Source organism: Ornithodoros turicata, chromosome 1 (assembly GCF_037126465.1).
Source record: "Ornithodoros turicata isolate Travis chromosome 1, ASM3712646v1, whole genome shotgun sequence".
NCBI lineage: Eukaryota > Metazoa > Arthropoda > Arachnida > Ixodida > Argasidae > Ornithodoros > Ornithodoros turicata.
Window position 1 is genome coordinate 117,517,725 of NC_088201.1, and position 72,089 is coordinate 117,589,813.

The window sequence follows — 72,089 nt, forward strand, 5'->3', positions numbered from 1 at the left end:
CTCGTTTTATTATTGGAAATAGAAGGTCGATGCAAATGCAACGTCGGTTTCCCTTTGTGCCTCTATAGTTTTCAAAAGTATGCTCGTGACCATTTAGTGCGAAGACATGGCCCTGAAATAATGGTTGTGTGAGAGTAAGTCTCGGAGCGTTCTTTTTGCCTTTTCACTTGAACGTGAGGAAGAAACAACGCTGCAGAACTGCAAGCAGCACATTTAATGTAATGTCGTACCGGATGCAAGTTTTACAGCGATTTCATATTTCGGCACAATATTTATAAGCTGTAAAAATAGGTGCAAGGGTACCATGCAATGAAGTGGCTGGTACCGTAAATTTTAGACCTCTTCTTGGCGTGGGTGCTTGGCATAGAGAGTGACCTGCTAATAAACGTACTTCGGGATTTCCGAATGTGAAGATCACAGGAGAGAAAGGAAGGCAAACAAATACAACAGAAGGTGCCATTCATTTCTCACTCTTCTGATTTCAGTTACTTATTGCGCTTGGTTTTCTTCAGTTCCGACATTTGATAACAAGAATTTGCGCTCTATACCCACGTGAATAAAAAAGATGCAAAAATTTCTGTGAGAAAGTTTCATGGTATTTAAGAAAATGGCATTCTTAGGTTCCAGGGTATTCAAAGACCAGCGAAAACAGAGTGCTTGAAGTATTATGCCTAGATACATCTTTTGCAGCTTTTGCATGGCAAATCGTTGTCTAGGAAGGTGCGCGAATCAATGTGGATGTTTCTGAAATTAGAATCTTATTTCGTTACACTTTGAGATTACCTTGACAAAAAATGCTGGTTACAAAAAATTAGGGCACCTCTGCTGACTCAAGTTATTCATCCGAGAGAAAATAGTTTTTTCTTGCAAATAAACAAACAATTTCTTCACGTTCATATGCAGCTTAGTTGCAGAAATGCATTTCGAGAGTCTGTCCAGTACCTGTTCCCTGCGTTTATCAGAACGTAGGCTCACAAGGAAAACCACAGGCAGGTTCCGATTTCACGATTCTGCCGTTCTGAGGCTGGAACACACACAAACACATACAGACGGACAAACACAACCATCCACACGGTATCGGAATCAGGCTTTTTCGTCGATCGTCACTTTTCAACTCTACGACTTCACAACCAAGGCAGCTCTGCAGGAGAATGGCGATGTTCGCGACAATGTTCATAATATAGCAGGTGTTCACCATAGCTGGAACCAACACCGGGAACTCATTTGGTGACACGAGACGAATTCGGAGTTCGACGTACCCAAATTTGGCAGGCGAGCAGCAGAACAAATCATTAACTGCAGTGTCAACAGAATCCTGATAGCCGGCGGAGAATACAGTAAACCATTCGTCCAGACTCGGTGCTTCCGTTCCCAGCCCACCGCAAAAAGCCTCACCCTGAGGGGAACTATTTGGAGACGCGGGAGCCAAAAGCCTTCGTTGCTCTGAGGCTGTCGTGCCTGTCGACCAATCAGAGACGATTTATTTTGAAAGTTTGAATGCGAAGCGTTTGTATCGCAAAAGTTGATTTTTACGGCTTTTACGGTTTATTTTGCGAAGTGTAAACCAGAGTGATCCCTTCCGGACGGTTTATTTTGCGAAGTGTAAACCAGAGTGATCCCTTCCGGAGAACGAGGAGTCAAAAGCCCCGGTAAATTTGAAATGTGACGCCAGAAGTCACGTGCCCCTGCTCGTCTCAGGATTGGCTGGTGCACGAGCAACTTCAGAATCTTCTTGGAGGTTTTCGGTCGGCGAGCGATTCGCAGCAACTCAACTCGAGTTGCTGGAGGTTGTCGGCTGACAGCAACTCCAAAGTTGCTCGTAGTTGCTGGAAAAAGTTGCCCCGTGTGAACGCTGCCATACAGAAAAGCTTTTAGGTGCGGTGTAAGAAAAAGCTAGTGAAGGTATAATCCTAAGACATTATGGCTAATTAAGGGCTAGTACAGGGCTAGAAACCGCCTCAGCCTGGTATATAAAAGGCCTAATGTTGGGTTAGAGGTAGACGTTGGATATCTAGGAGTTGAGACGTCTAGGTGGCGTAACCTTAGCTATGCTAGAGGAAGGCTAGAGGAACTCCCTAGACATGAAGGCTGTTGGGAGACAGCTACTGTACCTGTCAGTCGTCCAAATTTGAACGTCGATTAGACCGCACCTTTGGGTACATGGGTTAGTGCACTGTCTGACAGGGTTGCTATACCTTTTTAGACCAAACGGCTAAAATAGGACAGTATCTATCCATGGAACCGTCGTCTAGAAATGTATTAGCTAACTCAACAGCCACTTCCTTAACGGACATTTAGTGCACAGTCTGACAGGGTTATCACAGTGGTACCTCGTTAATATGGATACTTCCGTCTCCGAGCAAAATCGTCCATAAAGCGAATCATCCATATTATTGAATACCAAGGGAATAAGAAAAAACAATGATGAAAGGGTTATTGGAAAAATTTCCGAATTAGTGCATGCTTGCAGGTATACTTGGCTGCACATCGATTTAAGCTCAGCAAAACGCAAAACACTTAGGGGCTGCTACTCATCAACATTGTTCTAAAAAAATTTGAGAGCCATTTGTTGTCCCGCTTGAGCCATAGCAGATGTGACCGCTGGCTTGGCGTTGCTCAAGTCGTCGACGCCAAAGCCTGACAATGACAACTTACTTTAACAACTGTACTCAATAATATGTGTCAACTATCTTACCCTATCAGAGTCCAGCCTACACTTCGGTCACAACCGTATAGACCTATCTTGCTGTGATGCTTGCTTGAAGAAAAGAAAAGTACACAAGCGAGCTGGTGTAACGTTGAACTCCTGTCTACTTCGTTTCCCTCAAGCTCAAGAAGTGCAAGAAGTACAATCTTGTATGCTGTGTTCATTTGTTTTAAAAATACTTCGGGTATCTATATCAACAGGTTTCAAAGCAAGAAAGGCAATCTATAGAAAAAGGCATCGTGTTGATATATTATTTTTTCACAATTTGTTAACATTTTTTTCATGTGCAAACCGTGTTATCCTAAATTGGTGTTTATCATGTTTCTGTTACCAACAAGCTGTCTGCCATAACCCATACTGTGGCCCTGAAGTGACAACTTACTCTTTGCCCCTCTTGTATATAGTAACTGTATAACATGTTGGTAGTGTGACCACACCAACTATATTATAGTTGGTGTGGTCACTCTACCAATGCAGGTTGCATCCCACAGCAATATGTTTCTTTTTATTATTACAGAAGTACTAGAAGCAATATAGATGTGTCACACAATAAGAAACCTTTTGTACTGGTGGTACGGCTTCCTTCGTCCTGTTCAAGATCGGTGCTCAATTCACATTCAAATTTGATAGTAAGCAGTAACGTCCAATAAATCGTTACTTTCACAAAGTAACTCGGCGAGTTCAGCAACTAGAAAATTCGTTAGTAGCTTACATTTTTTCTTACTTTTTACTTCATTTTTTCATTATTCCCTGTATTCGTTTTTTATGCAATAACCAGTTCTTATTGTCAAGTACCTTCTTACAGTAGCATAGCCAGAACAATGTTTTAGGAGAGGTTATATGGGAACTTTACAAGTGGAGGCGGACTTAAGGGTGGAGGCCGCTGTGATTATGTGGAGGCCGCTGTCTCTAATGTACTATCAAAGAGGGGAAGAGTTCGGGGCATCTGGCTACGCAACTGCCTTCCTTATCTCTGAAATATCCGAAAACAATTTCCATCCAGGGGTAGCACATTTTATGCAATATTTAGACAGTAATGACACAAATCACTAGGTGCTTTTGCATAGATTTTTTTAGTGATGTAGTAGCAATTCGACGTCAACTCAGACGTATACCTCATATTCAAGCAAAAATAAGTATAACGAAATGAAATGGCCCAAGAGTATTATTTGTCACGATACAAGAAGCCAGAAACTCTTTCAAGCCTCGCAGGAGTGGAAGCCAGCACGCAGATTTCAGTTTTGCTGAACCTTGCTGAGCAGGTCATCGTACATCTGTGTCAGCTGGGAGTTCTCTTCCGTCTGAGAGGAAGAAAGTGAGGTAGAATCAAGTCTGGCACTTCACCAAAGCAATCCTACAACGGTTGAGGTGGTGGATTTGCGGAATTGTACAAAACCACACGCAAGTGGCTCAAGGTTAACTTAGGCACTACTGGGATATCTTCGGTTCGGAAACGATTGGCAGCCCGAATCTCTGGCGAATTTGTGCATACATTTCCCGGGTTGTCCAACAACAACAACAACAACAACAACTTTATTGCGGGATGATGGCTGGGAAGTTTCATCGCCACCCGGACTGGATTTCATGACCGCTAGGGAGTTTTATGTGTCCCGGACTTTCCAGTTATTTGTGAAAGCCATATTATCAATGAATGTACCATTTCCATGTCATACATGTGAACATCCCTGGACCGTTACACCCATCGACCGAGGCTTGACAAAAATCCAAAACTAGAAGCCACTGTCCAAGGCTGCATTCACCTCGGCACTGTACGATTAACAGCTTGGGAGTGGTCACTCAGGCTGCACTGGTGCCACTGACCATACATCACTGAAAGCCAGCAGCAAAAGGTAAGCAAGGCTCTCATAGGGTCTACTATAGCATCTTGCACTATTATAGCACTACTTGCACTACTATAGCACCAGATGTCTTCGATTAACGAGGTACACACGCTCGGCACGCCGCCGAGTTGCCAAAATGCGCACCGAGGAAATCCCAAGGAGCATTACGACAGGCGGCAGCAGCGTACATTATGACATCAATACGTAACTATGTGCTACTTGGAGTAGGAGTTTCCTTTCAGCTCATCGGACAGCGATGGCGACGAACTCCCCGTGAAAATTCATGAGAATAAGTGGGAAGCAGCAACCTTGTAGAGATTATTATCACAAAAGGGCTCTCACAATTCATTACGTACTTTAGCTGCGCTTGTGCCATTGTTAGTCGATCATTTTTGACGTCCACAATAACGTCCGCCGCGTTCATATTTGCGTTGGCATCACATATTGCTACGCAACATTAGTGTGCGCTACACGCTAATCGAAATGGCATAGCAAAAAATGAGGACTCATCCAACTACACGCGAACCACCAGGTGTCTCTGTCTCTACGAATGCCGCCATGATGCTCGATAATGCCCTTGCTCTGAGTGCCACCGTTGTGGGGCCCTCCGCACTCTGCTGGTTCAGGGGCTACCCTAGTGCAGTTTTATCGAACGTGATATTGCTTTATGATAAACTTCATTTGCTTGATACGCTTTATCACGGTGATGTTCTCGAGGATTACTTGTTTCTGAGAGATATAGTTTTCCTTGCCTCAGAATCCTTTGCAATATTATATGTAAGGTGCAAAAAATGCTAGTTCAAATGAAACAAAAAAGCTTAGAGTTCAGTGAAGACAATGAAGAAGAAAAAAGAACGGCTTAGCACTATTAGAGCTTGCACTTGTTAGTAACTTAAATTATAAAGTCAGGTGACACAGTTCTGGAATCTGAATAAATAATATGGATACCTTCTGCTCCAGATGTTTCTCCAGGCTGTTTATCTTCATCTCGGCTTTTTTCAACTGACCCTTCAGCACGGTGTTTTCTGCGTTCATTTTTTTCCTGGAACCCTCGATTTCTTTGTTTGCCCTATATAGTCACAGAAATACAGCATTAGAGAGATTTTTTCTTATTTGATGAGACAAAATTTCTTACACAATCGCGACGCTATAGTAGTGTGGTCACTACCATGGACCCTCGAAGATAATTAAATGTAACAACCACAGCACGTAGTAATCTGCTGTTCGGCACAAGCGAAGTTAACACTACCATAGAAAACGTAACAGTACAAAATAATACAATCTGTCGCTCTACCGAGAGGTTCCTGCTCCTCCTCACATCAGAAAAATGCAGGTTATAAAACCGTAGGGTTCCTGATCACAACAAGGAATAATCTCCTCTCCGTAGTATTTTTAGTCCGTCCAACTCCAACTCCAAGGAATAATCTGTCAATATGGAGGGCATGAGTTGACATGACGGTATGTTTTGTAGTATTTATTCATTTATTTGGCCATACGGTAATGGCCAGTTAGGACCTTAACTAACGGAGAGGCCATAACGTCAAATAACTAAATGAAAATAAATGAGGTACCGACATGTAAACTTGGGATGAATCAGTGATTTCATGACCACAAATTCCGGGATGAAGCAGTTTTACATTGCTGAAGGTCTGAGTATGGGATATGCGGGCCAGCTCATGAATAAACTCGTGATGCGAAAAACCAAGGTCGTGTGTTTTTCCTGTCCCTCTATTTGTGGCAAAGTCTCAGGCTTTTCACGTTGAACACCAAGCTAAAGTCACAACTAGATAGGCCTGAAGGGCCTGAGGGTCTGAATTATTACATAGGTATAGTACAGTAAGCAATGCAATCGTCAGCAAATAATCTCACGCGGGATGATAAACCAGCGGGTAGATCATGTACAAAAATAAAGAGTAGAGATGGTTTATGGACGAACCTTGCAATCGAGCACAGCAAAGGGCCCGGCTGGCCCGAAAGCCCCGCCCGGCCAGGTGGCAGAAAACGGGTATTTAAGACGTTTTGACTGCGGGCTCGGGTCGAGTTCAAGGTTTCTCGGGCCTGAGCCTGGCCGAGCTTTTGTGAGCCATCCTTTCACATTATTTAACCATCAACATTCGATTTGCAACGGTACGTTATTCTTTACTTTGCACCAGCTTGAGTATCGCGCCCTCGCTGTGGTGTACACCGCTGATAAGCGCGCAAGACTAGACGCCAGTGTGTTGCTACAAACACGAACCGAATCAAAACCTGTGCTTGCGCGATTCAGGTACGCGCATGTGTTTTTTACGCTGTACTATGAGTCTCTACTACTGTACTGTGAGTCGCAGGGACCGGGCCTGTTGGACGGTCGCATTACAAATCTGCCTATGCAGCTACTGGCCGGGCTGAGTTTCGGTCGGGCAAGTGTTGGGGAAGCCTTGGTGAGGTCTGGTACGGGCCGGGCCGGGCTGAGTTTTCGTAAGCCGGGTCAGGCTTGGAACGGGTGAGACTCCGTAGCTCCGGGTACGGGCCAGGTCGGGCTGCTAAATTCACGCTCGTGCCCTGTTCTACATGGAGGAATTCCAAATGAAACAACACACGCCAAAGGCACGAGAGAGTTACCGATGCGATGGCAGCAGTGTCTAGATGTGCATGATGAATGCTTTGATAAACTGACGTGATTCGATGTTTCCCGAATTTTCCAATGTATTTTAAGAAACAAAAGTATTGGTCAACCTTGGACGATCCTTCTAGATGTGCTTCACCAATAAGGCATCGTAAGATGATGACACCGCAGCAAAGTCATTACGGATTGCCGCGTACGAAAATTGGAACCCCGACCTGAGGTAATTCTAAGCTTTAGGATGGTCGGTATTCTGATCATGGTTAACGTCGGTATAGCATCAATACATCTTTTGAGACACACGCCGACGAGAAGATCACAACGGCGGTGAATGTACCTTATGGGGCGAGTCACGTAGGAGATGAGAAACGCCGAACGAAAGATGCGGCGAAGTTCGAGGGCAAGTGTTATCGAGCGTTCTCCTTAGGTCGAAATGAGTGTCTTCTTAGCCGCCAGAAAGAAAGGGCGTAGGTGAAAGCAACGACGATCCATATATGACTCTGGGATTATGCTCACGTCAGCACCATGGCTCGGCATTTCGGTCCTCGAAACTCTATCAGAATCATCTGATAAGGAGGGAGTTAGCTGCGCCTACGAACTCACGTGAAGATCAACATCGCGTATCGGTGAGCTCGATCTGCCGCGTATTAGCGCACTCAGCATATATCAAACCTGCTCTGTTTACAAGTGTGATATTATCCGGTGAGTGCTCTAATATGCTGCATGATCGCCCTCACCGGTGCGGTTACGTTGCCTGAATGCTAGGCTCCCTCTGTGTAGGGTGGAGTCACCCTATGTAGAAGCGAATGCCGCCAAGCCGCCATATTGACTCCCACGCTTAGCATGCATGAATGCTGTGTACCGATTGCCGAAACATTTTCAAACCTCCTTTGCTACGAATTTACTCAACTCTAAAACGCAGTGTGTACGCCTAGCGTACCGCTATGCTTTTGTGAGCTTATCACGAGGTGTGTGTGGGAGTCAATATGACGGATATTCCTAGCAGACGACGCGGTTGTCTTCACCCTATGCAGAAGGAGCTAGTATTGAGGCACCCAACGCCATGTCGACCTTCACGTGAGTTCTTAGCCGGGCCAGAACTCACGCCTTATCAGGTGATTGTGATCATGAGTTTCGAGGCCCGAAATGACGAGCTATGGCCGGCACCAGTACTGACTAAACGCCATTCGTTAACAAGTGAAGAGTCAAGAACAGGCGACCTTCGCTGAGATGAGCAAACGGTGGTCGCTTTTAGTAGCATTTCGCTGAAAATTCCCGGGTTCCCTGTACTTTGTTGCGGCCTTTCCAAAACGTACAGGTCCGGACAAGAGTTTACGGAACACGCGAGCTGTGTATTTTCTCATCGGTGCGACACCCTAGCAGCAAGCGGGCTTCTTCACTCGTTCACAGGGGTGAAGGAATGCGCCGGGAACGACCCCAATTGAAATCACCTTTCGAGCATATTCAAGCTGTACCGAAACTACGGCGGTGTGTCGCTACCAGCGCGCTCGCTCACCTCAGTGAATGAGTAACTTCCACTCGCCGGCAGGGTGTCGCACCAAGGAAGAGATACACCGCGCTCCTGTTCCGTAAACTTTTGTCGCGACCTGGACACGATACAGCAAAGCTGGTGGAATGGTATACGGGGACTGCAGTGTCGATCGAGATAAATGTGCCCGCCGAGAGCGACGGCCTATAGCACCAAGTCAAGAACAACAGGACGCTGCAACAACTTGTTGCCTGAGACATTCGATCCAGTCTTGGAGTACATGGTAACAGGGAGAAACGTGTTCTTTGTGGCTTGAACTTGCTCAAATGGTGGAAACTACGATAAGCGCTGGACTTCTTCGTGTAGCATTGCACAAGTGGTACAGCAAGTAAAAACATACATGGCGTTGGGAAAAGTGAGGCGGTGTTTCTCACAGGCGGACTGGGTTCTATGGTTTTGTCAGTCAGTTTGGACAGCTCGCGATGATACCGGTGCGATGCCGAGAGAATCGTTTGCATAGTTGAAGATAGTCTCTACAGGAACAATTGCCGGAGGCATCATATATAAATCAAGAAATTGTGCTGGAGTGCGGTCGTCGAGGTCTTTGGTCTTGAGCAACTGAGACTGGGAGGGTCGTCTGATGGGCGGTTCTTTGAGTTTGTCATAGGGTTTTGTTGCCGCTGGTTGACAACGACGTCACGAACTTCGACTATTGTGTAGGATGGTAGGGATGCGGTGACGTGGTAGAACTTCTGCTTTTTTTTATTTATTTATTTTGTGACAAAACCTCAAATACTTTAACATTCAAGAAATCGAGCAAGATTACGACGAAATCAGGCAGGATTAGTGATAGATACGAGTGACTGCGGCAGGACGTTCCAGTCGGATATAGCTTGGGGATAAACGAGTACATGAAGTAGGAATTGTGACAACGGATGGGCTCTACTTTAGAGGAATGATCTAGCCTCGATGAGGTGTAGTTAGCAGGGCGTATGCAATGAGGACGAATGGAAGAAGCAGACGAGAGTTTGTCAAAAAGACGTAAGCGGGAGCATTTCCTACGTGATGAGAGTAAAGGTAGGCCAAGGGATGACTTAAGTGAAGTGATTTTGGTGGCGCGATTTTGAACATATTCGAGAAGACTGATATGATTAGCATGATGAGGGTCCCAGATGCTGGATGCGTATTCTAGTTTGGGCCCAACTAATGTCTGATACGCAAGACACCTGACAGCGGCTGGTGCTGATTTTAAAGTACGACGAAGAAATCCTAAGGCCCGATTTGCGTCATTAACTATAGCTTGGATATGGTCAGACCAAGAGAGACGAAAAGATAGGTTAAGGCCCAAGTATTTGTAAGAGTTGGACAAAGAGACGGGAGAAGTACCAATGTAGTATTGATGGGCTAAAGTAGACCTGGACCTGGAAAAGGGGAGGTGCCGACGCTCTGAAGTATTTAGCGGCAGCAGCGAAGCAAAAATAGAGTTGAGGTCCTGCTGAAGGGCCAACTGGTCAGAAGGAAGGCGTATAGGCCTATAGATGACATAGTCGTCTGCAAAGAGCCTGATAGAAGATGTTAAAGAATTAGAGAGATCGTTAATGAAGATAAGGAAAAGCAGAGGTCTGGAAGAGGAAACTCTGGATCGAACGGATGACATCAGGGTAAAGATTAAGCAGAGAGAGTTTGTGAAGAAGGCCCGCATGAGACACAGAACCGAATGCTTTTCTGAAGTCCAGAAAAATTGCATTAGTTTGCATAGGATGATCCATATGAGATGTGATATCGAAGAGAAATGATGCTGAGTTTCGCAGGACAGCCCTTTACAAAAGCCGTGCTGATAACGGAAGAAGAAATTGTTAGTTTCCAAATGATAAGATATAGTCGAATAAATTTTCAAGAATTCGACAGCATATGCCGGTTAAAGAGATTGGTCGATAGTTGAGAGGTGATGACCTGCCCCGCTCTTAAATACGGGAATAACCTTCACCAGAAGCCAGTCACTTGGAACCGCGCTCTCATCAAGGGACTGTGTGAAAATGGCACACAGGTATAATGAAGATGTTTGCTTGGTATTTTTAAGAACTTTAGCGTTAATAAGATCAATCCCACATGAAGGCGATAACTTCAGTTTCACAATAATTGTCATTATCCCTACCTCGGTGGCCACAATTCTATCCATCAGAACATTGATGGGCCGCGACATGGTAGCATCCGAAAAACCCAGAGCTACCTCTTTTGTAAAAACACAAGCGAAGGCCTCGTTGAAGGCAACTGCGCAGTCACCACCAGTAAGTTTAGAACCCTCAGCGTCCGTCAGAGATATAGGATCAACTTTTTCGTTTGTAATGTGCCGCTTGGTGAACTTCGCTTGCACAAGTACGAACCACATTTGCCGGTCGCTCGTCCACAGGGGTGTAGTTCGGGGTTGGTGGTGCTGACCTCGCGCTGGATAGGCAGATTGTGCTTCACTGTTATGGTTGGACATTGGTGGTGCCTCCTGTTGTATCGGCCTATAGGCTACAGATGGAATGCACCCAAACGTGCGGGGCACCAACTGCGACGCTAAACAAATATTTTTCCTACACCCCCTGTGATTCTTGCAACAGCACCTCCTCCTGAACTTTCTAAGATTTCCCAGTATAGCTTGGCTGGTAACACGTATACCGATAAACATTTGTCCACAAACATCAACCTCCCTTCCTTGCAATCTCAGCGCCCTCTCAAGAGGTCGATTCTGGGGAAACTACTGGAGTTAAATTGGGTGACATCGCATGAGGAGGCCGATAACTATGCAATAGTCCACTTCAGACAACCCCAGAGAATTTAGCGCCGCTTTCAATTATGGAAACTTGCTGGCAAAAAAGGAGGAGAACGTCTCCAATATGTTTCAGTTCCTTATCTCCCTGCCGATTGTGCACGAGGAGTCAGAAGAGGCAAAACGAAACGTGAAGGAAACGTTCTCCCTTCCTCATTCGAATAATCTCCCATGATGCAACGCTTGCGCAAGGAGCACTGGGATTTTCTGAAATCGTCTAGTTTAATTGATTTGTGGGTAAGAAACGTGAGAATGAATGGATGATCATACTCGCTATCAATACAGATGGTCCTCCATAGAGTCTCCCTTCGGCTGTCAGTCTGTGACGCTACGTCGTCCGCACAATAGTGAGACGCTCCTTTTTTTTTCCCCATTCGTTTGTCGGTTGTATTTCGTGTCACCCGCCCCACGCAAGAGGCAGGGTTGTTGACCCTTGATCACGCACCCCTGCAGAACATTCTCGGCACTTAATCAAAATGCTCTGGTGATCTGACTTCAACACATGCCAGGAGGAGCTGAGAGACATCTGGCCCGTACCCTCTGAACTAATGTACTCAGGAAATGCGCGCTTCCTAGCGGACATATTTTGTATGATAGTTGTAGAATTTAGTACGTTCATGCCAGGCAGTAAAAAAAAAATAAAATAAAAAAACGAATGTATGTTGGATGTGCCTTCGAAGCTCCTTTAAAATGACCACAAAGGGAAAAAAAGGAACAGTTCATACGCTCCAGTGGATTCCTCAACGTTGGTCTTGAGTGTGCTCAGCATCTTGTTCCTTCTGGCCAACATTGTCTGAACTTCTGTCAATTGGTTCTTCAAAAGAGATTCATTCTGTTCAAGAAAAGACGGGGAGACTTCTAATAACGCAACACGAAGAGCAGATCCAAAATTGACATCTATATTGGGATGTTCAAAAGCAATACCTCCTTCATTTTGCCAATTGCATCCTTCGCGTGTTCATATCTGCTGTGAAGTTGCGAAAAAGCGGCTTCAACTTCTCTCAAGTCTTCCACCAGCTGAAATTTGAAGCAAACATGAATGAGGAAGACAACACAACTGAACTTTTTCCCCCCTTTTTGAACTGGTAAAATAATATTGTTCACTTCTAAACTCCGGTAGGGTTACTTATGCAATCCTATAGTTTCCCACAAACTCTCACAAGCAGAGATAATGGATATGTCCTGCACCAGACTTCTGGAGTGACGAGAGTACAAAAGAGCTTGTTGGTTAAGCGGGTGCATAATTAAGGAACGTGGAGGAAATACGGACGGACAACACAGACACAGCGTTCAACTGCAACTAAGATTTAGCCCCCCAAATCCGAATACAAAAAGTTTACCTCATTGACGTACAGGCTCAGTGACTTATGGCTCACATTATTCGTGACCTCTTCAATGTGAAATGATTCTATGAACTCTCTACCAATGCGGGAGCCGTGCATCCTCGGAACCGTAGTCTTCGTGAAGAGCGGGGAACTGTTGTTACAGGTGGTGTAATGTTCTTTCAGCGGACATGACGAATCTCCGGATCATAGCCTACAGGACCGCTGCCATAACCAATCATCAAGACGTCGCCCATTTGTCATGTGTACTGCATGTGCACTGAAGGAATATTGCGTAGATGACAGTGTGGGAGCGCGGTACGAAATGATTTCTATGATTGGTCGGGTAGATCGGTAACTTGCTCTCAGGATTGTTCAGTGCTGCAATCATTTGGGACAACTTCGAAGGCCACCTGAAGAGGACGTCACATAACTTTGACGCTTCTTTCGTGATGTGGCACGTCACACCATGTGCGTACGGATTGGGCATTCTTATGCGCTGTTGTTGTGGTGGATGCAGAGGTTGTTGCAGGCGGCGGGTGGTTCTCTCGATGAGTTAAGCCTTGAAGCCGGCGGGAGAGAGACGCTCAATTTAGATGGTGACACCTGACGAGACGAAATGCTGGCGGGACTTACGGGGGGAAGACAGTAACGCAGATTTTCCAATCCCAATTTTTTACAGTCATTGGGTCAAGACTGGAAAAATGAAGGAGGGTTTCCTGAAGCGCTCCCGCACGACTACCATAGGCCGGAAGGGAGAATCTAAAATTTAATATCTGGGGACTGTAGCACGCCAGACGTGTGTTCTTCAAGGGTGAACTGTAGTTCATGACTGTGTCCTGAAATGCGATAGCACTTATGAGCGAACCCACTGCGTTTTGTTGAGGGTATGTCGCAGCAGCATGAAGCACAGGGATAAAGAAGAGACAAGACGAAGCTGAAGAAGTAGTCTATTCACAACAGCAGCATTGCTCATAGCCGGCAACGGACAGTACAGAGCTCAAACACGTCGGAATTGCAAGTAACATATTCGCTTTTCGTAATCTTGCACGCTGCTGTGTTCCTTTATGGCAACGATTGTGGTCAGACAGGTCGGCGTGTGATTTTGAGATGGAGTTCCCCATACGCGTTCAAGCGCAGGTATAAAACCGCCATGGAAGAGGGCGCGCTTTCAGATGTCACATGAAAGTTCCGACACCACACACGCCGGCGCAAGCAGTTGTCGGCGGAGGAACTACGAGGGAGACTTCAGATCAAAATGCCATAAGCTAAGTGGCCGATGCAAGACAGATGTAAGACGCATACACTACGCCGGGATCACCTAAAGGCAAGATCAAGAAGTTCCTTCTAGTCAGGCTCTTCAATTACTCTGCAAGCAACACCTTCATACAAAACAAATAAAGGGGTTGCGACAGGTCATCCCAGATTATCCCAGATAAACGTAAAATACTGTTGTGAACCTGCAGTCAAAGTGTCACAGCGAAGAGGGTAACAGAAGCGGAGAAAAAAGGGCTCCGCGAATACCGAAACCTCTGACATCACAGCCCTCCCCGTCACCAGTGAGGCAGCGCACGAGAAGTCACGTGCTTACGGCTGCCAATGGGAAAGGACGCAACTCTGAGCTTCTGTGACGTCTGTGCTTTGCTCGGGAGTGCGTTCAAGGGCTTGTATCTCACTAAATACGACACGTAGAAGACTAATTCCTTTTGCCTCACTATTCTAACGTGTACTACCATACGTCCATGATGTAATAAACCACATCTATGAAAGTGTCCCAACCCCTTTAAGGAACACAACATGCCCATGACTGTCATGGGAGACTTCAATATGTACGTTAGGAAGCCCCGGAACAACTGGTCGTCGTGGTTATAAGGACACCTTCCACTAGTCTCCGCGTCGAAATCCATTTATCGAACCTAACCGACATGCGTAAGCCCACGCCCGAACGACACGCATAAAAGTTTTCGTTAGTAGCCTTCAGTTATTGACATGAGCATGTGAGTTTCACAACCACAACCTGTAAGCAAAGTGTTATAGATTGTGTCTTCGTCAGGGCCATAGACAAGCTAGTGGTGGCCAAGTACGTCGGCTACTTCAGTCTTCACAGGCCTCTACTGTCAATCGTCGAAGAATGCCAGCGATGAGCTCTTAAACGCTATCGCATTTCAATGACAATCTGCACAGCGATTTCTGCCGTAATTTTTTGAATGTGGAGACGATATTCGTTCTTCTAAGGAGACGATCGTAGATAATCAGGTATCATCCGGTACCTGAAGAACTTGATCAGGTCCTTGTTGTGCCAGGCATCAATTCCTTTGCTGATGGATCTGTCGACTGCCACAAGATATATTTCGCTGAGGACTGGGGCACACACAGCTGTACAGCTTTCCTTCCAAGTTGATAATCAGGAATTCGAAATCCAAAAAGACAGTCATGAAAGTGGATAGCGACAGTTCTCATTCATTCAGGAATTTTACAGGGTAAAGTTCGAGAATACAAACTTAAACTTTTTCCCGCAGTATCTTGACGTTCACTGAGAAGTATAGCTCTGCAACGGCTAGAGAAAATGGCTGCACGTTTAACCCATGATGACAGGACAGGTGTTGAACACATTCAAAGGAATTGTTGACTCGGAAGGTCTAGTCGAACTGGAGAGAGGAAATATGTTTCTGTATAAATATTCCTATACTCAGAGACAACTTAAGTGTTACAGGCACACGTTTACATCTCCGCGAGCCCAGGTTGTAGTTCATTATTCATCGTTCATTGATTGTGGGGCTCCAGAGAATGTGGCGCATGATCGGACACGGGGAGGCTAAGTCACGTGTTTTCTTACCGCAAATATCTAATGGGGTTTCTTCATAAACACGCACTCCTTCTTGATGTACGTCGTCAGCGACACTTGATTTCGCTTGAAATGTGACCAGTGTGGAACGAGTAGTATAATGGAAGTGCGTAATATATTTTGATACGGAGTGTAATAGCAACGCGCAAGGCAATGACGAACGGTATCAGAATTGTGAGTGGAGTTGAACTGCAGCTCTTAACTTGTCTGCCAGTATAGTTGTTTCTCAATGAGATTCTTTAGTTGGGGTAGTGAGGACTCGCAGTTCATCCCGTTCCTGCTTGTTTTTTCTTCTTTGTCTGTGTCTGTACTTTGATTGATTCTAGTCGTTTCTGCCACTGAGAACGTCCCGACACGATGCAGCGAAAGCAGGAGGGAGATAGTTTTTTTTCTTTTTTTGACACTGTTGGCGACTTGGTCCGCGGCAGTCATGGGCAGTATCGAAGATGCATTTATCTTCGATAAATTTTGTGTATCGGTATTAGGTATCACATGCAGAAAATGGGAGTATCGGAGTATCGGTATCGAAAATACATTTTTAGTGTATCGTGTATTTTAACGATACCCGATAATAAAAAAAGACGCCAAGAGTGAGGCTGTTGTGATACTTTGGGTCGGCGGCACTCGCTCATGCGGTAGTACAAGCCAGGCCGCAGCGGCGTAGGCATGTCGACCATAAATTCGCTCGAGGCTTACGTCCGCGCGCGCGCTCCATCGTCAAGGTCGCCGGGAGAGGAGGCCCTGTCCCGTGCTCTCGGACGCGGGCGCGCAGCGGCTTCCAGTTGGTTCCAGAAAAATCTCTTCCGTCTCTTTCTACGGTGGGCGCGCCGAAAATGCTCGGCGTCATCCACAGCGGCCTTACAGAGGACCAACGTCACGGCTTCTGTAACTGCGCTGCCCGATGTCCCCCTGCTCTGTGTGCAAGAGCATGTCCACTTAACTTGAAGTGTGGATTCCACGTCTGTCATGCCGAAAGAATAGCCGCCGGCTTGGCTTGAGCACTGTAACCCGTTCTACAGTTCACAATTCACAACGGCCATCTTTCGGTGGAGAAAATCAAGTATCAGCTATGGCTGACGAACTCCGGTGTGCCATCTGTATAGTCAAGTGCTCACAAAACTGTACGCATGATGAACATTATCTTCAAGAATTGTTTTTAGCTAGGCTGCTTATGGAAGCGATCGTTTCAACGTACACATGGCTTCAGTCCATGTGTACTTCACAGTGCAGCTTCATTAAACCCGTGCAGTCGGATACGTTTAAGCCCTTTCAGAAAGAGTGCGCTATGAAAATACACTAAAGGTTCCAGAAATAGCGGATATTTTTTTTTAACTTCCCTACTCATATTGCCAGGTTTATTATATTGGAATTTCAGTGATGTAAACTTCGCTAATCATAACGCCAGCTTTATTATATTCGGAATTTCAGTGATGGATCGAAGTATCGACGACACAGTATCGAGTATCGACACAGTGAGTACGACACAGTATCGAGTATCTGTATCGGAAATCAATTTCGGTTCTGTATCTTGTATCGGTATCGGAAATACAATTTTTGATGGTATCGAGTATCGGTATCGAATATACTTTTTGAACTATCGTGCCCAGCCCTGGTCCGCGGCACGCAGCGACTTTTTTTTTTTTTTTTTTTTTGCGACAAGCGAGCGTGGCGATTTTTTTTCCCCGCAGGCGACGTTCTTTTGATGGCCCCCAAGGCTCTATCTCGAGACATGCTCTTGTCTGGCACATCAAGAACCCCTCGTTATCAGACTCTAGGAGGAATGCGTTTTTGACCTGAAGCTCATTGAAGGAACGAACATGGAACCTGTCGCCGTCATAGACGAGGCGTTCTTGGCATACTGAGTTGACGCAAGAGCCGATGACGCGCTGACGATCGTCGCACGGAACCCTTGTGTGAGAGCCAACCACTGTTCAATTCGGCCTCACCGTCATCGTCATGAGCCAGCAGTGGCGCCGCTACATGCTTATAAGCGCGCGCCACGTGCTGTTCTTAGTTCTTTCATTGTACGACGTTCGTCAACATACGTCGTTAATCTGTTGGATCCTCGCTTTAGCTCATTCGGCCCTTCATCACCCAAATTGCTAGGTATACTTTTCCAGTTTTTCATTCATTGTATGTATCATACCAGAGTGTTAGTAAAGTGTCTGTGTGTTATCCAATGCCGTATTCCTGAATCTTATTTTGAGTTTGGCAGATAGCCAGGGACATCGGGTCCATCACCAGCGTTAACACCTTTCTTCACCCCTTTCCCTTGGCCTATCTTGCCTCACACTTGCCGCAACTGAATGAATGTGGGATACGATGTGAACCATTGTCAAGCAACATTTTGGGCGCAAACTCCGGCCCGCTATTTAAGACTTTTCTTGCAGTTCTCAGAGAGTTCAATATCAGATAAGTATATTGACGAACGTTGGTGGGCTTGGATGCTTCTTCTTAAAGCGCGGACGGGAGGCAACGAAGGGCCTCCACGGGCTTTCGAGTATTTCCAGTATTCATTTTGAGTGATCATGAACAGTAGAGCTATAGCCCCACCTTTCAAGGTGAAAAGCTAGCATAGCTTGCTGAAACTTTGACTCGGGCGATGTGCGAAATTCAGGGCCACCAAAAATTTCCATTAATTTCCATGAAAAGGGGTATTGATCCTTCGCTGTTTAACTGCGTGGAAATGTCTTTCCTGGCCAGCTGGATGATTTTATGTGTAATGCACCAACTCACCGGCATTGATCCGATGAACATGTGGATATCCTGGTCTACACTGCACCCTCGAAGAACCCACGTCTGGTGTGTTACTGTTCCTAGATGTTCAACTTGACATCCTCCCTTCCCGCCTAAGCTGGTTGTGCCAGCAGCACTCCAGGAATCCGCTCCTTCATTTTTAGTCATCATACGAAGATCGTGAAAAATGACATCGTAAAATCCGCGTTACTCTCCTCCCTCCGCAAGTCCTGCCCGCATTTCGTCTTCTCAGGTGTCACCTTACAAACTGAGCGTCTTTCTGCCGCTGGTTATCGGGTTGATCTCGTGGAGAGAACTGCCCGTCGCTATCTTCTACAGCACCGACATCCGCAGCCACCACAACAGCGCAAAAGAGTGGCCATACGTTGGACGTTGTGTCACACCATATCAGCAGGGAAGCCTCAGTTCCCTGACGTCCTCTTCTCGTGGCCATTGGAGTTGTCCCAAATGATACCAGCATAAGCCCGAGAAGAAATCGCCGATCTGCCCGACAATACACAGTAATCCTTTCTTATCCTATTCCCGCTGTGTCATCTACGTGATCCGCCTTCCATATAGTGAGCAGTACATATGGAACAAAGTGGACGATGTCTTAATGAATTATTATTGCAGCAGTCCTGTAAGCTACGATCCCGCGACTCTTCACATCCGCTAAAGGAATATTGCATCACCTGTAAGAGCCCGCTCCTCACGAAGACTACGATTCTCAGGACGCACGACTCCCGCTTTAGCACGGTGGTCATAATGTTAGGGAGCTTGAGGACAGCTGGCGCCAGACAGATAGCAGACCAAAAGAATGGTTTATTTGCACGCGCGTTTCCCGCGCTTAGTCTGCCACGTCGTTCTCCTCACATTACTCACCCCCCCCCCCCCCCCCCCCCTGGTGCAAGGCCATGTCCTCATGGCTGATGGAAGGGTTTAAGGCGGGGGACGTGCGCAGTCTGCACCGCAGGTGTTCTGCGGTCGGGAGGAGAAACGCAAGGCTCGACTTTATAGTTTACATCGGATATGCGGCGGACTAGTTTATGAGGGCCTGTGTATCGTGGAAGGAGCTTCTCAGAGCGTCCAACGCGACGAGTAGGTTTCTGAGCCAGACCATATCACCGGGAGCGTAGAAAACTGATTGAAAAGGCCACGAACAAATCAACGCCAGGCGGAAGTCACTTAGCATGTTCGCGAATAAAGTCAACTTTGTATCTTCGGATTTGGGGGCTAACTCAAGACGGGGGTCGTGAATAACTAGCTACAGTTGAACGTTGTGCTTTTGTTGTCCATCCATGCCTTCTTCATGTTCCTTAACCATGTAGAGCTCCTGGAGCAGAGATAGGTTGCAAGCAAGCTGGTACTTTGTCGTGAAGGAAAACTGAGGGGCACTGATGAGCTGTGTGTGTGTTTCATCTCGGTTTTCCTCCATGACCAAGCTTCTACCCCCTCTTATAGTGGAACTCTTCCAACGTTTGATCGTCACGTAAAATGTTGTTCATCAAGTAAACCATTTCCTACCTTTTCGAACACTTGCATGCTGTTATACAGTATAGACGTTATTTGTGATGTTCTCGCTGCATGCACAATGATCACCTACCTCGTCTCTTTCCTTGGTGAGCTGAGCCACATCAGACGTTAGGCGCTCTCGCTCCTTGGCAGCATCGTCACATCTCCTGGCGAGCTCCTTCACGGCTTGAAAAATCCGGTGAGTGACTCTGTCTTGCATATCCAGGCGTTGCCGCATTTGCCTTTGGTTTTCCAAACCCTGCTGGTTTTTCTTGAGTAGCCGTTCTCGAAACATCTGTTCCTGCAACTTCAGTGACTGACACATCTCCTCCTCAGAAAACATTCGTTCCTGGAAGAAATAAATGTAGAAGACAATTCACTAACAATAGACTTTTTCTGGTACATTAAAGTGCGGTGCATGTGTATTCACATCTTCAAATACAATGAGTTGCGTGCCCGTCACTCCCTACTCACCCTGTTCTACTGTTTCCTCGCAAGAGGGAGGACCACCGATATGTGTAGGAAAACCGCAAACTTCGCTACATATCCAGCATACTGTCCAGTGCTCAACATTAAGCACACCGTCTCTTACAGCACGTACAGCTGTGGTCATCTCCATGACAGAAAGTTTGTCAGATGGCAACGTTTTCGTGAGTTTGAGGAGGAACTTACAACACAGGGATGGAGGACAAAACAAGATCAATGCACTAGGACAGAGTCAAGGTCAGACGACACGTAAGTTGGCATGGAGTTCGGATAATACTAGAGATACGACGAATCCAAGGAAGGTTCTGAGACTCCAGGAATCTTTTTCTAAGAAAGTTTTAGAACAAAAAAAGATAAGGAAAGAAAATACTCTTTACTGAAGAGTGTTTTGAAGCAGAATTTGATGAAACACAAATTAAAGAATAGTTCGCTTTCAGGAGAGAACAAACCCGTTTACTTGTTCTTAAAGAAAATTTATTTAATATGTTGTTCATCGCCTACAAGAAATACATAAGCTCTCGAGTCTGCATTCTTTCCATAAACAAAGAAACACTCAAAAGCAAAACCATGTTACTTTTTAACTTGTAATGTATGATTTCCTCCCATGATTGTTTTAGTCCAGAGCAATGTAAAAAGAAAAAAGGTCGAGAAGGTAACACAGCTGAAAGTTTTAAATTAATGGGCTCGACCTCGCCGGCCAATTGGGCTTTCGGCGGAGTCCGGGTCCCCCAGTTGAAAGAAACAAAGAGACATGGTTGGTGTATTCGAAAGATTCGATTCGCCGTTTTGGGCACTGGGATTCGGATTCTTGAATCTCGGATCCCTGCGGATTCGAGTGTTCGTGGGTTGGTTGACCCATCCTTAGATAATACTAGTCCAAGGTGGCAAAGGGTCACGAAGGTCTGGTCTTGCACAGGTAGGGAACATATAAAGGACGACGACAGCTGGCTGCTCTTGTTTTGTGTGTGTTGAAGTTGCTCCTCAAACTCGAGAAGATGTTGCCATCTGATCGTACACACCAGCTTGCTTGCCTCCTGTTCCTATGTTCTACTAAGAAGGTTGTCGTACATATCTTCTTACTTTTCTGGGTACAAACTTTTTCATGGAAGCTATGTACATGCAGAGGTATGTCGTGCAGAGTTGTCAGCAGTTAATGAGCAAATAGACAGTTAATAAGCAAAACCAATAAGAGCCGTCGCGAGGCGAGTTTGCATCCGGGGAAGGGTAAACGTGAAGCGCACCCCCCTCTCTCTCTGCCGTCAGAAGAACTGCAAACAAAGAAAACACGCTAATTCGCACTGCCGAGATCGTAAATTCAAATCAGCTTCATTCTCGCTTGACACTGTACGAAAACTTGTCAGGACCTGCTATTCGCTCCGCAACTGCGTAATACAAGACTGCATTCTGATAAAAAAAGCTTATAAGCAATTCGTTGCTAGTACATTCTCGATGGGGATGGGAAAAGTTGTGCGTGAAATAGGAATGGAAGTGTTATGGTACTGTAGAAGAGGTAGGGGGTGCGGTACCTTCTAAGAAATATGGGTGGTCCCACGGCAGGGTGTCGGAGCGATCCGAAAACCAGAACAAAAAAAAAACCGCTATTTTGGTGCGAACCGGGACGGAATCGAAACACAGAAGTTACAAGCACATGGAGCAACGCGTATCTGCGACTGGCGGCGTCGAACACAAAATGTCGCGTCTTGCCCCGTGTCTCTTCTTGCCCCAACTTATACCCCTGTCACACGGGCATTTTCGATCCTGCTCGACCGAACCTGCTTGAACCCAATGCAGATCGGATGGTGCTACACGGCCGCTTCCAAGCAGGATCGAACTTTGATCCTGCTTGACTCAAGACAGTTCCCATAACAGGATTGAGAATTTCAAGACGGCTCGACGGCCGCCATTTGCATCCTCGACCCCGGTGAACTGTCATAACTTAAGACGGACATGCGCGCGAAGCTACAAATGATGCTCACATCGGTATACGATAAATTACCACTAATATCGCTGTTATATAGGAAACGCGAAATTAATGAGTTCCGTTTATTCATTTGCACAGGTCAACCATTCAATGCGCATTGAAAGTGGCCGTGTAGCAGCGTCAAAACTCGAGCGTGCTCGGGAAGTTCGATGCAGATCGGATTCGAGAAGGATCGAAATGCCCGTGTGACAGGGGTATTACCCTATCTGTTTGCCGTGATGGGGTTACATGGCAGGAAGAAAGAGGGACTAATCGTCTTACAGGAGGAGTGCAAATGAAGTAAGAGAGGGAGCTACTCCCCGTTTACTCTTTTTTTATCATATTATTCTTCTCAGAGTGTGCAGAGGGGTAGCGCGGCAACCTCACGATTATGACAACAAATTAAAGTAAAAAATTATGCCTCAAACTTGCGATCATTACCACGGTGACGTACTCAACACTCTTGGCTGCTCAAGCCCCGTACAGCTTTGTTGACTGGCCCTGTTTCAGCAACGCGGGTTAACACTTGACCCCAGATTAGACTTCCTGAAGCTTGGCGTTATTTGCCGACATTGTTCGCAAACGCGGGACATCGAGATTTCCCGTGAAACAGGGTCACATGAGGTTGGTGACACAGGGTTGACGATTAATACCTAAGTTAGGGAAAGCCTAATCTGGGTTCAAGGGTTAACTGGGCTTAGGGAAACCGCACCTCGGCACAGGAGTTGTAGTCAGCTAGAAAGCAGATTCGTTGCGCGGATTCGAGTTAAAACAGTGAATTTTTTGGTGAATTGTGCTTACATTTTCTGTGAAACTGTGGTTGGCTGGGACGGTGTGCCTTGACAGGTAGCCAATATCATGATACGTCTACCTGACGCGTATTCAATAGCATGTAAACACCGTGTTGCATATTATTTATTCGTTGTCTTCCCTTCGACATGCCATCTAATGTTCCCATGTTCTTGACAGTATTATTCAGTCTTGGCACTATTATCCTACTCCCCGCTAAATTAAATTAATAAACATATGCGGATGCCAATCTTCCAGCATGTCGCCGAATGCATTTGTCTTAAAAGTTTTAGTTCAAAGTTAAAAGCGAGCTAGAGCTGCTTGGTCTGTGCTTAGCTGCGCATACCACAAGAAACAATGCAGAAACTCACGTGGTCCAGTGGTGAAGGTTTCACGTCGTAGCCTGTGGGGGCAGTGGGGTCGCCATCGCCAAAAGGGCCTTTATTCGACAGCATTATATTGCAGTCAGTGTCAGCAAAATCCATTCGTTGCTGGGAATATGTGCAGGGTAAATGCGTTGCAGCTTCTTCTCCAGCATGTGAATGTACACTCTTCGGAATGTCTCTTGATTCACGTGACTGAAAGATAAAATTGTTTCTGAGACGTCAGACTTCGTTCTTTTAATTGTGACAAGCACTCACAAGAAGATAAATGAGAGATGTCGAGGAGAAGACCGAGCTGCACTCTCAATGTGATGTCTGTTTTGTACCTCTTGTGTACCTCTCCAAAGAAGCGGGGACACGTTGGATGAGGTATACAAGCGTTACACCGAAGCGAACAACGTTAGGCACTAGTTACAGAACCGTTTCGGGATGATGAAGCTGCAGATTCGTGAGGTAGAAAGCAGACACTGCACGCTGTACCGTATCAACACGACTTGTGCCTCATACCTTGAAGTATCCCATGCCGCATAAACCCACGTCGCTTATACTTCTTAATCAATTTTACACAATCGAATTTTTGTGGATATGGCATTTGTGAATAAAATTAGGTTTCGTTGTCCGCGCCAGAAAGGCATGATGAGTGTCGGGGCTATCATTCGTTTTTTTTTTTCAGAAAGGCTGTCACATTTTAGCTGTGTGAGCTATACCCAGGATGTTTTAGTTAAATCTCGGGGATAAATACTTCGCGAACGGGTGCACCAACCGCAAAAGTTTCTTCTTTACAAGTATCTGTCCGATACCACCTACAAGCTGCACAACTTGTGAATGAGTGGGAGGCGCTGATTCTTCAATAAAAATACAAATAAGTTTAGTGAAAAACGTAACTTCTAAAGCATGCCGTCTCGGCATTACAGAGTCTTCTTATATGGGAAAGGACCCAGCAACGACCAGGAATAGCTTTAATGCAGAATGACTGATTACACTCAACAAGCAGAAATCGTCATCTTCTTCAAAACAGTGGTGCACAGCTTATTGGTCTGGCATGGAATTGCTCGGCGAGCTCCAGGGTCACGCTGCATACACCAAACGGACACTCATGCTTCGTACAGAGAGAAGCAGCTGAAATAGAGCTCGAAACCTGAGATGGATACTCAAAAAGTGAACACACGTAGGACGCTGGAACGCAAGACATGAGAATGAAGCCGCTGCGCCTCCTCAGGTGCATTTGTTTTCAGCCAGTGGCAGACGCCATTCAGGAGGGCGCCACATCCAACAAAAATTGTCTATTTGCACTTCCCGAAACGACGTTTCTCGCACATTTTTTCCAGCTATTACCCATGCAGGAGTAAATCCGGCATGCGCTTTCGGTTTCGGTCAGAAAAAATCGTGAGTTATGACTTGGCAAATTTCGGAGTTCAGTTGGGAAAATTCAGTTTCTCGCGTAATAAGTTCAAGAAGTCATGGAAAAAATCATGAAAGAAGAGCGTTGATCCTATAATGTTCAGACAGGTACTTTTTTATACGATTTCCTGTTTCTATGTTAGGTGAAATTCCCTCTGTACAGTCAAGGATACTTTCTTGAATTTCCATTTCGTTGGTCCAAAAGTTGCAGGTTAGGGACTAACGGCTAGGATCATTATTTGATTTAGGCTCAGCTACTTCTCTCATTTCGTGAGAGATTCCTCAAGACACTCATGCAAATTTTCAGCTGGCACAGCAGCAAAACTAATACGAGTGTCCAGATGTCAACTTTTAATGAAACTGGGTGTGAACAATCAGAATTGGTGGATCATCCGAACGACGAAATGATATAACTCAAACACAAGAGTAAGCCAATGTAGGAAAGTAGAAAAACCAACGACGCGATGACCAAATGTAAAGGGAAGAGGCTCAAGACTATACAGCCGCCGAAATTTCGAAAGGACACTTATTAGGGGCCAAGAATATTGGCCTACAGATTTAAAATGCACGAGGGCGGGAAACGGTAATGAGCAGCACTCTAGTGTTATCCGCGGTGAAACTTTTTCGGTGTTGATAAGCGCGTAACGGTATATCGTGTACATATCCAATTTGGGAAAGAGTTATGTAATACATACGACGTCGAACTCCTTTTTTTTATGTACTGATGTTGACAGGAATGGGGAATTGAAGGAATGGGCGAGATGCACTGATTGATTCCTGGTTTGACCCTTCCTTGGGCAACAATTCCAACTTCACGAAACAGAAGCATACATGCACTGAGAGAACCTGGCACTGGGACCTTTTAGGGTATAAATTTTATAGTTACCGGAAAGGTATAAATAGTCTGTACCCTAGCTAACGTACCGAATTCACACCTCTTGGGAACACAAAGTATAGCGCTAAGAAGGCCAGTTTGAAGCAATTTTAAGTATAGAGGGAATTGAAAGGTCACCTTTGAAGGCGAAAGGCAAAAAAAGTATTGACGCAAAGCTCGTGCACACTGGCTGTATTCCCCATGTAAAAATAAATATGGAAGTAGAAAGAAAAGTGTCAAGGAGCAAGACAGCTCCACGAGTTTGGCGGTGGAAGCGCATTGGCAGATGTGTATCGAGAGGTAGACATTTACTGGCCAAGAAACACCGATATACTGCTGGCAACTCGAGCAGCCTAAGCCTGGCAAGCGACTCAACGGGTGAGGACGGCTAGATTTAATGACTGCAGGTACAGATATTACGAAACCATTAACTATGTGTGGATTCGAATACTACTGTACTGATGTCTGTGCTTCTTAAATAAATTACTGTTTAACTTACATGATACCGTTCCATAAAAAAGTGATGTAACAGGTTGAGGAAGTAAAGGTATAAAAAAGCATAAAGTTATAAAAACGCTGAAGGCATAAGCTGCCTCACCTATACCGTGTGAGGCATAGCCTCGGGGATCTATGCCTCACACATGGTACACACCGGGTATACACGCGTCGTGATGAGGTAGCCATAAATGTGCTACGTTAGCCCTGCTTTATACCTTTTTATTACTTTGGTACAGGGTTGGATATATAAATCAACACCATGTACCTTTTCTATACCCTCCAAAAGCATACATGTTACGCAGAAGGTATAAAGGAGGTATACCTTTGCCTACATTATTATACCTTATTTATACGTTTTTAACAGTGTACAACACCTGTTCAGTTAAGCCGGACAACCACGCAGCCACTTCACCAAATGATCCCAAAACGAAGCCTCGGTTTTTACTGCTATAGGCGAAATTATGAGGTCAACCAATAACTACTACGAGGTTTGAATTACACTGCATAACGCAATTTACCAACAGGTTTTGCCTCAGTGTACTCCGTTTTCTCAGTGCAATCACACCTTGGCACTTTTATCTCAGTAGAAAAGTAACATACATCTACTACCTACTCCTATACGGTGTGGTCCGCCGACCATGATAGAAATTCATAGTAAAAAACTTAGGCCCCGGAGAGACATGCGGACAAGGGATTTTTTCTGCCAATAACTTTTTTCACATATTGGTACATTTTTATTTCATTTCAATTCATTATTTCATTTCAATTGACGGAAAGTGAATTTCTTGAATTGAACTCCGAAATTTCTCACGGCAACCTAACGTTTTCTTTGTGGAAATTGAAATTATATAAAAATGTTGCCAGTATGTGGCAAAAGTTATTGGCAGACAAAATCCCTTGACCGCATGTCTCTCCGGAGCCTATGTTTTTGCAAGAAACTTGCTGTTGTTACACGACTGTTATCTACCACAGATGAGGTTTTCTACTAGTTGCAACGTATTCATAAGCCTAACGGGATTGATGCAAACAATTCCACAAGTCGTAGTATGATCTGAAGAACAAAAAGACACAAACCTGAAATGTAGGAGAGGAGGTAAAAGAAGTAAGTGCATCAAAGTGCACGGTACTGTCCTCCCTTGGCGGACTCAGAGTTGTGAGAGTTACGTCGTGGTAGAAGCTCTGTGCCCCGAGAGGTGCCGTTTCATTTGCACTGCAAAGTCGAATACGAAAAGGGTGAGATCATAACAGCTGCAATGTAACAACAGGTACATTGAATAAATGCCAATGGAATCACAATCCTGCAATGCTATTGACAGCAGCCTCACAGAAGGTGCAAAGGGTGCGGTTCGCACCGGGTATCGCAACGAAAGGGGCCGATGCGTGCGACGATTCCAAAAACATAAAGAGCACCCTGCTATCACGTGACTTTTCCTTTTCTTTTTCTGCGTGTGGTACGATACAGTTAACCTATCTCAAGTATCGAGTGGTCTGAAAGCAAATTCATTATTTGAGGGGAACACATATTGTCATACATTGCAGTATCCACACATAAACGGAGTCGACGAATTTTCGTAAGAGCTCGCAAAATTTTGTAGTTTCAGATCGGCAAAAGAAGAGATGACGTCACCACAAGCACTGGCATATGTATCATAGCAACAATGCACGGACACTACTGGTCTCAGGTTTCGTTGGAAGAGTGCAAGCGGCTATACGCCATGTAAGTATAGGTTAAAGTCGCTAGATTGAGATTGGGTTGTCGTGCTAGGGTCGCTATCAATGCTCCAGGGTGGCGGCGGCACAGATCACATAATGGCGATACCTTCCCCAAGCCAGTGACTTCAGTATAGGTCAGCCGTCTTCCCAGTTTCCATCTCTCGCTTGTTAGTCCTGCGTCTGCCTCGTTGGTTCCTTTACAGAATAATCGGGTAACATTTCAAGGTTCACCCGTCGACCCATGAAGTCGACCTGTATTGGTCTACAAATAATCCACCTATTGCTGCCTTCTTTTCGGGAGATAGTTCTCCACGTGGTTTCTTTCCACGTCACCGTCTACCATATGCAGACAAACTATTGTGGCGTATCGCGAGGAGATTAAAATGATATTTGGGTAGAGCAACGTTGCCAGACGTGTGGCAGACTGCGCGCACTGTGATGTGACACCTCTCAAAAGTAGAAATTAATTGGATGAAAGTTCCGCACCACACAGTGAAAAATACATGTATGGCTTTGGAAGAACAATTGGGGAGAGGCGTGCGTTGCAACGTCATAAATTAGATCGGATTCTGAAGATTTAGTTCGCAGTTTCACTGAGAAACTGACTCACCGTTCTCACCTCTGGGGATGATCACCCTCATCATCTGCATAAAGCTTCGTATCACCGTCTTATCAAACCTTTGCTTTCCAACTGCCGCACCCTGGTGAGGATTTGGATTTCTTCATCGTCTCGAAAGTCTTAAATCGGGAACGCTGTAGTCGACGTCTTCAAACCATGTAAAACGATGGAATAATCACGGCTGTCGCTAATGGGACAACCGCAGCCTGACAGTCGATGCTGCGCATTCGCGTTCTGTGTATGTTCGTACATGTGTACGCAACTGGTACAACGGTACAATGAATCGTAGCACGTTTTTACGCATGCGCGTCCTGTTGCACAAGTACAACCTCAGACAGAACCCCCCCCCCCCCATCCGGAACCCAGCAAGTCCTGTGTAACCCTAATAATATGGTTTCTTGGGGTTCTATACATGGTGTCTCGGAGCAATCCTAGGAGTTAAAGCTGAACCTCACGATTTCTGCGGCAACCTCAATAGTTTCTGAGACCTCATGCCTTTGTCTAACAGGGATAGGTAATAGACCTGAACAGTATTCATAGACCTTGAGTGTGTACCACCGAATCCCTCACTCCCATCAGCCCTACGTAAAGTCTCATGGTTCAAAGCCAACTGTTCACGCCGTTTCACGCAGGGCCTGTTTCACGACGTTTGGGGGCACTCCGAACCGTATTCTCCAGCGCCATGTGTGGCCGTGTAGACGGGGATTTTTCCGTACATAGGCATGTATCACCTACACTGCGGCTCTGATAAATCGTGGCGCAAGGATTTCCACAAAAGAGATTATGTTCGCGGTACAGCGGTAAGGCAGGGAACACGCCGGACACGATCATCTATAGGAAAGGCGCTCTACACTAGAGGAGGCCAGTTGTCGCTGCGGTCGCCGGACGAAATTTTAGTGCAACAAGCCCATACATGTCATTTTCACCGTGTCCAGTTCGGTGATAAGTCGACATTACGTTTCACAGCAAACAGGCCCTGCGCCAACCACTGTGCCGATTGATGCAGTTATCGCTTCTGATTGGAGGAGGGAGAGGATCGTATACGCCTTCTTGTGGGAATTCAAACTGCCACGAAAAGCGTACGCCTCCTGATTTCAACAAATCAGGAAAGCGAAAGATACAATGCTGCATGCCTTCGTGGCACCGCGGAAGTTGTGGCGGGGGCTTCTTTTTGTTTACACGAGAATGTCATGTATTGTAGGTTCTACAGATTGGGGTGGAGGGCGGTCTGGGGGGGGGGGGGGACGCCGCTCTCTTCCAGGCACACACGAGGCGGTGCGGGCGTCGAGACTGTGCCTCGACTTAGATCAAAAGGTCTTCAGTAAAGATGGCGGATCGCCGTCAAGGAACCGGAGATAAAATTTATTTTTTTACGTTTTACGCAATATACGAGGGTAATTCCTGTTTAATTTCGTTACTAATTAGTTCCTCTTTCACGTAAAAGCGTTTGATCTTTTTAGTATTTTTTCTTTAAAAAAGCCAGTGGTCCCGATACGGAACTACATCCGAAACGCCGGTTGCTTTCGTGGCACCGCGGAAGTTGTGGCGGGGGCTTCTTTTCGTTTACACGAGAATGTCATGTATTGTTGTTGCTGACGGTGCAATGAATGTCACATAAATTTTGGGAACCTTTGCAACTATTTCCGTTATCAATGCATCCGTTATAAGCTCGATACGCTTCGCATTTCACGGGCTGCAACGTTCAGAGTGGCATAAGCATCACTTGCAAAAAGTCAGCCACTTTGAACCCACACCCATAAAATCAGAAGGGATACCATGCCAAACCAACATACCATGCGTGCTGCACATTATACATCTTGGGGCTAGGAGTTCCAGGAATTTCCTCGGGTGGCGCGTTCTGGAGTCCCGGTGAAAAGCCGGTATGGGATTCCTCCGTTGGCATCAGTTCATTCATACAGGCACCAGCTTTGGACGGTTGACCAACGGTTGTCATTTTGACACTGGCACCTGTCACTGTGGTGTCCGCTTTGCGTGGATCTGTTGTCTCCATCGTCTCTCCAGTCGTTTTGTTGTCTGGGAAAGGGTGGAGGCGGTGTTAGCACCAAGAGACTGATTCACACTGATACTCACTTATTGACACGCTAGAATGACTAGCCACGTCGACTGGAATAACTTCTGTTTCGTTCTTCTTCTTCTTTTGTACATGTAGGACATGTACAATATGCATTAGTCACTTTCTTCTTCTTTTTTTTTCGCAAGGAAGAGCTGTAGATACCTTTCCAACTAAGCCAAAGCGCAGAGGAGATGAATATGTAATTGGAGAGCACACATTTTAGCTACACATGTACTTACATGTACGTCCTTTGAGACCTTCACTTCTCTGTGGATTTTCTCCTCAACCGGCAAGGTGAAACCTGCTCACAATTTTGGACGCAGCATCTGCACACACCTGACAGTGGTATCGACATCATGACTACATGGGCTGTTTGACACTCTAGTGTTGTGTTTATATGCCCCCGTGAAGGCTCTTATTTGTCCATACAAATTCGTCGACACAGAACACTGCTCACAATATTTCCTTGTATGCCTCTGCGGGATATTTCTACCTGTACTTTTATCGAAAAACCAAGTCTGATATCCTAAATACACGCTTTTTTGTCAAAATTTCTTCCAGTCGACATATATAGCAGCACTCTGCATTGAAGCCGATAAGCATAGCCAGATCTCACCAGCACAAAATTGCGCCAAGAAACATGCATGCTCATAGTGATTTCCAAAAAACATTAGTGCTTTCATAATGACAGAACACAATAGTGCTTTCCTATGGGGCTTGCATCTTTCTTGGCAAGCAAATCAAGCTTCCAAGGGGATCTAGAGCTCCCTCCATATGGTGCCCTTTCCAGAGTCGGATCTGAAATATTGTACCTTGTTAATGCACTGGGACATCCAACATATAACTCCAGGTACCCTCTCAATGCTACTATTTTGGAATGTCACTCATAGCATTTCAAAGGCGAGCTACGTGCTTGATATTTGTGCCTTTACATGCTGGGTAACATGTACCATACCCCGCTGTATAGCTGTAAGGCACATGGAGGTATAACAGCTCCATGGAACCTCCCCTCCCTATTGTGACCTCCGTTTAGTTTAGTAGACAAACACGATGGATGCATTTTTAACAGGAAACACTTAACAGTAATCGAGGAACACAAAGCTCGTTCACAAGTACCGGCGATCACTGTAGTGTGCAGCAAGTCGTTAAATGTATCAATCAGAACCAGTAACGGCAGCACAGCACGAACTATTGTTAGTGATGTATAACAGAGGCACTAGGGGCTGTATTAAAAGTAATACGCACAATCAGCGTCGTTTCTGTTGCTGGAAGTAACAGCTGTTTGTGCACGACTTCCTGCCAGCTTTGGATCGGAAAGTGACTTGTGTCTAGCTGCCAATGTTGACATCACTAAATTTGACGATGTTGGTCCTAAATTAGGAGAGCGGATTTCAAAATTTCACTTCATACCGATCGTTAACTTTTAACTCACTGGCGGGTTTATTATTTATTTATTTATTTATTTATTTTTACCCTCAGGGCATACGCATTTCAGAGGGGAGTGGTGTACAGAATGGTTATTGAGCATAGCACATAAATGGAAGACACTAAAGGTTGGCATTTCACACAGCAGTCAATCATTCGAATAGTGCACACATACCGCATTTTTAAACAACTGAGACGAAGAGGTAGCAGTCAGGGAGCCGGGAAGGCAGTTCCAGTCGATCGATGTGCGTGGAAAAAATGAGTCTGAGAAGCCTTTAGTAGAACATTTAGGGATTCCTACTTTTTGTTGATGGCTAGTGCGATGGGAAATATATGTGGGAGAAAGTAAAAAGTGGTTACGTAGCCGACCGTTGTGATAATATATTTTGTGAAAGAGGCATATGCGGGCAATTTTACGACGTATGGCGAGGTCGGGAAGATGGAGTGTGGATTTCATAGAAGATACACTGGACCGTTGATGATAGTTACCGCAGATAAAGCGAACTGCTCTCCTCTGTATGTTTTCAATAGAATCTACAAGTACGCTCAGACCTGGATCCCAGACCGAGGCTGCGTATTCAAGTTTGGGCCTAACGACAGATTTATAGAGCGTTAGCTTGAGGTCCAGTGGTGCTTGACTAAAATTACGTCTGACGTAACCAAGAGTACGATGGGCATTATTTGTTATATAATTAATGTGAGCATGCCATGAGAGGTCACTAGTGATAAGGACCCCCAAGTACTTATAACACTGAACTTGCTCAAGTGGGACGTTCTCTAGTAGATACAGAGGATGACGTTCGAAGTTCCGAGAAATTCGCATGTGCTTGCACTTACCGATATTAAGTTCCATATGCCATGTCTTGCACCATGTTATTATGTTATCTAGATCTGATTGTAATAGGGTAATATCTGAGATGTGAGAAACTTTCCTGTAAACGACACAGTCGTCTGCGAATAAGCGAACAGATGAAGACAGTACAGATTGCGGCATGTCGTTAATATAGATTAGGAAGAGAAGGGGACCGAGGACTGAACCTTGTGGCACACCGGATAGTACAGATGTTAAGCTAGAATTCGTGTCGTTAACTGTGACATATTGGCTGCGGTCAAGCAAAAAAGAATGAAGCCAAGATAGGACGTATGTGTCAATATTGAGTGTACTTAGTTTATGAAGTAGTAATCTGTGAGAAACCTTGTCGAATGCTTTAGAGAAATCAAGAAAAATACAGTCAGTCTGGAATCCACTGTCAAGGTTCGAACTCAAGTCGTGTACAAAACATACGAGCTGAGTTTCACAGGAAAATGATTTACGAAACCCATGTTGGCTGTCATGAAAAAAAGAGTTAGAATCAAGAAACTGAAATAAATGTGTACATATGATATGCTCCATAACCTTGCAAGGAATGCTAGTTAATGAGATGGGACGGTAGTTAAGTGGAGAGCTTTTATCACCGTGCTTATGAAGGGGAACTACCTTCCCAACTTTCCAGTCGTTAGGCAACAATCCTTGTTCAAGAGACTGCTTGAAAATCATTGACAGAATAAGCGATGAATAACATGACGTATTCTTTAAGAATTTAGATGTTATGAAGTCAGTACCACAACTGGATGAGATCTTCAGAGAGTCAATAATACTTTCAACACCACGACAGTCAAATACAATTGGGTCCATAGGAATGTAATTGGTAGGTAGCAGGGGGGGATAAGAAAATACAGTGGAGCTAGAGAAGGAGCTTACAAAAGCATTATTGAATGCCTCAGCACACTGAGAATTAGTTAAGTCATCACCGGATGAGTTACGCAGAGCAATGAAAGAGTCCCGATTTTTGTCTTTATTGACAAGATTCCAAAATTGACGTGGATTAGTCCTAAGCATGTGGGGAAGAGACAAGCTGTAAAAACGGGATTTAACTTCTTCCGCAGCCTTCTTATATTCTGAGGCAGCCGCATGGTATCTACCCCACTTGAGGACGTCCTGAGTAAATTTTGCGGCGCGGAAAAGTCGCTTCTTTTTACTGCAAAGCCTTCGGAGCGCTGTATTGTACCAAGGGGAGCGTGACTGACAGGATAGTCTCACGCGAGGTATGTACCTCTCGACGAGTACAGCAACTTTGTTTTTAAAAAGTGTCCAATTACATTCCACAGAACGAGAGTAAAAGTCGTGCACAAAGGTGTCCAAAAAAGAGCATAACTCGCTATTAATTGTGGTGAAATCCGCTTTCTTGTAATTCCTTATATATTTAATTCTTTTCTGCGACTGTGGCGCTGGGAAATTAAGGTAGAAGTGAATGATTGAATGATCACTTAGCCCAGGTACAATGGTTATATCTGAAACGATGTCGGGCTCTGTGGTCAGAACAAGGTCTAGTGTATTTGCACAAGAAGTTGTAATCCTTGTTGGGCCATCAATCAGCTGATAAAGATTGAAATCTCTGCAAACATTAACAAACGCGTCACATTCGCGTGACATTGGGGAAATTTCTATATGAGGATGCCAGGTAATATAGGGATAGTTAAAATCGCCCACTAACAAAACTGCATATGTAGGAAATCTGTTTACAACAATGTTGAGAGCGTCATGCAAATCATCCACAAATGATGAGCAAGATGAAGGAGACCGATAACAGATGCCAAGGATGAGACGCTTGAAATTGGAAGTTACACATACCCATAATATTTCAAGATTGGTAGGGATGTTCACAACAGAGGATGAGATTTTATCAGATATCGCGATTAGGACGCCTCCACCTGCCCTGTGACCTCGGTCTGCACGATACACTATAAAATTTTTACAACATTGAAACAACTCATGGTTGGACACTTTTGCTGAAAGCCAAGTTTCAGTGAGCAAAACAATGTCAGCTTCACAGGAATCTATAAAGGAACACAATTCACCGCGATGTTTCCAAAGTGATCTAATGTTAGTGTACATAACAGAAAATTTTTTAGGAACAGAGGTGCTCAAAGGTGGCAAAAATTGCTATGCAGAAGAGGCACTGGCGTTCGTTGCAGAACGGGTGGTGGGTGGCGAGTATTGTGGGTTGGAGTGAGTACAAGAATGTGGCGTGTGGTTTGTATTAGAACCACTAAAGGTCGAGGCAAACACATGGGTACTGACCTCACGAACGGCACTCGCATGGACATCATATTGGTAACACTTGTTATTAACGTATAGCCTATTGTAACGAAGTCTGAATGGTAGACCAGTCTGTTTACCGTATTCTATTAACTTCTTTCTCGCGAGCCGTGTAGACTCACAGAAATCTTCAGAAACCGTAAAGCCACTTCCATTACTTCACTTACTTCGCTCACCTGTTCCTCACAACGTTCTTTTTGCTTAATTTGCGCAATTTCGACTTGAAAGCTATTGAAAACTTGAAAACAGCGTCCAGCAAAAACTATTTTTGGGTTGTTTCTCGAAAGGCTCATTCACAGCTGCTCCGCGGTAGACCGGCTTTAAACTACCCCCACCCCTAGTTTAGGGAGTTAGACCATCGCTAGGCCGCCGGGTTTACGTCGTGTGAACGGCGAACGAAATGAGACGTTGAGGGCAAATATTGATTGGAGTGGAACAACATTCGCCTTACAAACGCTTCTAGTAGCTTTATAAGTCAAAACTTACCTGTATTTCGCCGAAAAATTTCCGGCGAAGCGTAGATTAGGCCTATGCGTTGTGCACACAAACACCATGGAGGCCGCCATGGGCCTCACGGTAGCCGGGTTAGACCAGTGGGGTGGTTGTTCGTGATTGGCGGACGAAGTACTCATGTGATCAACTTAAACCAGACGTCACTAAACCAGTGGCTAAGTGGGACTGATGAATACGGGCATATATGTACACTGAACAAAGGAAACGCGGTATATATACACTAAACAAAATAAACTACGCTGAAAAACGCTCAGTTAACGATTATGCACACGCATTACAAAAATAACAAACTAAATAGGAAATATGATACAACATAAGACACGCAAAAAGTTCAGGGAAACTCGTTGAAGAACGAGAACCGAGAGCGAGAATCGACACGCAGTTAGCAGACGAAAGCGCCAAAACTGGAGGTCTGATCATGCTGATGGCGATGTGGTATGTTTTCGTTCATCCCATACTACGCATACTGCCCTTTCAATAAATTGTATTTATTGAAAGGCTGTATAAGCACAGCTTGGGAATATGTTTTTAAACTAAACAATATGAGAGTCTCACAAACGTATTCATTTTTTTTGCGGATGATGTTCTCTCGGCAAAATGTGGTTGCCGGTGGGCGGAGCTATCGAGTTGCTGCGTGTGAACACGGAGAGGCGAAAGTCTTGAGGTTGCTCTGGATTGCTCATAAGACGTCGGTTCGAGTTGCTGGAAAAAGTTGCCCCGTGTGAACGCCGGCTTACTTGTTTAGCGTTCAGCTGAGTTTGCAGTTCGCCGCATCACGCATTGTGATCCCAGAGAAACGTAAACGATTAAAGGCGCGTTGGTTGGCAGTAGCCAGCTGAAGTTTATGACGCGCGACAGGTTGTTCGTGGACGCTGACTTGGAAATCGTCACTTTTAGCTATCCCGGAGCTACAGCGGCCCGTCTCAGAGAAAAAATCCATCGACTGCACCTAGCAGTACACTGGATCGTCATGTATATCGGTGGCAACGATATCCAGGATGTGCAGAGTGCCGCAGCTGTTTTGCGGGAAGTCTCAGTAAGTACAGATTGCAACGATTTCAATCTCTGTACTGCTAAAACCCATTTCCTCTGACACGCCAGGGAAGATTCATTTCCATGAATTGTCTTCTTTCACAGGATACCGTTGAGGTGGCGAAAGGCTACGCGGAGCATATATTCCTGTATAAGCTGATGCCACAGACAAGGCGGCCTGAACTTTCTGGCACAATTCAGGGATATAACGCGATGCTGCGCACGATTCCAACTGTCCGTGCCGGTGACGCTACGGTGTTGAGCATTGACGTGAGTAGTCGCTTCTCGAACGCTAACTCTGGAACTTCCTGGTGGTCATGGCAGGTATTTTATACCGTATGCTCGTTAGTTTTGGAAAAACAGTGCGACAAAAAGTAACTGGGGTTAGCTTTGTGGTGCTTGAATTACAAACAGGTGCTGGTCTTGATGCGGTACCTGTTTGTAATTCAAGTATCACAAAGCTAGTTTCCAGTTGCTTTTTATCGCGCAATTTTTCCGAAAATAAAATGCGTACGAAGTACTGGCACATGCCTACCAGGAATTCCGGTTTATTTGTAGTGCTGTCTTTGTGAAGTGCTGTTTCCAAAAACATTCCGTATATATGTTCAAATATCTTTTCCAGCACAAGGTCTTAGTAGTAAGTACTGGACTCTCACAGTGCACAACGCTACAAGGCTTCTGGACGCCATTAATTAGCAATTAGAGCTAATTGGGACCCCCCACATTAATCAGCATCATTCAATGAGTCATCCAACTAATTGGGGAACGTCTAACTCGTGTCCAGACCACCCGAACGTTGTGCACTACGAGAGTCCATAAAAAATAAAAAAAATAGATAGAGAGTGGAGAGAAGGAGTTTAGTTGAAGATCAACGACGCCATGTTGAAGAAAGCGGCACGGAAAGGCCGCTGACCGTCGCTGGGCGAAGGAGCACAGCAGCAGGTTGCAAAGCATCGCAGCTATGACCACCAGTTCCGGACATCCTGTGACGTCAGCTGTGACGTCATCACGGCATGTCTGGGCAAGTTAGGACAGCTCTGGACATGCAAGGAGAAAAACACTCGTAATACAGAGGCTGGGAAAGCAAGAGTATGCAAACCATCATTAGCTAACAAGAAAAAACAATTAGTTACACAACAAATGAGCCCACCAGAACAGGAGCGCAGAACGATGCGACTGCTCCATCCGAGAGGCAGGCAGAGAACTGACTCGTAATGGTTTTTCTCCTGTATAAAGCCCCGCAGCTGCATCCCCTAGCGGTTACTTTCTCAACTAATCTCACAACAAAATTATTAAGAATCACGCCAGCGCTACTCCCGTTCCCAAGGCAGAAGATGATAGAAAATGCCGGGGATGCCCGGACAACAGCAACCAGCACCCGACGTGCACGGGCACGAAAATCGCAAACAAAGCGGGAACAAAGTTGACGAAAGCATTAGTTACACAACAAATCACCTCACCACAGCAGGAGCGCAGACCGATGCGACTGCTCTCCGTGACAACCAGCCAGAAACTGAGCGAGCACGGGGAGCGCACGTCTGCTTTCTGCGACAGCCGGAGAGAAACTGACTGGGGCGCCGCTCCGCGGCCGCTATGCATACGCGCTCCTAGCGCCCTCTGGGGCGACCACCTCCGAGAGGCTAAGAGTGAAGAGCATTCCTGCGCCCCCTGCTGGCCGTTCTCATTGGTCGTGAGGCTAAGAGAGAAGAGCATTCCTGCGCCCCCTGCTGGCCGTTCTCATTGGTCGTGACGTCATCCTATTGTCTCAGGGCTACCCTGTTTTTTTCCACTAATGCTCCTTTGGTCAATCTACAATGAAGCCACAGTATGACGTCATCATGCACCTGCGTGACTCAAGGACGCGTACGCTCTAGACAGGGGACCTATTATTTATTGAATCACTATCCCATGATTATTTCCTTTATTCTTCTATAACGATTGAATAGGAAACTATTGCAGAAGAGCACCATGCATGAAAGCTGATCGTAGGAATTCCAAAGTCTTACTAAATGAGACTTGCAAAAGAACAAAATATCCTAACACGTAACTCCATCAACGACATATAAGAGGACTAGGCACTCAACAAATCAACACAGAGTACGGGTAACCAGGAGCGCAGAACTCAGGGCAGCACTATCGTCAAGACAACAATGTTCCTTGTCAAAAGAGAAAAAAATACTAAGCGTCAACAAAGGAAAGCATGCATATCGGGGCATGTCAGGACACGTCAGGACAAATCGTACGAGTGCTGGACAACAGAGGAAAACAAACACTTGAACAGAGTGAAAAAGGCACTCACGATCATTTTTCCCGTTCACGGCATTCCCTCATTGCAAATCAGCTCGTCACAAAATCCACCTGCATCGTCGAACACCATTCACCAGTGACGAACCACACATCCGCACCCCATCAGAGGCAGACAGAACCCCACCGAAGCTACGCTGTTCCACTGACGGCCAACGCCAGGAGCAGAATTTGCGTGTCGAGACCCGTCAGTGTCCAAGAGAGAAGTGAATCCTTGCGCCCCCTGCAGGCCGTTCTCATTGGTCGTGACGTCATCCTATTGTCTCAGGGCTACACAGTTTTTTTCACTAATGCTCCTCTAGACAAGGTCAACCTGAAACAATAGTCTCTCGGTATGACGTCGTCATGCAGGTGCGTGGCTCAAGGATGCGTACGCTCTAGACAGGGCACCTGTTATTTATTGAATCACTATCCCTAGATTATTTCCTTTATTCTACTATAATGATTGCATAGGGAACTATTCCAGAAAAACACCATAGACAAGAGGAGATTGTAGCATTTCATTCCCAAAGTCTTACTGTACAGGAAAAAAAATGGTTCAGCAAGACATAAAGTCACACACCTGTCCCCCTCGCGCTTACTCTCTGAACTAAATGAATCGCAAAATTATTAAGAATAGCTCTACTCCCATTCAAGGCAGCACTATCGTCAAGAATATTCCTTGTACAAAAAGAAAAAAACTACATGTAGAAGGAAAGCATGTCAGAACAAGCCCAGGCATGTCAGCGCATGTTTGTCAGACAAGGGGGGAAAAAGCGAAAAGAAACAAAGAAGGAAACCAGCATCAAACTATTTCTAAGAACACGCACTCCTCTTATTCAAAAACAGTGCTCATCATAAATCTGCCCAGGACAATACACACTATTTTTCTGTTGCCACACTTTTTTCCAGTAACTGTCAATGCATTGCTACAGACTGCGTGACGTCATCACATCCTGTCTGAAGAAGAAGACACCGGCAAAGACTCCTATTATTTATTGAATCGCAAGATTATTTCCTTTGTCCTACTCTTAATGACATTGATTCTCTCATTAAAATTCAACAAAAAAGCACCCCGCATATTAACGATTTTCACCCCCAAAGGCTCATCATGGTCATTAGAATTACAGTAAACTGCCACTGCTCTTTTAAAATAATAAGTGAGACTACTCAACATCACCTCCAGGCTTATGTAATACATGACCCTTTCTATGATCATACATTCGTTGTCTGAGGCTACACCTGCGAGCAAAAAAGGCGCGAAAGCCGGGGGCAAAGTTCCATTCGTGCATTGCGAGCAAAAAGGCTCGAAAGCACAAGACAGAACGCCTTTACGGGAACACGATAGCATTTCTATACTATATTAATGATTATTGCATTCCAGTTTAGAAAAACTACAACTAAACTATAATTTTAGGAGCCCATTAAAATTCTACTTTCTATGGAAACTATAATTGCCCTATTACTTGGATCGCTATTAATGAAGTGCTCCAATTTTTTCTCTCTTCCCATTTCAGCCTTGTCATGCAGGGAAGCAGACTCATATCCAAACTAACTAATTTACACTGAGGGTGCCGTGCTTCAGGAATTCCTATCCTGCGCTCAGATGCAAGCATTTCTTCACGGATACCTTTAACAGCTGACTTCCTCAACATATCGAACACCCAACAAAATCAAACAAACAATCAGAGAAACCCTCTTCTCAGCTGTACCATGCGACTGTCTTCTTTGTAAAATCGGTGATCTGAGGAAGAGAGCAGCGAAAAATTGCGCGCACTTGTGCTTGACTTAAAAAACCTGAAGCATATGTCAATAAACCAACAACAACAAATAAGTTAATGACAATGAATGGGGAAATTCGCCACTTGAGGTGCGGCCCACTACCCCAAGGCACAATGGGGCAGGATGTGATGTGTCCTGATGATGAGGTGATGAATGGCTAAATAGGGATAGCCAGTGGAGTCAGTATGACATCAGAACGGTAGGCAAAACCACAGCACACAAAAATACTACACACACAGCACACAGGTACGCAGGCAGATCATAGGGTAGACAGGAGACCAGTGTCCCGCAGAAAAATCTTGAAATACTCAAGAACTTGACGATGGTCAGTCTGGTTAGACCCAGGGCCGAGAATGGTTGCCAATGTGAGTGGTGCGGCCGTGATCGACTGCAGGCGACACTGTAGAGCTGCTCTTTGGGAGGTGTATAGATGGCAGTCGAGGAGCACATGCATGGTGTCCGCCAAAACAGCACAACGAGAGCAGAGCATCGAGTCAGAGCGGCCGATCAGATGCTTGAAATCGGGGGTGAATGCAACCCCAAGACGAAGCCTGTGTATCAGCGACACAAAATGGCGAGGCACACGAGAAGGCATGGTGAAGACAAAGTCAGGGTCCACTTCACGCATCAGAACTCTTGATGGAACGTCTCGAGACCATTGCGCATGTGCGAGAGGCCTCACCACATCATTTAGGAAGGTTCGCCTGTCGCCTTTGGGGAGGGTAATCCGCACGCTTGATCGGGAATGATACGCAGCTGCTGCAGCCTCGTCAGCCTCTTCATTGCCGCGGATGCCGCAGTGGGCAGGAACCCACTGGAAGTAGATAGAGTGCCCGCTGATCTCAAGACGGCTTAGTTCCTCCACTATGTCCACCACCACAGGCGCAAGTGATCCACGAATACCCATGTTCGCTATACACTGGAGAGCTGCCTTGGAGTCGCAGTATATCACCCAGCTGCTGATAGCGGCTGATGCAATGTGCTTGAGGAAGAACAAAATGGCATGCAACTCTGCAGACGTAGATGAGGTGCGGTGCGAGAGACGGTATGCGTCGCACGACGACATAGTCAGGATTGTAAAGGCAGCAGTGGAGTCGTGTAAGTTGGTCGACCCATCTGTGAATACTGCAGTGTGCGAAGGATAACGGCACTGCATCATGTCTAACGCAAGTTGTTTCAACACGGGTGCTGCAACGTGATCCCTCTTGCTCTTGAGCCCAGGAATGGTAATGGAGATCGAAGGTATTGAAAAGACCCACGGAGGGGACCTGGGGACGACTGCGCTTCCAACAAAAGCCGGTAGCAAGGGCTTTACAGCAGCGATGCAGTGAGAAATGTTGCTCTGCCTCCGCCTGTTGAGCTTCGAAACCAAGGGGTGACGACGGTGTTCCGCGACGAGACGTAGATAATGGCGCACAGTTTCTCTGAGACGTAAGACCTCTACTGGCAGCTCGCGGGCCTCTGCCACCACCATGCGCGTTTCAGCGGCGTGGGGTACACAGAGGCAGATCCTCAAGCTTCTGGCCAACATACACCGAAGTCTCTGTTCAGATGTTCTTGAGATGCCATGTAAGACCGGGAGGCTGTAGAGAATGGTTCCCCGAACCAATGCCCCATGAATCGATAGGAGCGCTTCCTGATCAATCCCCGATGCAGCGCCAGCGAAGTGAGAAATGGCATTGGTCCAGCGTTGAACTTTCGCTTCCAGGTACCTGATATGGGCGCTCCACGAGAGATTGGCATCCAAGATAACACCCAGGAATTTGTGGCACTTCACTTGGCTGAGTGTATTATTGCCTAGCGAAAGAGGGAAGGCGCGCATGCGTTTCCGCGTGAACGGGAGCACAACTGTCTTCTCAGCCGAGATGTCCATGCCAGCCTTGGTGAAGTAATGCTGAACAGCATCCAACGAGTGTTGAAGGCGGCGTTGAATCGCCGGCCTTGATTTACCTGTGGTCCAAACGCACACATCGTCTGCGTATACAGAGAGCTGAACTTTGCGATGAACGCAACGCTTGATATCCGCCATAACCAAATTGAAGAGGATGGGGCTTAATACACTTCCTTGAGGAACGCCTTGGGTCAACACTGTTTTTTGCGTGTCCCCATCCCGAGTGCGGACGAAAATGGTTCTGTTGGACAAGAAGTCAGCCACCCAGACAAAAAGCCTGTGAGACACTCTAGCCCGTAGGAGGGTGTGCAATACATATGTGTGACTGACCGTATCATAGGCACGTTTGACATCAAGGAAAACAGCCTCGACAATCCTCTTGCAGCTCTTGGCGACTTCAACAGCAGTCACAAGGTCCATAAGGGAGTCAACTGAGCTACGGTGCCGACGGAAGCCCGCCATCTCATCAGGGAAAACGTGATTCCTTTCCAACCACCATTCCAGCCTGTGTAGAACCATCCGCTCCATCACCTTACCGACACAACTGGTAAGGCTAACTGGACGGAAAGAGGACAGGTGCGACGGATGCTTGCCAGGCTTCAGCAATGGGACCACCATGGCTTCCTTCCAGCTTGCGGGTACCTGGCCAGATCTCCATGAGCGGTTGCATATAAACAGCAAAGCTCGAAGGCCCCCAGCGCCAAGATAAACCAAGAAAAAGACACTCATGTCTGGTATCTGATAGTGCCACATACACAGACGCATTGCCCTTGCGTAAAGAAAGCACAGGACAGGGATACACAAATATCCTTAGGTGAGCAGGGAAAAGGCTTAAGACCTCAGGTCACCACACATCGCCACGCGGCTAGCACAACATGACACCAACAACATACTAGCGGCGGGAAGAACTGCAACACTGCAAAACAAGTCCAGACATGCCACGATGACGTCACAAATCAGGGGAAAAAGCACACGCATGCACGCACAGAGGACAACGCATTAAACACACGGAGCGCTCTGGAATAATCGTAGCGTTACCGCACATCGCTACGAAGCTCAACGTCTAACACAAGACGGCAGCAATAAGATATTAGCGAAGGGTAAAAATTGCAACACTAGTGTCTAGACATGCAACATCGTCTAGCGCAACAACAAGTCTAGACATGCGACATCAAATGCGAAAACACTGGTGATCGGGGAAAAGGCCTAAGCCTGCGGCGGATCATCATAGAGCATACACAACTTCATTTTTCTATTTTGCGTAAACTAAACGCGGTCTGCTTGGAAAACGACGTACAAATTTTCTTAGGGAGCAGAGAAATATATAAATTTGTACTCCGTGCTCAGATACCAGCATTTCTGCTCAAAAACCTGCAAAATTAAGCTCTGCTTACTTCGTCAAGATATCGAACACCCAACAAAATCAAACAAACAACCCCACTTCCACTGGTAGAACACTATTCAGCTTTTACGCAGGAGGCTTTCTTCTACATAAAAAGTAGAGAAAATAAGAAAAGAGCAGCGAAATATTACACGCACTTTTGCTCGCATAGCTATAAGAGAAAAAAATAAATAAAAGAACGACGCACACGCTAATAAACTGTGACAAAGACACCCATTTCTGCTATCAGATAATTATTGCATAATGCTAAATACTCATTTGCATTGGCCCTGCGTGAAGAAAGCACAGGACAGGGATACACAATCTATCTTAAGCGAGCACGGAAAGTCACTTCTACTCGAACAGCTTAATACCATAAAGTCTGAATTTTTGCAGAGAAAATAAAGCCTGAACAGCGCTACGAAGGTGAGAGACACATACTAACAAACAAACAAACAAACACTTCTTCGAGTCTGTATTATCTTTTAAAAAATAACGAAAGCACACATAAAAAAATCAAATCAGCTAGGTAGCCTACCAGACGTTGTGCCTTAAAGTTGGCTGCACGCAATGCGCGAAAGCATGCTGTGAAGCCAACTTGCGGTTTTGCTGGATGCACATGAAGTCCGATTCCAATTGGAAATCGCGCTAAGCACGTGCCAAACGTGTAATTTTTGCAAGATTAATCCCAATACCTGGAATTCTGTTCATTTTAGCGGGAATGCTGGCGCTTGTGCTCCATTATTCGAAATTTTCGAATATTCGAATTTCTCGATTATCAAATTTTCGAATACGAATAGGGTTCGAATATCAACAATATTCGAACAATATTCGAAATTTCGAATATTCGCACACCTCTAGTGAATACTGACACTCAACGATATATAACAAAAAACAAACAAATTCCATTCTCATGAACTCTCCTCTGCCGAGCGGCTTTCTCCTGCTCTACCTGGATGCTCACTTTTTCCCCTCTCACCTACATTCTGAGTAAAAGCAGTGACAGAAGAAAAGAACCGCGAAAAATTACACGCATTTGTGTCACAGGACAGGGATACACAAATTTCCTTAAGTGAGCAGGGAAAAGGCTTAAGTCGTACCGCTCAGGAATAATCGGAGAATCACCGCTTATCGCTACGCGGCTAGCGCTTGAACAGCGCTACGAACGTGCCAGATACATACTAACAAACAAACACTTCTATTCATTTCTATTGATAAAGGCGTAAACCACACTACAAGAACAAAGCACGCTGCTTCAGGAAAGCGTATCAAATGCATCGCAACAGGACCGTCTCTCATAAAATAGCCTGCCCAAAACGAAGACTTCACCAGGTTCGCGAGGTAATTCCATTAAAAACGCTCTCGGTCTATCCTACAGATAGCAATGCAAGCGCTGCTACCCTTATTTTTTAAGCCACTATTCCACGCAATAGTACATAAATGTATCACTCGTGTCACATGAAAAGGCACACACAAAGAACTTACTTGTCAAGTGGGATCCCTGGTTCAGGAAAGCGCGCGCGCCCGCGCGCACACATACACAGACACACACTCACATTTTCACACTCACAAACACAAAGTCTATTCTCACAACCACATAAATCCATATTATTCCTCAGGTCAATAATTATCCTACCATCGTCAAAAGATGGCACACTCTTGTATGCGATCGCAAAGCGATAGGTCCTCGTTCCGGATGTAATAGGATATCGCCACTCGGCCGACGCGAACCAAAAAAGAAAGAAAGGAATGCGCGTTCGCTATACCTCCACAAAGAAAACGGTGCCGTGCTTCTACGCAGCGCTCATCATACAGGAGTGAATTGTCTTCTTCGTTTTCCTTTTATTTTCTTGCACCCATATATTTTGCAAGAATACTATAGAGCAGAACGGACAAATGTGAACATCATTCGCTACATACTGTAGCTCTCATCATTTTTAAACCAAACCACTTAACATGTGTTCATAGGTCTTCACTAAATAGGTGAGCCGATAATGACTCAAAATGAAATGAAATCAAATAAAATAATCATTCCAGCATCGCTGGCTGCAAGCTTGGGTACCCTGCTTGGGTCTGCTGGCGCTGGAATAAAAGATTTATCGCGAGGGTACTACAATGGTGAGCTCTGCTGCTGTTTAAGTGATAAAACAGTGCTCCCGAACCGCTCCCCACGCGCCCCGCGCGCGGACCCGTTCTCGGGACACGACGCGCGCGATTCCCCGTGCGAGCGCAACGCGGGCCTCGCGGTTTGGACGCGTGCGATCCCTTTCCCCGAGCAGGCGCACTGTCGGTACGCCCCAGTCAGTTTCTCTCCGGCTGTGGCAGAAAGCAGACGTGCTCGCTCAGTTTCTGGCTGGTTGTCACGGAGAGCAGTCGCATCGGTCTGCGCTCCTGCTGTGGTGAGGTGATTTGTTGTGTAACTAATGCTTTCGTCAACTTTGTTCCCGCTTTGTTTGCGATTTTCGTGCCCGTGCACGTCGGGTGCTGGTTGCTGTTGTTCGGGCATCCCCGGCATTTTCTATCATCTTCTGCCTTGGGAACGGGAGTAGCGCTGGCGTGATTCTTAATAATTTTGTTGTGAGATTAGTTGAGAAAGTAACCGCTAGGGGATGCAGCTGCGGGGCTTTATACAGGAGAAAAACCATTACGAGTCAGTACTCTGCCTGCCTCTCGGATGGAGCAGTCGCATCGTTCTGCGCTCCTGTTCTGGTGGGCTCATTTGTTGTGTAACTAATTGTTTTTTCTTGTTAGCTAATGATGGTTTGCATACTCTTGCTTTCCCAGCCTCTGTATTACGAGTGTTTTTCTCCTTGCATGTCCAGAGCTGTCCTAACTTGCCCAGACATGCCGTGATGACGTCACAGCTGACGTCACAGGATGTCCGGAACTGGTGGTCATAGCTGCGATGCTTTGCAACCTGCTTCTGTGCTCCTTCGCCCAGCGACGGTCAGCGGCCTTTCCAGGCCGCTTTCTTCAAGATGGCGTCGTTGATCTTCAACTAAACTCCTTCTCTCCACTCTCTCTCTATCTATTTTTTTTATTTTTATGGACTCTCGTAGTGCACAACGTTCGGGTGGTCTGGACACGAGTTAGACGTTCCCCAATTAGTTGGATGACTCATTGGATGATGCTGATTAATGTGGCGCAGCGGTAACGCGTGCGCTTGGAGACTGGGAGGTCCGCGGTTCGAATCCGCGGGCCGGCTGTGCCGTCTGGGGTTTTTCCTGGGTTTCCCTCAGATGTGTAATAGGCGTATGCCGGCACAGTTCCCCTGAAGTCGGCCCATGGACGCAGCTATCCTCCCCCCGAGCGGATTCCGCTCGGTCTTCCACTTCACCCTTTCCTCTCCTCCTCTCCACCACCCTTCCCTTCCCGAGAAACATGCCGCCTAATCAGGCAGGCAGACCTCTCGGTTCCTCCCAACGACACTCCTCCTCCTCCTCCAGCTCTAATTGCTAATTAATGGCGTCCAGAAGCCTTGTAGCGTTGTGCACTGTGAGAGTCCAGTACTTACTACTGGTCTTTACCAGGAACAAGGAGGTGAAAGAGGGGATGCTTTCACGGGATGGCTATCACATTTCGAGGGGACGGGGGTTATCGTGCCTAGCAGGCATCCTCCGCACAGCCCCCGTGAAACGCTATGGACCATGTCTGAAAGCACCGGGTCCGCGTCGTGGCATCGTACTCAAGCCAATGGAGTCGTGTGAAGAATGTCGTGCTAACGAACGAGTGCATGCAGGCCTGTGCGTTCACCGTGGTGAACGCTCACCATTTTAGCCGCCATGTCATAACGACAGAGAACGATATTACCACCATTACCTCCTGTATTATAACAACCACGTCATCTGATCCCCAGTCCTATGCTCACTTCTGTCAGCAGCAGCAACGTAGCCAAAGCTTTTTGTAACCTGTTCCTCCTGCCATCGCATACTTTGCCCCATGATTAGTGTACAAAGGGCCCACATCTTACGCAAGACCTGCCCGATAAAATTTTGTAAACAACTATCATCATTCCAATGGCGATTTTGTAATGGCTCCATGCCGTCTGCCAGCTTCCGGCTGGGCTATCTGCTCGTTACCCTAGGCATCCTGTGACCAGTAGTTTCCTTAGAAGTTGGTCCAGGGCACATATGCCCCCCTCCCCGTGATATTTCCTGGAGCAGAGAGTCTAAACACAGCGAAGTGGTGCATGATAATGCGTGTGAAATTTGAAATTGAAAGACTACTGCGTTGCTTGTCACTATGAGTGCGAGTCACTGATGCCCACTGTAGCCTGAATGAGATGGCTGGGTATTTTCCTACGGGTGCAACTCGTGCGATATGTTTTGGTTAATAAAATATATTATTCTTCATACCAAGCTTTTCAAGGGAAAAAATGTATTTCTCCTTAAATTCGTATTGTGGTCCGTACAGATGTGTTTGCAGTGTTCCTCCGGACTCAAGTTTTTCTTCAGATGAAATCTGGTCAAGGTGACCAATAGCCATTGTTAGTAACCACCGGTTCACAGATTCCTGCAAGCAGAAACTCCTAGACAGCCAGCACCCGAAAGATTAAATAGAAATCAGTAGCATGTGTTCGCTATTGGTAGATTGGAGATATTTTATTGAAGAACGTAGCATGTATACATCGTCAGGTTTTCTGCATTACTTATGCGTATCAGCTCATGCTTGTAGCCTCAGAATGTTCATTCGTGGATACAGTATCCAACAGAGCACATTTCATCATTGGCGATGTGGCATAAACACATAATGAAGTACCATACTGTCCGCTGCATGTAGGCGCACTTGGACATCAAGGTCTCGCACATACGGCATCAACATATACCATCCTGGTGGACAGAGCCAGATTCATAATATGGGAATAGTAAAAACTTGGAACGTGTTACTCAGCAACGAGTTTCCTTTTCGAGCAATGAAGTAGCAACTGATAGTTGCTTTTGCCATGCTTGTCAGTTGGCAGCTAAGGCCTCAGAGTGTGTCTTTATGGAAAAAAAAAATGTCCAACAGGGCACCATTCATCATTGGCCACATAATGCTGAACCAGGTACAACACTGGCAAGGGCAGGTGCTTCATAATCAGGGAGAGAGTGGGAAATTTTCAAATGACAGATAAAGACAGTAACACTTAGGAAGTTTGACCTTTGGGCGTCTGGCCATCGTATCTGCAGTAGTACTGGAAACCTGAATCTGAAAAGGCAATTTTCATATGTTGAAATGACACCCAAGTAAAGGCAAGATGGCAAGAGGACGTAACGCAGAGCGACATGTTGGGATGTTGCTCGTGCTCAACAATGCGGGGAACTGGCGACAGTTGGGAGACAGCTCTGCACAATTATGATACTTACCGACCTTGTCAAAATATCAAAATGGATTCATACTCAGGATGTCGACATCTGAACAGGCTGGTGGAGCTTCAAAAGTGCTAGGAACACCATTCATGTTTATTTCCACAATTTTCATACACTCAAGCCAAGGTAGAATACCATGATGGCCTCACACATATACACATCAACGTGTGGACGTGTTTCGACAATGCCTGGGAAGAACGACGGTTTGGGGACAGCTTTGCTATATTTTCATACACTCAAGCCAAGGTAGAATACCATGATGGCCTCACACCCCTCCACAGGGGTACGGGACCGAGCCGAATAAGGGCACTTCACTTCCACGAAAGTGTCGTCACCGACAAGCCCATCAGGTGTTGCAGCAAGGTATGCAAACTCCCGAGCAACAACAAGGCCGCATGGTGAAACAGTCACCCCTAACTCATCCTGCAGCTTAGCAATTGCAATGGGCTCAGTGTCGCGACCATATCGGAAAGCCTCAGTGTCAAAATGACCATAGAGCAACGAACGAACAGTACTTGCACTGCTCGTTGCATCTCGCATCTTGCATACCTTGCCAAAATTAGAAGCGGTGAGTCGCTTTCGCCTCTCCTGCATCCACAAAGTTCTCCCTTCTTGACCTCGAGTATCAGCCTCGAGCTGCTCTGCATCTGGTTGGGAGAGCACAAGGGAATCCTTGTCCGCCGCAGCAGCTTCAACATAGTCATCGTGGTTCATGTCTGGGGCATTCACTATGGAACCATAGTGGTTGTCGCTGGAAGCACGCTTGCAAGGCGCACCTTCAAGTGAACGCTTACAGCGAGCAGCCTTATGCCTTATGCAAGCAGCACGAACAGCTGCTTTAGGCTTCAGCATAATTTTTGCATACTTCCCAGGGCTGGTGTTGTACACTGCCTTATGTACAGCACGATGGTACTGCTTAGAGCTGAAAGACACGACAGCCCCTGAAGCCCGCATTCCGAATGATCCCCTCTGGGAAAAGCTTATTCTTTCCCCGCCAGAAAACTTTGCAACGAGAGAATTGAAATGTTCTGCCGCATTATTGTTAACATCAAGGATCAAGCTGCTACCATTGTTTGCCAAACGACTCATCGCTACAAGGATTTCATTGAAAAGTCCGCATTTCCGGAGCTCTCGGACGTGATTGACTTCCCCTTCTTTTGGACCACTGCAAAAGTAACCCGCACATTTTGCGTGGTCGCCGAACACATGGAGTGGCCTATTACGGATATCAGCCACCAGGTTCCGAATCTGATCTTGTTTGCTGAACTCAGCCTGCTCTTTGCGATAGTGAATAGCCCTAGCAACTCCAACTCTTAGTCGAACAGCATTATCCAGAAGTAGCTTCTTCAGCGATGGGGGAATGGGGGTTGTTCTCTTTGCCAATGCAATATCGCGAAGATGACTTTCATAGTTTCGAAGAAGGTGGTTGCGACATTCTATGTTCTGAACTACCTGATGCTGGTACGGTGCAGCTTCAAGAATTGACTTGTATGTGCTCGAATCAGCGTCAGCGATCAAGTGCAAGTACTTTACCCTGTGCAACTCAATGCTGCGCCTGAAGCCTTCAACGACGATATCCTTCTCCATACTGGTAGAGCTGCTGTCCCAGTTCTTGAAGCACAGATGCTTTTTTGGGCTCGACCCTGCCTTGCAACTTGCGCACAGTGTACAAAATTTGTTCCGGACGCCTAGGAACAGCACTCTCTTTGTGCGGTACCCAACAATTACAGCCTGCAAAAACGAAAAAAATGTCAGGATTGTATTCCACAAAACTCTACCCGCAATGACAATGTTTCCAGGAATTATGCACTTGTACGCGTATCGTACGAACTCATGCCACAGGATGTTTACCAGTCTAGTAAGTGTGTTTACCGAAAGACAGCAGTGCCACTAATAGCGCCAGAGGGGTCAACTTTTTCCTCCAAATAAATGCTCATAGCGTTCTTTCCGCAAATGGTGGGCACAGACTTCTTGTATATCCCGTCTGCCAAGCGGTGTGCAAGATAAATCATTCTTTTTCGGGCACCTTTATTTAGTGTAGATAACAATATTTACTTACCAAGCTAGAAAGAGCGTCGTACTTGTTCTTGTATGAACGTTTGCACCAAGCACCATCGGCAACGACCGTAATTATAGGAAAACCGTCAGCATCGACGTCCCCAGCCTTCCTAGCTAACCAAGCTTCCTCAATGCCTGCTTTTCTTATTTCTTCCCAAGCTGTTTTGTCGATTCCTTTAGCAACAATATCCTGATACTTACTGTACGTGCTACTAGCCATGCCGGGTTTGTCCAGAGCACCTAGGAGCTCGAGAAGGCCTGAGAAACCAGAACCTATAGACACGATACCGTTCACTGCTGAGGAATTGACGTCCATGCGTTGTTGAACAAGTTGATCAACTGGTGCCTCCGTTGTGACTACATCTTTCCTCAGACACATCCTGCACTTCAAACTGAAAGAGCTACACAGACCTCGCCGATGTTCTGATACAATTTCCATGTCAGCCACGCCGCGACCAAACGGACTATGTACCGACAAACTTTGCAAAGACGAGAAGAAGTGATCAATCTCCACTAAACGCCGACCATTCACACTGCTTGTGCGCTGACTGTGTCTGGTGAACATTGCCAGATGGAGGTCGACTGGGTGTAATAGCGGGAGTGGTTGGAACGGGACTTGCTCTGAAACCGGCAAGCTCGTCACAACCTGAACTGCAGGGGACTACATTATCTACCCCAGCTGAATCAGCAAATGACGAATTTGAAGGACGAATTTTGCTTGTGCTCGAAGCGAAACAAGCGTTCCGACCGGCATCACTTACAGTTTGAGGAACAACACTACCACCAAAGGTTGAGCCTACAAGGGTATCTGCGCGATGTGGAGTCGTCGAAGTGCAACGATCACTCGGAACAGCACGGCTGGAGCATCCTGCATTACCAAAATCTCTCAAATCCGCAGGTTCCGTCACATGCCCGCCTCTACCACGTAAATTCGCAAAGTCCTTCTTCTTACGTTTCCGTTGTCCGTAGACGTGACTTCGAGCCAGTAGTATGGGATCAGCTCAACTGGCCCACAACTCACACAGTGGCCTGGACGCCATTAATGAGCAATTAGAGCTAATTGGGACCCCCCACATTAATCAGGATCATTCAGGGAGTCATTACACTAATTGGGGCGCATCTAGGACGTGTCCAGACCACTGTGTGAGTTGTGGGCTAGTTGAGCTGATAAAAAATAAAAAAATAGGTAGAAAATAAAATGAAAAGATAGAGATAGAGTGGAGAGAAGGAGTTTAGTTGAAGATCAACGACGTCATCTTGAAGAAAGCGGCCCGGAACGGCCGCTGACCGTCGCTGGGCGACGGAGCACAGAGGCAGGTTGCAAAGCATCGCAGCACCAGTTCCGCACATCCTGTGACGTCAGCTGTGACGTCATCATGGCATGTCTGGGCAAGTTAGGACAGCTCTGGACATGCAAGGAGAAAAACACTCGTAATACAGAGGCTGGGAAAGCAAGAGTATGCAAACCATCAATAGCTAACAAGAAAAACAATTAGTTACACAACAAATGAGCCCACCAGAACAGGAGCGCAGAACCATGCGACTGCTCCATCCGAGAGGCAGGCAGAAACTGACTCGTAATGGTTTTTTGTCCTGTATAAAGCCCCGCAGCTGCACCCCCTAGCGATTACTTTCTCAACTAATCTCACAACAAAATTATTAAGAATCACGCCAGCGCTACTCCCGGTCCCAAGGCAGAAGATGATAGAAAATGGCGGGAATGCCCGGACAACAGCAACCAGCACCCGACGTGCACGGGCACGAAAATCGCAAACAAAGCGGGAACAAAGTTGGCGAAATCATTAGTTACACAACAAATCACCTCACCACAGTAGGAGCGCAGACCGATGCGACTGCTCTCGTCGACAGCCAGGGATCAAGTGACGACGGAGCGAACGACCGCACGTCTTCTCCCAACGAGAGCCAGAGGTGGACTGACGTAAGCGCCACTCTACGGGTGCTACGCATGCGCGCGCTCGTAGCGCCCTCTGCGCGCTCCTACCGCCACCTGCGAGAGGCTAAGAGAGAAGAGCATTCCTGCGCCCCCTGCTGGCCGTTCTCATTGGTCGTGAGGCTAAGTGAGAAGAGCATTCCTGCGCCCCCTGCTGGCCGTTCTCATTGGTCGTGACGTCATCCTATTGTCTCAGGGCTACCCTGTTTTTTTTTCCACTAATGCTCCTTTGGTCAATCTACAATGAAGCCACAGTATGACGTCATCATGCACCTGCGTGGCTCAAGGACGCGTACACTGTAGACAGGGGACCTATTATTTATTGAATCACTATCCCAAGATTATTTCCTTTATTCTTCTATAACGATTGCATAGGAAACTATTGCAGAAGAGCACCATGCATGAAAGCTGATCGTAGGAATTCCAAAGTCTTACTAAATGAGACTTGCAAAAGAACAAAATATCCTAACACGTAACTCCATCAACGACAAATAAGAGGACTAGACACTCAACAAATCAACGCGCGCAGAACTCGGGGCAGCACTATCGTCAAGACAACAATGTTCCTTGTCAAAAGAGAAAAAAAATACTAAGTGTCAACAAAGGAAAGCATGCATATCGGGGCATGTCAGGACACGTCAGGACAAATCGTACGACTGCTGGGCAACAGAGGAAAACAAACACTTGAACAGAGTGAAAAAGGAACTCACCATCATTTTTCCCGTTCACAGCATTCCCTCATTGTAAATCCGCTCGTCACAAAATCCACCTGCATCGTCGAACACCATTCACCAGTGACGAACCACACATCCGCAACCCATCAGAGGCAGACAGAACCCCACCGAAGCTACGCTCTTCCACTGACGGCCAACGCCAGGAGCAGAATTTGCGTGTCGAGACCCGTCAGTGTCCAAGAGAGAAGTGAATCCTTGCGCCCCCTGCTGGCGGTTCTCATTGGTCGTGACGTCATCCTATTGTCTCAGGGCTACCCTGTTTTTTTCCCACTAATGCCCCTTTGGTCAATCTGCAGTGAAGCCACGGTATGACGTCATCATGCACCTGCGTGGCTCAAGACGCGTGCGCTCTAGACAGGGGACCTATTATTTATTGAATCACTATCCCAAGATTATTTCCTTTATTCTTCTATAACGATTGCATAGGAAACTATTGCAGAAGAGCACCATAGACAAGAGGAGATTGTAGCATTTCATTCCCAAAGTCTTACTGTACAGGAAAAAAAAAAAAGGTTCAGCAAGACATAAAGTCACACACCTGCCCCCTCGCGGTTACTCTCTGAACTAAATGAATCGCAAAATTATTCAGAATAGCTCTACTCCCATTCAAGGCAGCACTATCGTCAAGAATATGCCTTGTACAAAAAGAAAAAAACTACATGCAGAAGGAAAGCATGTCAGCACATGTTTGTCAGACAAGGGGGGAAAAAGCGAAAAGAAACAAAGAAGGAAACCAGCATCAAACTATTTCTAAGCACACGCACTCCTCTTATTCAAAAACAGTGCTCATCATAAATCTGCCCAGGACAACACACACCATTTTGCTACACTTTTTTCAGTAACAGTCAACGCATTGCTACAAACTGCGTGACGTCATCACATCCTGTCTGAAGAAGAAGACACCGGCAAAGACTCCTATTATTTATTGAATCGCAAGATTATTTCCTTTGTCCTACTCTTAATGACATTGATTCTCTCATTAAAATTCAACAAAAAAGCACCCCGCATATTAACGATTTTCACCCCAAAGGCTCATCATGGTCATTAGAATTACAGTAAACTGCCACTGCTCTTTTAAAATAATAAGTGAGACCACTCAACATCACCTCCAGGCTTATGTAATACATGACCCTTTCTATGCTCATACATTCGTTGTCTGAGGCTACACCTGCGAGCAAAAAAGGCGCGGAAGCCGGGTGGGCAAAGTTCCATTCGCGCATTGCGAGCATAAAGGCGGGAAAGGCTGGGAGCAAAGTTCTATTCGCGCATTCCAAAGCACAAGACAGAACGCCTTTACGGGAACACGATAGCATTCCTATACTATATTAATGATTATTGCATTGCAGTTTAGAAAAACTACAACTAAACTATAATTTTAGGAGCCCATTAAAATTCTACTTTCTATGAAAACTATAATTGCCCTATTACTTGGATCGCTACTAATGAAGCGCTCCAATTTTTTTCTCTCTTCCCATTTCAGCCTTGTCATGCAGGGAAGCAGACTCATATCCAAAATAATTAATTTACACTGAGGGTGCCGTGCTTCAGGAATTCCTATCCTGCGCTCAGATGCAAGCATTTCTTCACGGATACCTTTAACAGCTGACTTCCTCAACATATCGAACACCCAACAAAATCAAACAAACAATCAGAGAAACCCTCTTCTCAGCTGTACCATGCGACTGTCTTCTTCGTAAAATCGATGATCTGAGGAAGAGAGCAGCGAAAAATTGCGCGCACTTGTGCTTGATTTAAAAAGCCTGAAGCATATGCCAATAAACCAAGAAAAAGACACTCATGTCTGGTATCTGATAGTGCCACACACACAGACGCATTGTCGCAAAGAAAGCACAGGACAGGGATACACAAATTTCCTTAGGTGAGCAGGGAAAGGGCTTAAGACCTCAGGAATAATAGCAGAGTCACCGGACATCGCTACGCGGCTAACACAAGATAACAAGATAATAGCGGCGGGTAAAATTGCAACACTGCTAAACAAGCCCCAACATGCCATCATGACGTCGCAAACCAGGAAAAAGAAGCACGCGCGCACACACACAGCAGCTCAGGAATGCACAAGGAGAGGTGCTTTATAGGAATTTCTACTCCACACTCAGATACCAGCATTTCTGCACAAATACCTATAACGGCTGACTTCCTCAACATATCGAGGAAAGCGAATACCGACACTCAACATATAACAAAAAACAACCAAATTCCATTCTCATGAACTCTCTCCTCTGCCGAGCGGCTTTCTCCTGCTCTACCTGGATGCTGACTGTTTCCCCTCATCTACATTCTGAGTAAAAGCCGTGAAAGGAGAAAAGAACCGCGAAAAATTACACGCATTTGTGGTCCAATAGCTGTAACCGCAAGAAACCGTAGCGCACACCAATACACCGAGAAAAATACACCCGTTTCTGCCACCAGATAATTCTTGCATAATGCCACATACACAGTCGCATTACCCTTGCGTAAAGAAAGCACAGGAACAGGGATACACAAATTTCCTTAGGTGAGCAGGGAAAAGGCTGAAGACCTCAGGTCACCACACATCGCCACGCGGCTAGCACAACATGACAGCAACAAGATACTAGCAGCGGGAAGAACTGCAACACTGCTAAACAAGTCCAGACATGCCACGATGACGTCACAAATCAGGGGAAAAAGCACACGCATGCACGCACAGAGGACAACGCATTAAACACACGGAGCGCTCAGGAATAATCGTAGCGTTACCGCACATCGCTACGAAGTTCAACGTCTAACGCAAGACGGCAGCAACAAGATATTAGCGAAGGGTAAAAATTGCAACACTACTGAACAAGTCTAGACATGCGGCATCGAATGCGAAAACACTGGTGATCGGGGAAAAGGCCTAAGCCTGCGGCGGATCATCATAGAGCATACACAACTTCATTTTTCTATTTTGCGTAAACTAAACGCGGTCTGCTTGGAAAACGACGTACAAATTTTCTTAGGGAGCAGAGAAATATAGAAATTTGTACTCCGTGCTCAGATACCTGCATTTCTGCTCAAAAACCTGCAAAATTAAGCTCTGCTTACTTCGTTAAGATATCGAACACCCAACAAAATCAAACAAACAACCCCACTTCCACTGGTAGAACACTATTCAGCTTTTACGCAGGAGGCTTTCTTCTACATAAAAAGTAGAGAAAATAAGAAAAGAGCAGCGAAATATTACACGCACTTTTGCTCGCATAGCTATAAGAGAAAAAAAATAAATAAAATAACGACGCACACGCTAATAAACTGTGACAAAGACACCCATTTCTGCTATCAGATAATTATTGCATAATGCTAAATACTCATTTGCTTTGGCCCTGCGTGAAGAAACCACACGACAGGGATACACAATCTATCTTAAGCGAGCACGGAAAGTCACTTCTACTCGAACAGCTTAATACCATAAAGTCTGAATTTTTGCAAAGAAAATAAAGCCTGAACAGCGCTACGAAGGTGACAGACACATACTAACAAACAAACAAACACTTCTTCGAGTCTGTACTATCTTTTAAAAAATAACGAAAGCACACATAAAAAAATCAAATCGGCTAGGTAGCCTACCAGACGTTGTGCCTTAAAGTTGGCTGCACGCAATGTGCGGAAGCATGCTGTGAAGCCAACTTGCGGTTTTGCTGGATGCACATGAAGTCCGATTCCAATTGGAAATCGCGCTAAGGACGTGCCAAACGTGGAATTTTCGCAAGATTAATCCCAATACCTGGAATTCTGTTCATTTTAGCGGGAATGCTGGCGCTTGTGCTCCATTATTCGAAATTTTCGAATATTCGAATTTCTCGATTATCAAATTCTCGAATACGAATAGGGTTCGAATATCAACAATATTCGAACAATATTCGAAATTTCGAATATTCGCACACCTCTAGTGAATACTGACACTCAACGATATATAAGAAAAAAGAAACAAATTCCATTCTCATGAACTCTCCTCTGCCGAGCGGCTTTCTCCTGCTCTACCTGGATGCTGACTTTTCCCCCCCTCACCTACATTCTGAGTAAAAACAGTGACAGAAGAAAAGAACCGCGAAAAATTACACGCATTTGTGTCACAGGACAGGGATACACAAATTTCCTTAAGTGAGCAGGGAAAAGGCTTAAGTCGGTACCGCTCAGGAATAATCGGAGAATCACCGCGTATCGCTACGCGGCTAGCGCTTGAACAGCGCCACGAACGTGACAGATACATACATACTAACAAACAAACAAACAACAGCAGGACCGGCGTCGGGCACTCATAAAATACCCTGCCCAAAACAAAGACTTCGCCAGGTTCGCGAGGCAATTCCATTAAAAACGCTCGTCCTATCCTACAGATAGCAATGCAAAAGCAACTGCCCTTATTTTTTAAACCACTATTTCACGCAATAGTACATAAATGTATCACTCGTGCCACACGAAAAGGCAAACACTTACTTGTCAAGTGGGGTCCCAGCGCGTGCGCGCGCGCGCACACACAGGCAGACACACACACACTAACATTTTCACACTCACAAACACAAAGTCTATTTTCACAACCACATAAATCCATATTATTCCTCAGGTCAATAATTATCCTGCCATCGTCAAAAGACGGCACAGACATGTATGCTTACGCAAGACAATCGGTCCTCGTTCCGGATGTAATAGGATATCGTCACTCGGCCGGCGCGAACCAATAAAGAAAGAAAGGAATGCATGTTCGCTATACGAAGAAAACGGTGCCGTGCTTCTACGCAGCGATCATTATATACAGACGCGTAAATGTGAACATCATTCGCTACACACTGTAGCACTCATCATTTTTAAACCAAACCGTGTTCATAGGTCTTCACTAAATAGGTGAGCCGATAATGACTCCAAATAAAATAAAATAAAATAATCATTCCAGCATCGCTGGGTGCAAGCTTGGGTACCCAACAGAGCAGCGCGCTCCTATCAACACGCCTTGGGCTGTCCTTACACACCCGAAGCCTTTTCTGAATACATTCTGCCGGCGCTGGAATAAAAGATTTAGCGCGAGGGTACTACGAAAACAGTGCGCTTACTCGGGCAATCGCGCGCGTCCAAACCGCGAGAACGGGTCCGCGTTGCGCTCGCGCCGCGGGGAATCGCACGCGTCGCGAGTCCAAACCGCGAGACCGGGGCCGCACGCGCGCTTCGCGGTTCGTGCGCACTGTTTTCGTAGTACCCTCGCGCTAAATCTTTTATTCCAGCGCCGGCAGAATGTATTCAGAAAAGGCTTCGGGTGTGTAAGGACAGCCCAAGGCGTGTTGATAGGAGCGCGCTGCTCTGTTGGGTACCCAAGCTTGCAGCCAGCGATGCTGGAATGATTATTTTATTTTATTTTATTTGGAGTCATTATCGGCTCACCTATTTAGTGAAGACCTATGAACACGGTTTGGTTTAAAAATGATGAGTGCTACAGTGTGTAGCGAATGATGTTCACATTTACGCGTCTGTATATAATGATCGCTGCGTAGAAGCACGGCACCGTTTTCTTCGTATAGCGAACATGCATTCCTTTCTTTCTTTATTGGTTCGCGCCGGCCGAGTGACGATATCCTATTACATCCGGAACGAGGACCGATTGTCTTGCGTAAGCATACATGTCTGTGCCGTCTTTTGACGATGGCAGGATAATTATTGACCTGAGGAATAATATGGATTTATGTGGTTGTGAAAATAGACTTTGTGTTTGTGAGTGTGAAAATGTTAGTGTGTGTGTGTCTGCCTGTGTGTGCGCGCGCGCGCACGCGCTGGGACCCCACTTGACAAGTAAGTGTTTGCCTTTTCGTGTGGCACGAGTGATACATTTATGTACTATTGCGTGAAATAGTGGTTTAAAAAATAAGGGCAGTCGCTTTTGCATTGCTATCTGTAGGATAGGACGAGCGTTTTTAATGGAATTGCCTCGCGAACCTGGCGAAGTCTTTGTTTTGGGCAGGGTATTTTATGAGTGCCCGACGCCGGTCCTGCTGTTGTTTGTTTGTTTGTTTGTTAGTATGTATGTATCTGTCACGTTCGTGGCGCTGTTCAAGCGCTAGCCGCGTAGCGATACGCGGTGATTCTCCGATTATTCCTGAGCGGTACCGACTTAAGCCTTTTCCCTGCTCACTTAAGGAAATTTGTGTATCCCTGTCCTGTGACACAAATGCGTGTAATTTTTCGCGGTTCTTTTCTTCTGTCACTGTTTTTACTCAGAATGTAGGTGAGGGGGGGAAAAGTCAGCATCCAGGTAGAGCAGGAGAAAGCCGCTCGGCAGAGGAGAGTTCATGAGAATGGAATTTGTTTCTTTTTTCTTATATATCGTTGAGTGTCAGTATTCACTAGAGGTGTGCGAATATTCGAAATTTCGAATATTGTTCGAATATTGTTGATATTCGAACCCTATTCGTATTCGAGAATTTGATAATCGAGAAATTCGAATATTCGAAAATTTCGAATAATGGAGCACAAGCGCCAGCATTCCCGCTAAAATGAACAGAATTCCAGGTATTGGGATTAATCTTGCGAAAATTCCACGTTTGGCACGTCCTTAGCGCGATTTCCAATTGGAATCGGACTTCATGTGCATCCAGCAAAACCGCAAGTTGGCTTCACAGCATGCTTCCGCACATTGCGTGCAGCCAACTTTAAGGCACAACGTCTGGTAGGCTACCTAGCCGATTTGATTTTTTTATGTGTGCTTTCGTTATTTTTTAAAAGATAGTACAGACTCGAAGAAGTGTTTGTTTGTTTGTTAGTATGTGTCTGTCACCTTCGTAGCGCTGTTCAGGCTTTATTTTCTTTGCAAAAATTCAGACTTTATGGTATTAAGCTGTTCGAGTAGAAGTGACTTTCCGTGCTCGCTTAAGATAGATTGTGTATCCCTGTCGTGTGGTTTCTTCACGCAGGGCCAAAGCAAATGAGTATTTAGCATTATGCAATAATTATCTGATAGCAGAAATGGGTGTCTTTGTCACAGTTTATTAGCGTGTGCGTCGTTATTTTATTTATTTTTTTTCTCTTATAGCTATGCGAGCAAAAGTGCGTGTAATATTTCGCTGCTCTTTTCTTATTTTCTCTACTTTTTATGTAGAAGAAAGCCTCCTGCGTAAAAGCTGAATAGTGTTCTACCAGTGGAAGTGGGGTTGTTTGTTTGATTTTGTTGGGTGTTCGATATCTTAACGAAGTAAGCAGAGCTTAATTTTGCAGGTTTTTGAGCAGAAATGCAGGTATCTGAGCACGGAGTACAAATTTCTATATTTCTCAGCTCCCTAAGAAAATTTGTACGTCGTTTTCCAAGCAGACCGCGTTTAGTTTACGCAAAATAGAAAAATGAAGTTGTGTATGCTCTATGATGATCCGCCGCAGGCTTAGGCCTTTTCCCCGATCACCAGTGTTTTCGCATTCGATGCCGCATGTCTAGACTTGTTCAGTAGTGTTGCAATTTTTACCCTTCGCTAATATCTTGTTGCTGCCGTCTTGCGTTAGACGTTGAACTTCGTAGCGATGTGCGGTAACGCTACGATTATTCCTGAGCGCTCCGTGTGTTTAATGCGTTGTCCTCTGTGCGTGCATGCGTGTGCTTTTTCCCCTGATTTGTGACGTCATCGTGGCATGTCTGGACTTGTTTAGCAGTGTTGCAGTTCTTCCCGCTGCTAGTATCTTGTTGCTGTCATGTTGTGCTAGCCGCGTGGCGATGTGTGGTGACCTGAGGTCTTCAGCCTTTTCCCTGCTCACCTAAGGAAATTTGTGTATCCCTGTTCCTGTGCTTTCTTTACGCAAGGGTAATGCGACTGTGTATGTGGCATTATGCAAGAATTATCTGGTGGCAGAAACGGGTGTATTTTTCTCGGTGTATTGGTGTGCGCTACGGTTTCTTGCGGTTACAGCTATTGGACCACAAATGCGTGTAATTTTTCGCGGTTCTTTTCTCCTTTCACGGCTTTTACTCAGAATGTAGATGAGGGGAAACAGTCAGCATCCAGGTAGAGCAGGAGAAAGCCGCTCGGCAGAGGAGAGAGTTCATGAGAATGGAATTTGGTTGTTTTTTGTTATATGTTGAGTGTCGGTATTCGCTTTCCTCGATATGTTGAGGAAGTCAGCCGTTATAGGTATTTGTGCAGAAATGCTGGTATCTGAGTGTGGAGTAGAAATTCCTATAAAGCACCTCTCCTTGTGCATTCCTGAGCTGCTGTGTGTGTGCGCGCGTGCTTCTTTTTCCTGGTTTGCGACGTCATGATGGCATGTTGGGGCTTGTTTAGCAGTGTTGCAATTTTACCCGCCGCTATTATCTTGTTATCTTGTGTTAGCCGCGTAGCGATGTCCGGTGACTCTGCTATTATTCCTGAGGTCTTAAGCCCTTTCCCTGCTCACCTAAGGAAATTTGTGTATCCCTGTCCTGTGCTTTCTTTGCGACAATGCGTCTGTGTGTGTGGCACTATCAGATACCAGACATGAGTGTCTTTTTCTTGGTTTATTGGCATATGCTTCAGGCTTTTTAAATCAAGCACAAGTGCGCGCAATTTTTCGCTGCTCTCTTCCTCAGATCATCGATTTTACGAAGAAGACAGTCGCATGGTACAGCTGAGAAGAGGGTTTCTCTGATTGTTTGTTTGATTTTGTTGGGTGTTCGATATGTTGAGGAAGTCAGCTGTTAAAGGTATCCGTGAAGAAATGCTTGCATCTGAGCGCAGGATAGGAATTCCTGAAGCACGGCACCCTCAGTGTAAATTAATTATTTTGGATATGAGTCTGCTTCCCTGCATGACAAGGCTGAAATGGGAAGAGAGAAAAAAATTGGAGCGCTTCATTAGTAGCGATCCAAGTAATAGGGCAATTATAGTTTTCATAGAAAGTAGAATTTTAATGGGCTCCTAAAATTATAGTTTAGTTGTAGTTTTTCTAAACTGCAATGCAATAATCATTAATATAGTATAGGAATGCTATCGTGTTCCCGTAAAGGCGTTCTGTCTTGTGCTTTGGAATGCGCGAATAGAACTTTGCTCCCAGCCTTTCCCGCCTTTATGCTCGCAATGCGCGAATGGAACTTTGCCCACCCGGCTTCCGCGCCTTTTTTGCTCGCAGGTGTAGCCTCAGACAACGAATGTATGAGCATAGAAAGGGTCATGTATTACATAAGCCTGGAGGTGATGTTGAGTGGTCTCACTTATTATTTTAAAAGAGCAGTGGCAGTTTACTGTAATTCTAATGACCATGATGAGCCTTTGGGGTGAAAATCGTTAATATGCGGGGTGCTTTTTTGTTGAATTTTAATGAGAGAATCAATGTCATTAAGAGTAGGACAAAGGAAATAATCTTGCGATTCAATAAATAATAGGAGTCTTTGCCGGTGTCTTCTTCTTCAGACAGGATGTGATGACGTCACGCAGTTTGTAGCAATGCGTTGACTGTTACTGAAAAAAGTGTAGCAAAATGGTGTGTGTTGTCCTGGGCAGATTTATGATGAGCACTGTTTTTGAATAAGAGGAGTGCGTGTGCTTAGAAATAGTTTGATGCTGGTTTCCTTCTTTGTTTCTTTTCGCTTTTTCCCCCCTTGTCTGACAAACATGTGCTGACATGCTTTCCTTCTGCATGTAGTTTTTTTCTTTTTGTACAAGGCATATTCTTGACGATAGTGCTGCCTTGAATGGGAGTAGAGCTATTCTGAATAATTTTGCGATTCATTTAGTTCAGAGAGTAACCGCGAGGGGGCAGGTGTGTGACTTTATGTCTTGCTGAACCTTTTTTTTTTTTCCTGTACAGTAAGACTTTGGGAATGAAATGCTACAATCTCCTCTTGTCTATGGTGCTCTTCTGCAATAGTTTCCTATGCAATCGTTATAGAAGAATAAAGGAAATAATCTTGGGATAGTGATTCAATAAATAATAGGTCCCCTGTCTAGAGCGCACGCGTCTTGAGCCACGCAGGTGCATGATGACGTCATACCGTGGCTTCACTGCAGATTGACCAAAGGGGCATTAGTGGGAAAAAAACAGGGTAGCCCTGAGACAATAGGATGACGTCACGACCAATGAGAACCGCCAGCAGGGGGCGCAAGGATTCACTTCTCTCTTGGACACTGACGGGTCTCGACACGCAAATTCTGCTCCTGGCGTTGGCCGTCAGTGGAAGAGCGTAGCTTCGGTGGGGTTCTGTCTGCCTCTGATGGGTTGCGGATGTGTGGTTCGTCACTGGTGAATGGTGTTCGACGATGCAGGTGGATTTTGTGACGAGCGGATTTACAATGAGGGAATGCTGTGAACGGGAAAAATGATGGTGAGTTCCTTTTTCACTCTGTTCAAGTGTTTGTTTTCCTCTGTTGCCCAGCAGTCGTACGATTTGTCCTGACGTGTCCTGACATGCCCCGATATGCATGCTTTCCTTTGTTGACACTTAGTATTTTTTTTCTCTTTTGACAAGGAACATTGTTGTCTTGACGATAGTGCTGCCCCGAGTTCTGCGCGCGTTGATTTGTTGAGTGTCTAGTCCTCTTATTTGTCGTTGATGGAGTTACGTGTTAGGATATTTTGTTCTTTTGCAAGTCTCATTTAGTAAGACTTTGGAATTCCTACGATCAGCTTTCATGCATGGTGCTCTTCTGCAATAGTTTCCTATGCAATCGTTATAGAAGAATAAAGGAAATAATCTTGGGATAGTGATTCAATAAATAATAGGTCCCCTGTCTACAGTGTACGCGTCCTTGAGCCACGCAGGTGCATGATGACGTCATACTGTGGCTTCATTGTAGATTGACCAAAGGAGCATTAGTGGAAAAAAAAACAGGGTAGCCCTGAGACAATAGGATGACGTCACGACCAATGAGAACGGCCAGCAGGGGGCGCAGGAATGCTCTTCTCACTTAGCCTCACGACCAATGAGAACGGCCAGCAGGGGGCGCAGGAATGCTCTTCTCTCTTAGCCTCTCGCAGGTGGCGGTAGGAGCGCGCAGAGGGCGCTACGAGCGCGCGCATGCGTAGCACCCGTAGAGTGGCGCTTACGTCAGTCCACCTCTGGCTCTCGTTGGGAGAAGACGTGCGGTCGTTCGCTCCGTCGTCACTTGATCCCTGGCTGTCGACGAGAGCAGTCGCATCGGTCTGCGCTCCTACTGTGGTGAGGTGATTTGTTGTGTAACTAATGATTTCGCCAACTTTGTTCCCGCTTTGTTTGCGATTTTCGTGCCCGTGCACGTCGGGTGCTGGTTGCTGTTGTCCGGGCATTCCCGCCATTTTCTATCATCTTCTGCCTTGGGACCGGGAGTAGCGCTGGCGTGATTCTTAATAATTTTGTTGTGAGATTAGTTGAGAAAGTAATCGCTAGGGGGTGCAGCTGCGGGGCTTTATACAGGACAAAAAACCATTACGAGTCAGTTTCTGCCTGCCTCTCGGATGGAGCAGTCGCATGGTTCTGCGCTCCTGTTCTGGTGGGCTCATTTGTTGTGTAACTAATTGTTTTTCTTGTTAGCTATTGATGGTTTGCATACTCTTGCTTTCCCAGCCTCTGTATTACGAGTGTTTTTCTCCTTGCATGTCCAGAGCTGTCCTAACTTGCCCAGACATGCCATGATGACGTCACAGCTGACGTCACAGGATGTGCGGAACTGGTGCTGCGATGCTTTGCAACCTGCCTCTGTGCTCCGTCGCCCAGCGACGGTCAGCGGCCGTTCCGGGCCGCTTTCTTCAAGATGACGTCGTTGATCTTCAACTAAACTCCTTCTCTCCACTCTATCTCTATCTTTTCATTTTATTTTCTACCTATTTTTTTATTTTTTATCAGCTCAACTAGCCCACAACTCACACAGTGGTCTGGACACGTCCTAGATGCGCCCCAATTAGTGTAATGACTCCCTGAATGATCCTGATTAATGTGGGGGGTCCCAATTAGCTCTAATTGCTCATTAATGGCGTCCAGGCCACTGTGTGAGTTGTGGGCCAGTTGAGCTGATCCCATACTACTCGAGCCATAATGGGTACACGCAGAACACACGCAGAAAACACACAAGAACAGAATGAACACGCAGAAAACACACAAGGACAGAGAGCAAATGAACAGGACAAGAAAGTGAAAAAAACGCGTAACTTAGCCACGGATTGGTCACTTCAGGACGAACCGAAACCACGGACGCCGATCAGCTGCTGCGCAATACGCGGAGGTTTACAAGCGGAGTACGTTCGGGCGCTGCCAGGGCGCTGCGAGCGGACGGCGTCATCTTCCGGAATCAGTGGTAAACGCGCCGTGGATGCATGCCTGTACTCACTTTAAATTCTTTTTCGGAAAAAGAGAATGCTAAAAACACACAAAAGACGTGTCATTTGAATCCTGAAACATGTCCCCAGTTAACCTCAGAAGCGGATTGTTTTTATTTGCTTTCATTTATGTATTTGGATTTTTTGAAGCTGTAGCGACAAAATTCGTTTTTTTTTTCTTTTTAAAAAAAATTACAACGCTACAGCGATATTTCAGTTCACAGAGTTAAGAGATCTTGACGTCACCTTTCCAATGAAACTTTCCGCATTCCGATCTGTCTCGTAGTTCAGCCACAAAACCAATGCGAAGTTCAAATAGAAAACAGGGGGTGGTATGTCCTCTTAAGACCTTCATATATGGATAATAGAAAGCACGCAGAATAGTCCTGTGAATATCAAATCAAATTTTGAGTACCCTTCATAGGACCAGCCTTTGAAGAAAGAAGAGGATATTAAATAATTGCTAATATCAAAATTGTAAATACATATCTAGCATTGAAGATATTCTCTGTGTATGCAGAATTTTGACTATTTGCACACCGTGACATTTACATAATTTTTATTTTCCAGATTTTCAGCATTTGGTCGTGAAGAACTTTAACATCATCCGTATGGCACTACAACAACAGAACGAGGTGCTCATGAATCTTGTGCCGCTTCAGACATCCCTTTCAGAGAAGACAGAAATACTTGAGAGTCCACTGAGCACTGTTGAGGAGCTTGGGCGCTTTGAAGGAGGACTTACGAAGGAACAGGAGAAACAACTAGTGAGTGAGTGTTTCATATTAGTGTATACTCGGTAACGACAGTAATACTAAAAGGTGCAGATCATGACAGTTAAAACTTGACATGAAGGAGCACAGTAGTAATAGGGGGTATCGAGGGAGACCAGATGTCAGTACGTTCCATAGGTGTCTGGTTCGAACCCCACAGCGTCTGGGACACCGTCGCGTGTGCGGAGGGCGCGGCGCCAGTGCGGAGGGTTGTCCGAGCGCTTATCGGCGGGGGGAGGGCTGCGTGCGCGCTTACTAGCTCACATTTTTCAGCCTGGGCCGACTTCTTTCATCATTTTTCAATCTGTGTCGACTTCAATCGCAATTTATTTCCCGCTACAGCAGGTGTGCAGTAGGAGATTTACATGCAAAGGATAGCCATACACAAAAGTACAAGTGAAAATATATTTATTAAAGTCATTAGTGTCAGGAATTATGTTATGACTCCATGTGAAGGAAAAAAACTCAGCCAAAAAATCTGATGCAATAGCATTGATGTAGTATTTTATTAGTGATAATCACGCAAGTTTTCAATTAAACAGAAGGAGTAGCACATTTTAATAAAAGAAGATATTTTTAATCAATATGATTACAATCAAAATTAAAAGTTTTATTACAAAAAGTCTAACATGACCACCATAGCGGAGTTTTAATTACATAGTTCTAATATGTAACTTTATGCACAACAGCTAATATTCCATTATAATACATTTAATCAAACAATATATTTTAATCAATATAATTACAATCAAAATTAAAAGTTTTATTATAAAAAGTCTAACATTATTATACGTGACCACCATAGTGGAGCTTTAATTACAAGTGCCGATAGATGTGTGTGAACAGCAGAGAACCTGGAAGACCATGGGACACGAACACAAGAGGAAATAAAATCTATAACACTACAAAGAAGATATTCTTAATCAAAGCAACAGAGGAGGAGAATAATCTATCATTTTAACTATCATAAAATCATCCTCGTGACTTCCCCATACAATTTTCGTTCTAAGAGACACTACAAACCTTACTTTGTTTTATGAATTCAACACAGAAAATATATGAAAAAAATGAACTTCAACACATAGCACGCTCCTAGCCAACAATCAGCTCTAATAATATCTGCCCTGATTTGTTGAAGACGGGAGGCGTACACCTGACAGCTATGAACATTTTCGAGCACAATAGGGAAGATTATTCCAACATTACACAATTGATCAATTTCTTATGAAGTAAACAACATAGACATACGGAAATAATGAGAAAAACGATCAACAGCTAATAGAGAAGCAAAACACATCACATAAACAACAGACACATGCAGGAAAATAAATGAAAAATAATCTATCAAAACGATCAACATGCACGGATGAATGGCAGAGAAACACTTTGAACAGTACATGATGAATAATTTAATACAGCACAGAGTTCACGCTGAATAGCAGAGAAACAATCTAAACGGCACATATGCCAACATGTAAACAACAGACAGGAAAATATTACTGAAACAAGATCAACAGCTAATAGAGAGCCAAAATCCAACACGTAAACAAGAGGTACACAAAGGATAAATAGTTGAACAATCTTACAAAACAAGAAACATGCACGGATGAATAGCAGAGAAACGCTTTGAACGATGCATCTGCCAACATGTAAACAACACACCGGAAAATAATAGCGAAACAAACTATCAAACATTACAATTTGAAATAATATATCTTTTGAACTATCATAAAATCAACCTTGCGAGCTAACAATATAGAATTTTCATCCTACTCAGGCACTATAAACATTACCTTGACAGAGCTATCCAAACATGCACCACAGCTATGCTTTACAATAATTACAACCAGACTTGAGACCAGCGGGGTCACTCTCTCCCTCTATGCAGCCCGGTGGGGTCACTCTCTCCATCTATACAGCCCAAGCATGGAACCTGTTGTCAATCTGTGGGGGTGGGGAAATCCTCTCTCTTTTTCACATTCTTTTCTCCAAAAGGAAATATTCTTAGGATCGGTGTACAGAGACGAATTTTTTATTGATCGCAAATAGACATAGGAATTATTCGACTCTCAAGAACACAATAAGAATTCTATCAAAAACAATAGAACGCAAAAAATCTAAGAATAGACTTTCTAAGCAAACGAGAAAATATTATCGGTTCAAACAATACTCAACGAGAAACGTTGCATTTAATGTATTTCAGATCAGACACAACTATTAGGCAATCATTATTCTCAACTCACAAAATATCAATCGAGTGAAAGCCAAGTTTATTCAATGACAGAAACAATACTCATTCGAAAACGAGAATCAAATTTAATTTCGTCGTTTTATGTTAACTTTGCAATACATGCAGAAGCCACAAACAACTCATCTGAAATGCAAATTATTGTGTTTGCTATAGCGGAAATCAACGCACACAACATTCCAATCTAATAGAATATTTTTATTAATATCAATCGAGTGATCATCTGAAACATAGTCAAAGCAGTAAATAATTTAGGCAAACATTTTCCTAACCAAGTGTGCAAATACATCACAGAAACACGTCTTTTTCATTGAGGACCCAATAGTGGAAACAAAATATCAATCGAGTGAAAGTCAAGTTTATTCAGTGATAGAAACAATACTAATTCGAAAACGAGAAACAAATTTAATTACATATTTTTATGATAACTTTGCAACAGTAATTTCTACATGCAGAAGCCACAATCAACTCATCTGAAATGTAAATTATAGTGTTTGCTACAGCGAAAATCAACGCACACAACATTCCCAACTAATAGCATATTTTTATTAATATCAATCGAGTGATCATCTGAAACAAAGTCAAAAGCAGTAATTAATTTAGGCAAACATTTTTCGTAATTACGCAGCGCAAATATACATCACAGAAACACGTCTTGTTCATTCAGGACCCACTAGTATAAACGAAGTGAGAGAGGGAAGCTGAGTTCCCGTACACTTTCGTTAAGGTTACACCCGCAGGGAGCAGGGGAATCCAACAACGGTCTTGGTATACAAAGCCATAAACCGACTCCAGCAAGTCAAGTTAGGGAAGGATGGGCTCTAGCGCTGTCTTGTACATAGAATCATTGAAAGCAAACATTTTTTTCCTTACACATCACATCTTTTTGTAAATTGAATTTCATAATTCTCACGGCAGGTGGAACATTCTAAACGCGATAATAAATTTTTAATAAATAAAATTACCACCAATATGATTTAATTAAATGTCGAGGCGCACTACAAAACAGAACAGACAATTGCTATACATTGAAGAGATGGACGGATTTTGTACTCGTTACCATACGTCATGGGAGGACCTGATAAAAAGCTGCTTCGAAAAGGAGGAGCCGCGAAACGATTCATTTATCGCTGCATTTCAATACGTCCTAGACATGGTCGTATTCGGAGATATGACACAAATTATGGAATTCAAGATGCGAGAACTTGTATGTCGAATCTACAATAGTTATAAAAATATTTGCACGTCAACATCGGAAGGACCGTTTGGATTGATGGTGGAGTTTTTGAGGTTTGCTAACGAAGAATTGAAATACAGTAGACCAAACGTAATTGTAATCATTGCAATGGGCATTGCATTAATCAAGAGAGCAATCAGATCAAATTATCATATACAAGCAGTCTATATCGCACGATTCATTACGGATTTGTTGAAATTACACCTAACGGTTGAAATGGAAAGTACATAAAAAATCTTATCACGTGGTATATTCCACCCTAGAACCTCTATACATTTATTTTATTCTACCAGTCAAGGATGTCGAATGAACAGAAGTTCAATATTGTCGTGCAAGGTCTGATGTATCATCACTTATTGAAACTCAACAAACATATCAATTGCGGTGGGCCACTGGACGATTTTCATCTAATACTCTCTTGTACGCCATTCATGAATCTTCATACAAAGAAAGGAAGCATCAATAAGAGACTGTGCAAGTTCGTCGCAACAAAGTGTAAGTTGTTGAAGCAATACAAACACGGCGACAACATATCACCTGCGTTAATCAACGCTGGATTCAAGCGCCCAATAATCAGAATAAATTACTTGATGTCTTCGGAATTCATCAATCAAGACAACAAACGAAAACTTCAGAGTTTGGAATAGAATTGTAATTTATTGAAATAAACAAGTGTATAATTGAAATAATAATTGTATTCTTTGTCATCATTGTAATGTATTCTACACAGCGCAACGAAAACAGCTTATGACCAGGTTGAAGATTGCTAAGGAGACACTACGTACGAGGATCTTCGCATGGAATCAGCGCTGGCAATCAAAGAGATTTTTGCACGACCACACTCTATACAGCAACACCGACAACCGAAGGAAATAATTGTAGAAGAATCGCTAATAGAAAATTAGAGACATGTTACATCAATCTTTGTTAACAAAGAGGATCACTAATATTTTGCGAAAGCTTATTTTATGAATTAAATTGCACAGTGTATATATTTTCTCAAACGATTGGACAGTTGACAATACTATATTGAAAGGAATCTATTACCAAATGACGCGAAGGTGGAGTCTACAATTCTAATCATCATAACATGCGGCACACAATTCCAATAAGATTTTGGGAGAATCGAATCACACAACTGTCATCAGAAATGTTTAACCAATGAAGATGAGCACTATGCATAAGATATGTAATTATAATAAGTAAATATTCCTTTTGCAAACTTAATTCCTTCCTTTACTTCCAAACTTAATTCCTTTTGCAATTCCTTTTGCACAGAATGTACCCGAGGTTTTTAATTAGCCATACTGAAAAACTACGAGTCTTATCATTATGTCACGGCATATGAGGCACTACAAATGGAAGGACATACATTA

At 45.1% G+C, this 72,089-nt stretch overlaps 1 protein-coding gene across 1 annotated transcript; it reads right to left on the reverse strand.

Moving 5' to 3' along the window:
* Positions 1 to 3,854: 3,854 nt before the first annotated feature.
* LOC135368284 (transforming acidic coiled-coil-containing protein 3-like) lies at positions 3,855 to 30,779 on the reverse strand. The gene is made up of 9 exons (XM_064601463.1): positions 30,684 to 30,779; positions 30,386 to 30,626; positions 27,335 to 27,470; positions 23,476 to 23,682; positions 19,961 to 20,218; positions 12,379 to 12,471; positions 12,180 to 12,286; positions 5,497 to 5,617; positions 3,855 to 4,008 (listed from the first exon to the last, which is right to left on the reverse strand). The coding sequence occupies exons 2-9, from the start codon at positions 30,601 to 30,603 to the stop codon at positions 3,943 to 3,945; spliced, it is 1,206 nt and encodes a 401-aa protein (XP_064457533.1). The 5' UTR covers positions 30,604 to 30,626; positions 30,684 to 30,779; the 3' UTR covers positions 3,855 to 3,942.
* Positions 30,780 to 72,089: the final 41,310 nt, after the last annotated feature.

Coding starts and splice junctions, on each gene's coding strand:
- LOC135368284 (XM_064601463.1), bottom strand. CDS start 30,603: ATGGAGACAACAGATCCACGCAAAGCGGACACCACAGTGACAGGTGCC. Junction 12,287..12,378: donor CAATTGGCAAAATGAAGGAG/GTATTGCTTTTG, acceptor TTTCTTGAACAG/AATGAATCTCTTTTGAAGAA. Junction 5,618..12,179: donor GTTGAGGAATCCACTGGAGC/GTATGAACTGTT, acceptor GTGACTATATAG/GGCAAACAAAGAAATCGAGG.